At 37.4% G+C, this 72,089-nt stretch overlaps 1 protein-coding gene across 2 annotated transcripts; it reads left to right on the top strand.

The window, feature by feature from the left end:
- Positions 1-38,008: 38,008 nt before the first annotated feature.
- Fam174a (family with sequence similarity 174 member A) lies at positions 38,009-66,434 on the top strand. 2 transcript variants are annotated; one of them, XM_038340799.2, is made up of 3 exons: positions 38,011-38,586; positions 55,964-56,098; positions 65,830-66,434. In XM_038340799.2, the coding sequence occupies exons 1-3, from the start codon at positions 38,150-38,152 to the stop codon at positions 65,831-65,833; spliced, it is 576 nt and encodes a 191-aa protein (XP_038196727.1). In that variant the 5' UTR covers positions 38,011-38,149; the 3' UTR covers positions 65,834-66,434. The 2 variants fall into 2 exon arrangements, with proteins under 2 accessions (XP_038196728.1, XP_038196727.1); XM_038340800.1 differs by lacking the exon at positions 65,830-66,434 and having other exon boundaries at positions 38,009-38,586; positions 55,964-56,102.
- Positions 66,435-72,089: the final 5,655 nt, after the last annotated feature.

Raw genomic sequence — 72,089 nt, 5'->3', positions numbered from 1 at the left:
GTAATATGACAAACTGCTACAAGTTTCTGCTTAGATTTTGTGCAGACTATAACCTGGAAATTATAACTAAAATAAATCTTTACCGTCTAAGTTTCTTATGGTCTTAGTATTTTATCACAACAGAAATGAAATTGGTACTCTACTCATAATGGAAACACTGCTATAAAAGACAAGTGCTCATTTAATAAACTTTCTTATTCAAAAAGCCTTCACACTTAATATTGCAATACTCTCTTAGTGGCTATTTGTTACTGTACAGTTACTGGACTAATACTTTCTTGCAAAAAGGTCTTACATTCTTTAGTGTTAATTGAATCCTGTGCTTACCCTTTTTAACTCTCTACAAGCTGTACAATGCTAAAGTTCATTTTTTAATTCTCTCCCAATATGTCCAAAGCCTGGTTCCCATCTGGACACTTGATAGGTGGTGGAAATTTTAATGGTGGAGTCTCCTTGAGGTGTCTCCTGTTTACTGGAGAAATGAACTGAAAGATTACATAGAGATTCTTATCCTTTGTGCTTCCTCTCTTTGAGTCTTGGCCTGGACTGGGTAGTTTTGTTCTGTCGTGACTCTCTGCACAATGACATTTCTGTCAAAGGCCTAAGACAAAGATGTTAGTCAACTCTTCTAGTTTTACTTCTGTTGCTGTGGGAAAAATAGAAGCAGAAGGGGGGTCAGGATAACTGGGTTACATTTCATCATTTTGAGGAAATCAAGGAAAGAACTTAAGAATCTAGTCACATCATAGCCACAGCCAATAGCAAAGAAAGAATAAACAACTTTACTTGCTTCATCATTAGGACACAGATACTCTTCTCTACTCTTAAGTTTCAGAACCCAGCCTATGAAATTGTGCTGCCTACCTTCAAGGTAGGTCTTCAAGACAATCACATAAAACAACTTCATCTAGATAATTCCTCAACTCCCTCCTCAGGTGATTCTCTAAGCTATTGAAAATTGACATTTTAAAATAGACAAGACACCATCAGCTAATACCTCCCAAACAGTGAAAAAATAAACCTTTCTTTTTATATGACAATCATCTCAAGTATTTATTTGCAGTAACTAAAATCTGGCTAAAACACATCCTATTCTCTAGTATGTTCCACTCTGTTTAGTGATGTATTTTATGAATACTACCAAAAGATTTCTAAATCTAACTTTTTAAAAAGTAAAATTTTCACAGTGATTACTTTGTAGTTGATACACTAAAATATGTCCATATTGAACCAAGAAAGTGCAAAAAGTTACTGAAAACTCTGTCCCACAGATTTACATAATAAAAAAAGAAAAGAAAATTCCAAGTTATAAGTCATAGTATTTATATAGGTCAATAGTCTAATAATTAAACATGAGATGCACTGAGATCTAAATCTGATTGACGTTATACAATACATTGTCATCTGAAGCTGACATTAGATCTTGTGTTTTATAAATTAACCTTTGATTTTGCCTAAGATTAAATAATCCCCAGATTTATATGGACAGGCCAATAAAAACAGCCTTGGATTTTGCTTAATGTAATTAGTTGTTGATATGTATTTCATCCTTAAATTGCAATTTCTGAGCAACCCAGTGATTCTGTTTTCTTCAACATATCAGCCTATATCAATTGAAGGATCATGTATTTACTGGAAGGAGAAAATTTGTATGATTTAGTTTCTATAGTACTTGACATTATATCAAGAAATAAAAATGATTTGGTTGATCACTGGAATGATTTACAAGCTAACTGCCTGACCGACTGTCTGGTGGAGTAGAGATCCTTGAAGTGTCAAGGTCATCATTATTTAAAGGTTCCTGAGGGAAATTTCTGATGTCAAACATAATTGACAAATCTGATAGCTGTAATAAATGTTTTCAACCCACACTGAGACAAATTTCTAAGTGTTACAGATTTCCTCTAAGTCTTTCGACATCATGTGACAGATTGTTGTTTTATATAAAATACCATTTTCAAATAAGAAATTATTATTTATATATAAAAATTAAATTGTGCAGGGAGCAACTAAATATGAAAATGGAATGAAATATGAAAATTTCATGTGTAATGCTAGAAGACTACTAAAAATTATTTATTACAATATCCAGACACAATCTAATGTCATTATAAGCAGAACACCCAAACTTCAGCATTATCTTTTTTTCTGTTTGAGATACTGTAACAGTTTGATATACTTTGCTCTGCTATTCTTGTTTGGAAATATTTTTATTTTGTAAGTTTAAAGGCAAATTTGGACAAATTAATGTAATCTCATAATTTCAGATAAGACATCAAAGAAACAAGACAATAAATTATGAAAAGAGATGAAAATAGTTTGGGAAAAGACAGAAATGATGAAAAATGAAAAATAATTTTATTTAACAAATCTTATTTTTAATGTCATTGTTAATGTGATCTGAACTTTCTAATATGAGTATGTAATACACTTATAAATTGATTGAACTTCTATCTGTATTTATTGAATTATGCATGGCAAGTCTATTTCAAGTAAAAATACTTATGCATTCATTTTCTTCCTTAATTTTCTGCTGAATTTTAAAATACTTCAATGCACATGACACAATGATAGTAATACCATATGCAAATCTGAAAAACTTAAAAACAACTTACCTATTGTTTTTCACACACATTGTTCACAGATTTTCAATGCTTGTAATCAGACAAAGTCAGTTCTAGGGTGTGTAATTTTCTGTTCTGCAGTCATATAATAATATACAAAGGCAGAGCAAGGGTAAATAGAAAAGAATCTTCTATCCATAACTCAAAAGTTATCTCTAATCTAAAGCTGCTTGCAAATGAGAAATTAGTTTTCTTCAAAGATGTCTCACTGGATACATAAACCACTCTTAAAGGAAGGCTCCAGGCCCAACAGTAGATGTCCAACACTAAATGGATTCAATGGAATTTTTTGAGATTCTTCATTTCATATTGCTTTGTCGGTGCTTTGCTGATGTTGGTACCTTACAGTTCCTTTGTGTATAATTTCAGAGATCTATACATGTGGGTAAATCTATATCTATAAAGATAGGTAGGAGTTAATAGATAGATAGATAGATAGATAGGTAGACAGATGATAGATAAATAGATAGATATATATTATATATAAAGATTAATATCTGTATTATATATAAAGCACCTGTAATGGAGGTGCATATATTTTATAACTATAATATATACACATAGCTGAATACATATTATAGAATATATAGACATTTGTGATTTTATGGAATTTCTCTCTGTGTGTGAATATATTTGTCTCTGTATATATATATATATATATATATATATATATATATATGAGTTTCTTAAAGTTATTCTTTGACCCTTTTTCTTGCGTTTGTGTGGTCATATTCTGAATTGTTTCTATTTTATCTTAATTTATTATAGTTTTAGATGCCTGTTTGCATTCTAATGAGAGAGAAAAGGGATCTGCATTTGAGTGGATAGGGAAGTGGGGAGTATCTGGGAGGAGTTTGAGAAGGAGAAAGCATAATCAAAATAGACTGAATGAAGAACTATTTTCAATAAAAATAAAATATGTACAAATGATAATAGAGTAAAACAAGTTACCTATATAGCTCTGAATGGCAGCAGTCATATAATCAAGTACCGAGTTTAATTGACGTGATGACCAAAACAACATTTTGATTCTGGAAGAACAAGGATAACTACAGCCATATTTTCTTTAAGAGAGATTTGTAGCTTTTAGGATTAGTTGCTGCTGACCCAGATTCTAAATGCGTGAAGTATAGATTCTACTTCCTTTCCTGAGTTTTAGCCTCTTAGAAAATGCTTGTATTCGTGGGTTACCCTGAGAGAGGTCTCTGCTTCATGAGGGTCGATGCAGTCCATCTGAGAGTAAAGATTAAGGAAGATTTTACTTCTGAAAGTTTGAGACGTCTTTAATATCTGTTTAAAGCTGTAGAGACTGTAGGTATAAGGTGATAGCACTGTATTATTTGGGAACATTGGGTTAATCATACACCTAAGCTGCATTTAGGTCTATAACAAGCAGAACCAGCTTTAGGTGTGGGAAGAACACAATGTAGATTCCCATTTATCCCTATGTTCTGGCAGCTTTCTCTGCAGTCTACAATCAGCTTTATCTTCTGATTACTGCTTACATGGCCTTTTGAATTTCAGGCCTAGCCCAAGTTGCCTTCCTTAGACTTCCATAATTCTGTGAAGTTAAAATCAATGAGAAAATTATGTTCTTCATTGCTTAGACCCACCCACTCCGGTAAAACCTTGACAGAGATGTTAATGTTGAGACATAAACAATTACAATGAAGATTTCAATGCTCTAACATTCTAAAAGCTAACACCATTCTTTCACCTACTTTGACGCTGATTCAGGTCACTGTATGCTATGACGCTTCTTTCCTAGAAAATCTCATTGATTTTCTCTACAGTTGGAATCTAGTTCTAAGGAATCTTTTCTGAAGATTCTCTTTTCCTCAATTCCATTGCACTCTAGTCTGAAATTCATGAAGTGTAGATTCTGTGAGGTGCCACATAGCTCTGCATTTGCTTGATGACTGCATGGATAGATGTCTTCCGTCCATGCATCACCCCTTTGAAAATGGATGGCAGATTTTTCTCTGTGTATTAAGAATAGAAGCTTCTAAGTCCATTATTTTCTGCGGACTTGGGTGGACTGCTCTGTGGACGTTTTCTTCTACCGTGTACGCACATGGCAGAAGCTGAGTAGAACAATGAGTGCACCTTCTGTTCCTGCTCTAAATCACTCATTATGTAAAAGTGTCTATCAGCTTTACGCCTAGGAGACAGCAGATCACTGTTTTATTTTCTCTCAATAAACTTGCTTTATGACATCCTGAGTACTCCATTTTTCTTCTATAATAAATGTATCTGATTCACAGGCTCCCCCGAGCTAGTCTTTCTTTTTCCTACAGTGGCATCCTTTATCCCCTAAGTTATTTACTCTGCATTTATCATTCCTTCCACTTGGCTGAATGAAGCCTAAGCTGAGACGGAAATGAAATACAGTGGAAGGCGACTCTGAGATCCTTAGGCAGACAGGCTCTCCAAAGAGAGAACTGTAACGGCTTTTGAGGATAAAAAATATATACTTGTTCACTTATTTTTTCCCCTAAATTTGAACTGCTGGAGATATGCATAATGTGGATGATAATTTCTATTTCTTGGTTTCAGCCAATTTTTGTTTATAAAAAATGAAAAAAGATAAAAAGTAAAAAGATGAAGGAAATTGAGTACCCTTCACAGTTATACACATAACATGTCTGAGCAACTTCAAGGGGTCAGACAAACTGTAGCTATTGAGAAAAGTAATTTACTTAAACAGTTTTAATTACTGTTTGATTAAATAATAGATATAAAGCCCATGAAAACTGTGGGCCATCTCAGTGTGTGAAAATCAATCATGATATTTTATGTTTATTTAAAACTGTTCAATTCTTTGTAGCTTACTACTAGGAAATAAATTGGAGAACAATTTGGTCACTATTTTTAAGTCCTGGTTGTGTGCAATGAAAAACAATTAATAAAGGCAGACATTTAATTTATATGAACCAATGAATTTCTTTTGCCTTTAAACAACTTCTAGTTAGGTTTCAGGCCATCTTTTTGACTAGTGCACACACATATTGCCAATGAGAGCGTTTAAGATTCTGGAACAAAAATCAAGTTGTAGTCAACAGTGGTTACATAGTTAATATAATTAACTCTAGGCAAATCCCTTGATAGCGTGATGAACAATGTTGATAGTTGAAAAATGAGCTCAGTGTTTTATGCTAGAGTAATTTTCTGATACAAAACTCGTCAGAAAAAAAGCCCTGTTTACTAATTGTCAAAAACAGATTTACTATGCATTGTAAGATGGGAAATATGAGATTCATAGTGTAGGATGAGTATAAACTTTCTTAATATGTGTAAATGAGCCAAATTTTAATGCAGATTATTATTCCCCTCGATCTTGCTGTTGCCCATATTTCAAGTCTATGCTTAAGCGTGCGTTCCTTAACTAAAAGTAAGAAGTGGTAGAAGATGGAAGACAGAGGAAGAAGTTGTCAAGGTATACCAAAGTATTTGACATACTACATAGTTTTATTTTTTAAATCGCTTTTCTTGTCTTTTTATTTATTAAATATGACTATTTGGCAGTTTAATACACATACATAATGAATTCTATTCATTTTTCACCCCATTCTTCTCTCGTGCTCATCCCTTTCTTGCTGAAATCCTCAGCTCCCACTAGGGCCATCCTTCCTTTCATGCATTCTTCTCCTATGTGACTCACCTTGTTTAGAGTTTCTTTCCCAAGAGGGAGTGGGAATTTATTCACTTGAGCAAAAGCAATTTATCAGTGGCTACATCACTCAAGAAAACCATGTTTTCTCCAAGCAACCATTAGCTGCCAGTAGTCCTCAGGGAGTGCTGGACCTTCATGGCCACCTTCCCCAATGATAAAAAATGTTTAGTGGGCACGTCTTGTGTAAATCTTGTGCAAATAGCTGCACTTACAGTAAGTGTGAGTACAATGATTCTATTATATCACAAAGATAGCTCTAAACTGTTTTGCTCTGACTCACATCCTTCTTGTGGCTTCTTCCATGATGTTCTTGGCCTTATACATGGTTAAATAGCTCTTCTATTTAAAACAGAGAACTTCATCATCGTGTGTTTTTGGCACTTTAGTCTGTTATAGGATTCTTCATTAACCACCTCTTCGTACAATGAGAAGCATAGATCTAATCTACATGGGAAGTAGAAAAAGACAAGCTCTCTTGATTAAATTGGGAGGATGGGAACCATGAAAGAGGGCTGAAGGGGAGGGGAGAGACAGGGAGGGGAGCAGAGAAAAATGTAGCGCTCAATAAAAATCAATTTAGTAAACATGAGAAGCTTCTATGGATGGCAGTTGACTAATTTCAAACAGGTGGTTTAGTGAGGTCAAGATCTCGATGCAGTTTTTTTATGTTTACCGAAATTCTTCATGTCAGCATTATTTCTTGACCTTATTCCAACTCATGCTCACCTTGTTTTGACAGCCTCATCTTCCTACCTTTACCTCCAAAATTCTGGGCTTTATAGTTGTGTGTAGTGATGTAGAGCTAATCACATATTTTAATTAATTGTTGTATTGCTAGAAAAGGAGAGTATCTTATATTGTGTTAAAATAGCAAATATATGTGTATACCAAACATTTTCTCATATAATTTATAATTTGCATGACTATATAAACTCACTTCTTTTGGCTAAGTTTTGTTTATTTGTAGATTGCTAGATGTCGAAAACAAGACTATTTATGCATGGAGCCTTGCTCATGTTCTGCCATTGAACTGAATCCCCAAACACAATACTTTCACTAAACCATGTTGAAGATTTTATAACAAGAAAGGACAGTTATTGAAAGACACATATGTATTGAGATGAAATCAGTACCCTTAAACTGTTATTGCAACAGTAAAATTTTCCCATATTCTGAAATTCCTGCCCATTCAAACCTGCTTTCTAATGGCCACATTTTGAATGTCTTGTCTATTCAAAGCCTGATTTCCAGTGCTTGTGTGTTGCCCTTTTTGGTTGAATGCCAAGTTAAACCCACCCATGCCTCCTCTTCTCATTTCTGAGCTGCCAGCCAATATTGGTATTTGTCTGTGAGAGCTCAAAATAAATCACACTGGTGACTTAACTGATAAGCTATATTTACATTTGAATGTTATACAGTGTATTCATGCTGCCAAAGAAATGAACTCAAAACTTAGGTTATTCAGTCGAGTACACTGAAAACCACATATTTCATTTATAACAGACTACTTTACAGTATAATACACCCTGAATTGGAGTTGTTAGAAACTATAATAGCAGGTTGAGTTCTCCCTAAAAATATCCCTGAGCGTCAGGATGATGAATGAGAATAATCCATTAAAGGGTATATACATAGGCATTACAAAGCTCCTGGCACTGTTTGAAGCATTTCATGAACATTTACTCATAATTCCCACACTGAGTGCATTCATTATCTTCAATTCACATATATAGACAACTGCCAGAGCCAGGATAACATGAAGAAAGAAAAATAAAATGCTTTGTTACAGGATATACACCTGTATAGAGTGCTAGATATTAGTGTCTATGAAAAATATATAAAACATAATAAAGTAAATCACCTAAAGTAATAAAAAAATACCTAAATTCTAAATGTCAAAACGAACACATTTTCTTTCATATGTCCTTAAGAGTATTATAGACACTGAAGGGAAGCCGTTTTGTTAGGTCATGGATATTTAAAAGATGGACAGAATCTTTCCAGCTTCATTCAGGGGGAAATGACAAATCAAAACTGCACATACTTTGTTTTCTCAACACTGTTCCTTTTATATATTTGGGTAGGGACTATTCTTTTTTTTTCAAATATGGTATCATTACTCTAAAAACACAGAACTGAATTTCCTATGTTGATTTTATTTCCTGCGGCATCACACAATTTACTTGCTTCCTCCACAGTTTTTGTGATATCTTTAGTCATCTATGTATAAGAGAATATCATCTTAAGCAGAGACAGTTGGAGCAGTATTTCTTTTTTCTGTTACCTTCATGCTCTGATGAAAATATCCATCACATTAATACCCTGAATAAAAATGATGGGATGGACACCATAGTATTGCCCTAGATCTTCAAGGGCAAGCATCCAACTTGAAAGCCTTGAGTATGGTGACATTTGTATCATCACAAAATGATTTTTATTGCACCAAGGCACATTTCTTTAATGACTAATAGGTCAAAAGTTTTTAATACCTGGATAAAATACTTTCTGGACCTGCTGTGATGACCAATTTTTAGTTTGTTAATATTTTAGTATGTTAATTGGTCTGAGTCTATTGAATCATCTTGATCAGGGATCAACTTAAAGAATCTTTGACATCATCTATTTATAAAAATAATTTCATGAAAATGATTTATAGTATCCCATGTAAATAATCTATATGATTTATGTATTTCTAAAGTACACATTAATACACATCTTAGTAAAACACCACTGTAAATCAGGAATTCAGAAATAGCTGAGTGAAAATGTTTTTGGCTTTTGTTTTCCTCGGGAAACTTCGCCAAGCCTAAGGCTGAGCTGCATCTTTTGATTCATAGTGAAGAAATTATTCCCATGCTCATTTAGGTAGTCACGAGAAAATATTTCAATTTCTTGATTTTAAAAAGATCTACAGAACCTTATCGGTTAAACAAAGAAATTTATAAATGAAACTCTTGTAAGCTACTTGCAGCCTAGAGTAACGATTGGCATAACCATGTCTTCTGCTATATTTGAGTGGAAACATACACCCTTCCACAGTGTTTGTTATGGATTCTGTGGCATCAGAAGTCATTTTAAAGTCTAAACATCCCTTAAGATGAGTTCAAGTTCATGTGGGCATTCAGGTAGAAAAGAAAGTGAAAACTCCTGCTTTTCTTGTTATAATCCAAGTCTCCATCTTTAAAAAAGACCACCTTGTGACAGTAATTGCCCTTCTGTGTCGTAGGTAATGAGCACAGTTATCATTCATGAGAGTTGTAATAGAATAGTATTTTTAGAAGAAGGGTATGCTCCAAATTCCAGGATTACCTTCTTCTTTTCATGTATTTTTCCCTACTTAACACAATGGTTTTATGAATGAAGCCTATTCTTAAACAAAAAACAGTATTTTTTTTATTTTTTGTAGTCTTTATGTCATTCACTAATTCATTTTATTAATTGAAAATAGATTCTTATACAATACATCCTAATCACAGCCTCCCCTTCCTCCATTCCTCCCAGCTCTTCCCCAACCCCCATCTCCCCAAATCGCCCTTATATTTCCTTTCAGAAAAAAGCAGGTCTCCAAGACACAACATTCAAACACGACAAAAACTGGATAAAACAAGAAAAATCAAAATCTCTCATATCGAGGCTGGACAAGATATTTTCTCAGTGAAAGAAGGATAACACAGTTACTGAGTACGATGCCTCCAGTACTCAGTGCCGGAGCCATCAGCTTTGCCACAAGTTACAACTATCCTCCTAGGATCCATGTAATGGCCCATCACTTTCTGCATGCTCTGACGCAGAACATTAAGTTTATCTCAAGGCTATTCTTCATTCTAGCACAACATACTCTTGCTTACTCTGAATAAATTAGCCTAATGGGAATGATGTTTTCTGAACTGGCCATCGGAATACTACGCAGGAAGAGTTTGAGACGGTAAGGTCTTGCTCTGAGTTTGCATCTTTACACATAACAGTGAAATGTGACATACATTTTCCAATGTTTTCTGGCACACAATAAATTTGTCCATTTTGAAATAGGCTTATAATCACATGAATGAGATAAAGTAAGAAATACTTGTGGGTTTGGCTTAAAGGAACAAATGTATTCAGCATTGACTGCTCTCTTCATTCACATTAAGGAATAGGTGATGTTTTTACTCTATTGACTTTTTTTCTGCTGATAACAGATGACTAAATCTTCCTCTGACTTGTCTCTTTTCTGACTCTACATTTCTTGTAGATGATTCACTTGCTACTAATGGCAATTTCTGGCTATTGACCAAATACGGCGTAACTACTGAGTTGAAACTTTTATATTGTTATAGCTCACTGGTGGTAAGTACAATTTTATGAGCTCTACAATATCTCTGACTGTGACATTTTATATGCAGGAACAGCAAAGGCAAATGCATATTAAAAATCATCAACAATGAAATCACAATTTCAGTGTCTATCAGCATTACTGGATAAAATACTTTTGTTGGTGCAGAAGTAAGGGAAGTAGATGATTTTGCAAACATTCCCATTTGTAAGAGATTTCTGTTTTTCATTGGAAGTTTTACTACACTTGGCACACGGAATAAAATTGATCATTTATAAACTACTAACAAAAAATGTTTATTTTGTGTATTGTTTTATTTTTAGTCAAGGAGGGTTTTTTGGTTTTGGTTTTGGTTTTGTTTTTTAGCTTTTTAAACAAAAGCTGACATGTAGAACCCTGACAGAGGCAGTAGGCGCTATTTGGAAATCTTTTCAATTCATGCTTAATTATACTAGGACAGTTCTCATCCATATAGATTCCAACTGATCTTTGTATCATTTCTAATATGTTGTTGGTTTAAACAATAAAACAATCAACATTTTTGTATAAAAAATAGTTATCATTAACTTTTCTAATACTATCAGAGATGTGGAATGTCTAAACTAATGGATTGTTACACATTTCCACATAATTGTTATTGTTGTCTTAAGTGTTTTCAGTGCAAACTACTATTTTTCCAGGCCTTGCTTTATACACGGTTGCTCATCAAATATGGAATATTTTAGAAATATCTGATTTCAAACACACAGAATCTTAGGGTTTTTATTTATTTATTTTTATATATCTACTCTAATGAGCATGTGGAATACTTTTATAATCAGTATATCCAATTCTAGTTTCATAGTTTAGTGACAAGGTCTTACTATGCAGTCTTGCCTAGTCTTGGACTTTACCGTGTAGAAGAGGCTGCCCATAAACTTGAGAAAAATCCCGTTTCTGACTCTTACATGCTATATCAGTGCCATGTATGATCATACTTCGTCAGAAGGCTTATTTTTTAATAGGGCTTCACTATGTACCTCTAACTGTCAATACACTATGTAAATCAGGCTAACCTTGGATTCACAGAGATCTGCCTACCTTGGCCTCCAAAGGGCTGCTATTAGGCCATGTCCCATTGCATCAGTTTTGAAACACAATTAACCTTATCAAGCTAATTGAATCTTTTTTCAGTTCCAGTACCTTTGTGTAGTGGTTCTTTAATTATACTGTGCTTTTGAATTTAAGAATTTATAAAATTTTATAGATTGTATAGATTCTATTTAAAAACACTTGTTGCTGGTCATAGACCCCAAACTTTTTGGGAAAATATTTTTATTTATAATTTTTTTATTTTTTAAATTATAATTGCATAATTTCTCCCTTTTTCTTTCGTTCATCCAACTCCTTCCATGTACAACTGCATACTCTTTCTTGAATTGTTTTACATAAGTGTAATATAGTGCTAGTTACTTTCACTGCACACACACACACACACACACACAGTGTAAATACAACCTGATCTAGTCATAAACTGTTACCTGTATGCACATAATCTCAAGATAGACCACTTGATGTTGCTTAAACAATTAGAAAGCTCTACAAAATACAGAGAACAAGATGCCAAGTTCTAACTGACACATCTAGAGCAAAGTTCCTGCTGCTAAGACTCAGGGATCATTGTCGAAAGGGAGCAAAAATACTGCAAAAACCCATAGGTACAACAAATTCGTCATGAGACTGTGTCTTCTAGAAATATTAAACAGACAATATCCACGAAGTCTCATCAACCTGGCTACTTAAAGAACGTGTGAAAAACATGAACACAAACAGACATGCTAACATGGAAGGGGGAGTGCACACAAAACCATGATCAATGATCTGATTCAATGGTTTGGCGTCTTTCTTCTCTCTCTCTCTTCTGCTCTGTCTTTACTAGTGAGTGCAATTGGTGGTATTTGTTTCTATTTCACAAAAGAAAAAAATTGCTACTTTTGATTATTATACACATGATACATTTCTACAAAGTAATCAATCAACAGGTTTGAGAAAAATATGTTTTTAATACTTAAATTCCCTTTTTAATATTTAAAAAATTCAACTGTGTACAATAAAACATGATCATATCTACCTCCCATTTTACCCTCCGCCTTCTGCCTTACTTTCCCAATATACATACATACCAATTTTATGTGCTTTTTTATTTTTGATGGGCAATTAAGTCCAGGTGGGGTTGCCGATATGTGTATAAGCGTAGGACCATCGACCGGTGCATAGGAAACAAACCGTTGGTCATATTTCCAATAAAGAATGATTCTCCCCTCTCCACAATTATCCATTGTCAATCTTTCCTCAGTTTGAGGTGAGGTCTGGGGATAGCCTACCTCAATGACCACCAACCCAAAAAGAGATGCACAATGCCTGCCTGTCTCTAGGCTTTTTTTTTTTTAATGACAGCCTGCTTTCTCTAGGAAAGACACTGACCTCCTTTTGTGGGATGACTCCATTTAAATACCTCTTATATAATTCTTTTATATGATTCATGTATTGTTTTACATCCTCTACCCAGATATTTCATTGCCCATTCTTTTCATCCCTTTCTGTTACGTTGTTCCTCCATCCCAGTAACGTCATCTGACTTTATTCCTGTTCTTAAAATCCCCAACTTGGCCCCTTACCAGGGTTCTGCTAACTAGGTGTATTCCAATTTAAAGATTCAAAACGGGCATCCATATTGGAGATAGAATAGGTGCCATTTGTCTTTCAGCTTTTGGGTTACTGCACTCAGAATGAATATTTATAGCTTCACCCATCTCAAAATTTTACAACTTCATTTTTTTTCTTTGCAGACAAATATTACTCCATTGTGTAAATGTGCCATATTTCCTTATCCATCACTTGATAAACATCTAAACTGTTCCCACTTTCACATAATGGATGTAGCAGCAATGGACATGGATGAACAAATGTCTCTGTAGTAGATAGAGCATCTTTTGGGAATTTACCCAAGAAAGGTATAGCTCAATCATATTAAAGGTAGATAAACTTCTACATTTTTTGAGAATGTTTCACACTGAATCTTGTAATGGCTGCACCAATTTTCTGTCCTACCAGCAGTGAGTAAATGTCCCCTTATCCCACATCTAGGTTTAGCTACATCCTACATACGTTTTGTTTCCCAAAGATGAATGTTGCAATGGTTTCCTTGACGTGAACCCTAAGATGGTTTGAGACATCTTGCAACATAAGACTCTTGTGTTTCACAGCAGGCTTCAAGTAAAGAGCATGAAATCCATGATCCTGCACAAAAAATTTACACAACATAGATTCAATGAGCTGAAATAATAGTATTATTTTTTCATGGCTTCTGTATTTAAGAGGTCACTACCAATTATTTTTCTGCTTGACATCTTCTGATGACAGTAGTGAAGGTCTTCTCAGTAAGCCATGAGACTGTCCTCTACTTGGCAGTCAGAGGCTATGCCCTATGAGTCATAGAGAATAGGCTATGACTCATATAAACATAGGCTATAACTCAATGTCATCTCTGCATATCCCTCTCATCTTATTGCTATAGGATAAGGGTTTCTACTTTGCCCTGCTTATGACCTAATATTTACAGTTTCTATAACAACTATGCTTTAAAAATACAGTTAGAAATTATATCAGTTGAACCATAGAAGTTAGACAACAGTAAACAAAGTTTCAGGTAATATCTGTCTCAACAAAAATAAATGAATCTCATCTGAATCCATTGTCTAAGAGTGCAATATCATTAGTAGTGGAGAACCCACCTTCATCCTCCAAGAGGCAATCAAAGCTGATTTGTAGAAGGAGCAGCGGGCCGCTTGTCACCGCTAGGCTCCCGGCCACCGGCTAGCTTTACCCAAAATAATTACACAGAAACTGTATTCATTTAAACACTTCCTGGCCCATTAGCTTCAGCCTCTTATTGGATAATTCTCACATCTTGCTTTAACCCATATTTAGTAATCTGTGTAGCACCATGAGGTGGGGGCTTACAGGGAAAGATCTTAACCTGCGTCCTGCATCCATCTCAGAGAGGAGAGGCATGGTGTCTGCCTGAGGCGTCTGCCTAACTCTGCTTTCTTTCTCCCACAATTCTGTTTTTTCTACTCCATCCACCTATGTTCTGATCTATCAGGCCAAGCAGTTTCTTTACTAATTAACAGATAGATAGAAGACCCACCTACATCACTGATTTCGATTACTGTATTGTTCTGGGAGTTGTAGTCGGAGACTGCTCATTTATTTCCCGACTGTCCATACCCAAAAAAAATCACACAGAAACTATGTTAATTACAGCACTGCTTGAGTAATTAGCTCCTACATATTTCCAGCTAACACATCTTGAATGAACCCATTTCTTTTATTTTGCATGTTACCATGAGACTTGTGGTAAGGTTTCGGGCATCTCTCTCCTTTGACAGATATATGGCATCTCCGTGACTCTGCCTTCTTTTCTCCTCTATCTGCTTGGAATTCCCTTCTTACTCTAGTCTGCCCTGTCACAGGCCAAAGCAGCTTTATTCATTAACCAATGGTAACAAAACACATTCACAGCATACAAAGGGGAATCCCACATCTGGGAGTCACACAGATATTCTTACCAACCCTTGGAAAGTATCATTCTTATACTAGGTACTGGTGATTTTGTTAGTCTATGCCTTTAGTGGAAAGCATAGTCAGCCTAAGTGAGTTATCCTTCTTTAAGAGATCTATCTAACTATACCTATGTCTGTATTTATATGTTTCTATATTATACATATTTATCTTTAAGATATATAATATAACCCCATCTCCTCTAACCTCAGATGAACTCTGAATCATAGTTTGCAAGTGCACACAGCAGACCAAGAGGTGAGTGATCAGTTAGTCATCTGGAATTCCAATCTCTAGGCCCTCAGTACCTGGGCAAAACCCCGTGCCCCTCTCCCACCTGCCTCAGCTTTAATAGCCAGTCAGCAGGAAAGCTTCCTGCAGGTAGGTTGCTTCAAAAGCCCCCTCTGGATCAGACCTCAGACCCTATAAGCTACAAGGCCAACTCTGCCCCCAAATCCACCCATCCCCTGTGACCTCAGAGGAACTCTGAACCATAGGCTGTAACTGAACAGAACAAACCAAGAGGCTGCAACTACAGAGACTGAACCAAGAGAGCAGGCCAAAAGAGAACTCAGTGGCTCCCTGAGACACAGACAGGGACTGCACAGAGTGGACTAAGAGCAGCTCCCTAAGGCACAGACAGCAACTGCAAGAGATGGGTAGGCACCAATGTAAAAATTCATTCAAAAACCTAAACAGCAACATGGTAATGCCAAAACCCAGTGTTTATACAAAAGGAAGACCTGATCGTGCTAACCCAGGAGAAGCAGAAGAAAATGCTCTTAAATATAACTTTATGAAGATGCTAGAGACCCATAAAGAGTAAATGAAAAATTCCCTTAAAGAAATGGAGGAAAAGACAAACAAAAAATTGGAAGAAATCAATAATTCTCTTAAAGAAACTCAAGAAAACCAAGGAAAAGCAATCAAACAGGTGACAGAAACAGTTCAAGACTTGAAAGCTGGAATAGAGACAATGAAGAAAACACAAACGGGGGGAATACTGAAGATGGAAAATCTGGGTAAATGAATAGGAACTACTGATGCAAACATAGCCAACAGAATACAAAAGATAGAAGAGAGAATCTCAAATGTTCAAGATACTACAGAGGAAAGAGATTCATCAGTCAAAAGAAATGATAAATAGAAAAATAGATTAAAAAAATGTGGTACATTTACACAATGGAGTCCTACTCAGCAGCAAATAAATAAATAAATTTATAAACCACAAACAATGACGTCTTAAAATTTGTCTGCAAATCAGTGGAACTAGAAAAAAAACATGCTGAGTGTGGTAACCCAGACTCAGAAAGATGAACATGGTATGTACCCACTCATGGGTGAATGTTAGCTGTAAAGTAATGGATAAGGAGTTTATAAGAGTTCAAGACCCCATTTAGAAGCTAAGTAACAAGAAAAACCCTAGGATGTATACACACACACACACACACACACACACACACACACACACATAGATTCATCTGGAAAGGGGAAATAGACAAGATCTCCTGAGAAAATTGGGAGTGTAGGGGTGAGGGGAGAAGAGAAGGAAAGGTGGGAGGAGGAAGGGAGAAGGGGAGAGGAGGACTTGAAGGAACAGAATGGTCAAAATGGGGGAAGGACAGAGACAAGGAAATTGTTTGAGGGAGCCACTATGTGGCTAGCAAGAAACCTAGCACTAGAGAAGCTCCCAGGAATCCACAAAGATGACCCCAGCTAAGACCCTAAGCAGTAGTGGAGAGGGTGGAGAGGGTGCCTGAAGTGACCTTGCCCTGTAAAGAGATTGATGACTATTTTAAATGTCATCATAGAACCTCCTTCCAGCAACTCATGGAAACAGATGCAGACAACCACAGCAGAGCATTGGGCCGAGCTCCCAAAGTCCAGTCAAAGAGAGGAAGAAGTGAGAATATGAGGAAAGAGATCAAGACTATGATGGGGATACTTACTGAAACAGCTTAGCTAAGTTAATGAAAGCCTTCCAGCTCCAGCATAACAGGGAAGGAACTAGCAGAAGACCAAACTAGGCCCTCTTTATGTGGGTGACAGTTGTATGGCTGGAGCAGACTGTGGGGCCACTGGCAGTGAGACCAGGGTTTATCCCTATTGCTTGTTCTGACTTTTTGGAACCCATTCTCTTTGAATGGATAACTTGATCAGCCTAGATATAGTGGGGTGGGCCTTGATCCTGCCTCAAAGCAGGACTTTGTTAGACTTTGTTGACTCCCCATGGGAAGCCTTACCCTCTTTGAGGAACAGATGGGGAGTAGGATTGGGGTGGGAGGGGGAAGGTGAAGGAACAGGAAAAGGGGAGGGAATGGGAAATGGATTTGGCAAGTAAAATGAGAAAAGATAGGTTTTTTAAAAATAAATTTTAAAAGATTTATAATATATAATTTATTAAATATGTATATGTACACATAAACTTACGATATATTGTGTAATTTGAGGCAAAAATAAAATAATATGATTTCTTCAAGCTTTATCAAGAAACCTTGGTATTATTTGTCCCCAAATCCTCCTTTTCCTTTGACAGGACCTTCCTCGCTTCTCCCTAGCAGGCTTGCCATCCCATTTTTCCACTTCTGATTTTATGTCACCTGTATCCTACCAGTCCCCTCCTACACCTCATCAGCACTTATGGTCCCTTCATATAGTCCTGGTTTCCTTGGCTACTCCATGATACATGCTCACACCTGAGGACTTGGAGCTAGAATTCACAGGTAAGACAGAAATGTGGCTACGGCATTTGTCTTTCTCTCTCTTCTTTACCCAATACAATATTTTCAGGTCCAGCCACTTACCTGAAAATAATTACGATTTCATATTCCTTTACAGCTGAATAGTATTTCACTGTTTGTGTGTACCATATTTTAATAATCAATTTGCCAGTTGAAGGACATTTAGGTCGTTTCTATTTACTAGTTTTTGTGAATCAGGCAGCAAGGAATATTGCTGAGCAAAAGTCTGTAGACGATGAAGAGTACGTTGGACATACTCCAGGGACTGGAATAGTTGAATCACATGGTGGATTTACTTTACTTTTAGCGACTTTTTAAAAAAATATTTATTTATTTATTATGTATACAATATTCTGTCTGTGTGTAAGCCTGCAGGCCTGAAGAGAGCACCAGACCTCATTACAGATGGTTGTGAGCCTCCATGTGGTTGCTGGGAATTGAACTCAGGACCTTTGGAAGAGCAGGCAATGTTCTTAACCTCTGAGCCATCTCTCCAGACCCTAGGCTTTTTTTTGAGGATGCTCAACACTGATGAGCAATGTGGATCCACCAATGTGCTTTCCCACAAAGAGAGAATGAGTTTCCTCTTCTTTCCCACCTCATGAACATCTGTTGTCTGTTGTTTTGTTTATCATATTTTGCAAAGTGCCAAGGAAAGGAAGCAGTTGAACTGTGCTACCCATCTGGAACAACTATGAACCACGACACTTACCAGCATGCCAAGATAGGCACAAATGTGCAAGAGTTGGCATTCATATTTCAGTGGCACCAACATCTTCCTAATTAGACTTAAAATCCATCAAATAGGAGAGAAATGATTAGCAGTTCTTGATACTTTGTCAGGTTTTCAGGGCTAGAACTATAGGGTTTCCGTGGGTCCTAGAAAATAAACTGCGACTGATAGTTTTATAGAACAGTATAATTCCTTACTGTAGTCTAAATCTTATCTTTCCATTCACAGAATGATTAAGCTACCATCCCTCATCTAAGAAGCCTTTCTTTACAGCAAATGAAAACCATATCTGGACATACTACAGTGATCAACAGATCCTGGGATTCCGGCCACAATGGATACAGCTACATCAAAGCTCATGACTCTACAGGAAATGAGATATGGAGAAGAGGGGCAAAAGGACTGTCACAGCCAGAATGCTAGGAAGTCTTCTATGAAATTGGTTCTCCTAGAACTGGCTGCATAAATAATAATGGAACAATGACAATATCAACAAACATCTTAGTGTAAAATGAGAAAACTTTCAAGGTGTTCCATCACTAAAAAAGGAACTACACGTAACTAATGACTGATAGGAGGAGAATTAGGTGCTTCTGGGGATAAACCTCATTATGGGTTATCCAGGGCACAGTGGTCAGCCTTGAAAAAATATATACACAAAAAAAAATTTATAACATATATAATATCTATCTCTTTATATATATTTATAGATAGATGATATAGACATAAATCTACATGGAAATAGATGATAGGTAGATAATATAGATATCTTAATAATAAGAAACAAGCTATTGAGGGTGTGGGTGTGTGAGAGTTGCTAGAGGAAGGATATCTAGGAGAGGCTCAAGGCAGGAAAGGGAGTGGGAAAGTGATATAATTTGCTTCAATTATGAACACATTTTAAAAATAGCACTAGATAGTTTAATTTTAATCATTCTTTATGAAGAACAATGTTTGTTTTAGTTTATTTGATTTTACCAAAGTAATATAAAATCTGAATTTTAAATCCTACGATGTTCGTCATCTTACTTTAAACAGCAGCAGCAACAACAGCAGCATATTCTCCAGTGTCTGAAATCAATGTCTAAACCTGTGGTAATTTCTGTTTTTATATATTTATTTGTTTGTTTTTGCTTTGTTGAAAATGGTTCCAGACTTGTGTTTAAAAGGAAAGTACTCTAAGATCACGCCAATTCTTTTGCTATAGTTTGAGCAATCCAGGAAGCTATAGCTTCCAAACATTCAATTTTGTTGCTTCGAAATAGCAATCTGCAAACTTCTCTTTCAGAAAGAGATTATATTTCCTGGACGGAAACATCCCTTCTGTCGCTATCACTCTTCAATAATATCATATGCCTGGAAATGCCACTTCCCCTGTGCTGTGTGACAGGACGTTCATTCCATTTGCTTTGCAGAATAAGCATCATACTTTTCTCAATTCAAGTTCTCCGACATTCTAAATTAAATTCTAGTTGTATTTGGCCTCCTCAAAATTGTTTCAGAAGCAAGTATTCATGTATAAATCTCCTCACTCAAAGCAATTTACCTTTGAATTTATAAATCTTCAGAGCAGCAACATTTAGAAACATTAAAATTTCACTCATGTGACACTGGTGTTCTTTGTAAGAATACTCTGCTAGAGTCATTCTATGTAAGTTGATGCAAGAATGTCCTGTTTGATTTGGAGAGTCTCTACACTGTTACACATTCATTTATTTCTTCAGCTTTACTGTTACAGAATTAACACATAAAATTAGTAAGTTAGCAACTACCATCTGATGTTATATGATTTTTTTATATATGAAAACTTTGTGATTACCACAATTAAGCTAATTGACATACCTTTTTTGATACTTCATTTTTTATGAGTGTGTACAGCGTCAATTCTTTATTTCTCTTCTTTCGTACAAATAACAAATTGATTATTAATTGTAATCATAATGTGGCAAAACAGGACTCCAGATAATTTTTTTACATCTTTTATATCCTACTAAGATTCTTGTTTTATGTGCTCAGAAATATCATATGAGTAAGAAACTGCAATAAGCATCTGAAACTTAGATTCAGTGAAAATACTTAGGATTCCTACAATTATGTATTTTATTATATAAGGTTTTAATTATAATATTAGTAGTTTTCGCCGGGTGGTGGTGGTGAACACCTTTAATTCCAGCACTTGGGAGGCAAAGCATGTGGATCTCTGTGAGTTCAAGGCCAGCCTGGTCTACAAGAACTAGTTCAAGGACAGGCTCCAAAACTACAGAGAAACCTTGTCTTGAAAAAAAGTTAGTAGTTTTAGTAGTTTTCTACATCTTCTTATGTAAACTAATAAAATCATATCACCATTTTCCTTTAAAAATAATTTTGACATGAAATATGCTTATTTTAAAACTAAATATGTGATTAAATATAACTGCTACAGAGTCCTTTATTCCTTTACACTTTACAAGTGATGAATGTAAGAACCTTAGAAGGATGTGAGTAATTGCACATGCAAATATCTTGTCAGTCAGTGAATGATTTTTATTTCAAACTTCACCCTTCATAAGACGCATTTCACAGATTGGCTGAGGCCTTTTCATGTATGTTATGTCCATGTTTTGCTTAGATATACATTAAATGTTGCAGGGCAATATTATTTTATAAAATTATAGTTCTACTAATCATTTAGAAGCACGTTAAGCAGGTATTTCTCTCCACACACCATCTCCGTTGCCAGCTGCTGCCCTCATCTTCAGTTAGCTTGAAGCTTCCATCTATTCAAACACTATTTAAAAATACATTCTTTAGCATTTGTTGTCATGTAAATGGCTGAAATGGAAGTTTCTCATACTAAATTCTGGTAAAAAATAGGTTCATCACCAGTTTCAAGGATAGCCTGATGGGATATGGAATTCAAAACTGGTATCTTTTGACTTCCTGTGACATCTTCACGATGCTACTGAAGTCTCTGCTGTCTGTGATTTGGAAAGAGCATACTCCTTCATTTCTGTTTGGAGGGTTTTCTGATTTTGTATATCACACCTGAGTCTGGAATGTGTCAATCTGGATCCTTTTCCATTTCTCTAGCACAACAATCTCTGACTTTTGGCAAGCTTCAAGTCACAGTTTTCCATCCATCAATTTTCAAAAACTGCCTGGTTTACTTCCTATCCTCTACTCTCTTGACCATTCCAGTGTGTATTTAACTATGATTTTCTTCTACAGTTGCACGAAGATCATCCTTTTTATTTTCCTTACATCATTTTATTCTCTAAATAAATACCATAATTCCTATAGAGCTGTTTTCTAAAGAGCTCAGACTCTCACTGAATTGGCCAATCTCTTAGCTCCATTTCTTTTAAGAGCTCTATTGGCAATAGGTAATAAGTTTCAGTAAAGTGTATCTTTGGTTCTCTTGACTAGCCCTCTGCAAATGTCTGTGGCCCATGTGGATAACCCTATTAGATTTTGCTGCCTCACTCCACAGTGGATTTCACCCATTATAAAAACAGAGAACTATTATTTCTGTCTGGTTAGATTTCAGCTTGCCATATTCCTATTAACTCAAGGTCTTTGCCCTGTATATTGCAAATTGCTCTACAATTGTGATGTTCTGTCGTTTTTCATCACAAGAATCACAGCCCATTTGTGTTGTTGCATCCTTTTGTAGATACTGTTCCTAATCCTACTTGGCTCTGCTCTGCCCGTTTCACTGGCAACTCTTTCCTCCTTACTGTTCTCAATTCTTTCTGTGACATTTCTAGCATACCTTTGCTGTCTATTTTTGATACATTCTGTTGGACCATTACCCAAAGGTTCTATGTTATTTTCATGTTTTCTTTTTGTGGACTACTAATTTTTTGCCTTTTTGACGGTTGTTTATTTACCTTATGTAGAAATCCTATTGTTCAATAAATGTAGAGGACCTCCCAGTTACAGAGAAGGAATAGCAGAGCCGGAAAAACAAGAACAAAACAATGGACTGCTCTCATTATTGCTCAGGGAAACTTCTGTTTGCTTCTTGGCGACCATTAAGGCACGGAATCATAATGCAGGTCAAAGTGCTGAGAAGAAGTAACTGTTCCAAAAAGGAAATCTGTGTAACGCCCTCCAAACTCAATAAAGATCAAAGAGGAGGTAGAAAGAATAAAAACCAGAGTATGGGGACATTGCATTGGTATGCTTCCATCTAGATATGATACATTTCAACAGTCCAGAAAAGAGAATATGAAAAGAACACAGAACCTTAGGGGATTAGGCTAATAGAATGTTCAAACCAAGGAATTCAAGATAAAACTGCAGTAACAGAGAGTATCCAATACCCCCCTCTCTCTTGCATACACACACACACACACACAGAGAGAGAGAGAGAGAGAGAGAGAGAGAGAGAGAGAGAGAGAGAGAGAGAGAGAGAGAGAGAGAGAGAGAGAGAGAGAGAGAGAATGTATGGCTTTGTTAAAGAATAAAATTTAAAACATTCCAAAACAATAGTATGAAAATGTGAGATGAGTCCTTGCCTTCAGATGCAGTAATAAATGATCATTAACTTTGAACCTCACCCTTAATAGACAAGCATGGATATTTTGACTTTAGAGAATAATTATTAAACTTTCTTCCTATGTGTGATTCAGATGAAAATGGAATGTTTGTTGATACCAGATTTATGTTTATCCTACTGACATGAACATAGCTGTGTTGGAACCCAAACATGTCTGTTCAACATTCCCAGATTTCTCAAAAATTAAATACATTCATGTTGAGTGTATCAACTACCACCAAACAAGCACATCAACAGCATCAGCTGAGACTTCTCCTTTAGGTTAAATTGTAACTTTCTTTATTACAAAAAAAGAGTGAGAGAGATAGATTGCTTCTCTCTAAGCCTGTTCTCCACTAGCCTTCTACTTGTCATTAGCTTTGAAAGGAACCTGATTCCTTTACTGATCCCTTTAGTACTCTGATCCTTGAAGAATATAAGAAGTTACCTGGTATAAACGAACTAAGTAGCTGGCCTAGAATAAACTACAGAGAAGTTGAATCTGAGTTAGCTGGCAACATTTTAAGCAAGCATACATGAAAGAGAAATGTTTACTTGCAGTATGCCACTGTGATTTTATTGTTACTAGTTATGCATTATTATCCCAGGAACAGCAGATTGAAACATTAAGCTAGAATCAAGAAATATGCATATTTACTTAGGCAAATATAATAACAAAGCAACAGATATCTATGTTTGCTTATACCACCAGGGTTCAATTTTCTTCAATGCTATTAATCATGTGTGTTTTAAAAAAAATTTTTTGTATCCCGTTTTCTTAGTTATAAAATAATAATAATAATGGTGTTTTGTTTAAATAAAACAAGATAGTTATTTAATATTTGCTAACATGATATCTAGTGCATACTTGGTACTCAATGGTTTAGCCCCTATTAAATATAGACTAAATTCAAAATACAATCAGCTGGCCAGAATTTTAAGTGTATTTTGACAAAGCTTATTTAATTGGAAACATGATATTTTAAATAAATTGAACATTGTTATATATTCCCAGTATTCCCGCTATACATATCAACTTGATCAATTTAATATAAATTTATTGTAAAATGTTCTTTAAATGTTTTTTAAAATATTTAATGCTTGGAACAAACTGTAAGTTAAATAATAAATGAATGATTGATACATGAATATTCATAAGAATTCAGAAACCAATTTTGGAAAATCTGTATTTATTTATTATAAATTGTATTTTAAATAGTAATGTGCTTAAAATATATATTTTTAAATTGCAAAAGCAAAGTAGTGTTTTTCCTAGGGAAAATGCTCCTCATTCGTATTATAGATTTGATGGTGTCTTTACACTATAATGGTCTACTATAATATGTTATCTTTAATGAGCACAACAGTCTTTAGGTGGCTTGGTTGCTTACTGTTATTACTACTGAGGACTGGGGATTTTTGGAAAAAAGAAGTGTTTGTTTGTGGTTTGTTATTTCAAGCTAGATCTGAATTAGAAAAGTTTGTCTAATGGAATTTAGACGTTTCAGTTTTAGGTTAATGCATAAAGGACAGGGAGTAGAGTAGGAAAACATGTAGCCAAAGTATTATAAAGATTTTCTGTACCCAGGCAGTGATAGTGCAAGCCTTTAATCCCAGAAATCGGGAGGCAGAAGTAGGCAGGTCTCTATGAGTTCAAGGCCAGCCTGGTCTACCAAGAGAGTTCCAGGACAGCCTGGGCTGTTACACAGAAAAAACCCTGTATTGAAAAAAGAAAAAAAAAAAGGTTGTTTAGTCATAGTTATGGAGCATAAAAGATTTTGAGAAAAGAGAAAAGATAGAATCCAGATGCAGGTGGTGAGGAAAGAAAATTATTCTTGATCTGTTATATAATAAAAATAATGTTTTTACTTATTCATGGTCTGTGTTACTACTCTTGAAAGTCGTGTCTCAGAAATTTTGAAATATAGGGATCTACTATACTTTCCATATCTCCCACCTTTTTTTTTAATTCAAGTGGTCAGAGTTAGATTTTGAGACACATTGGAAAACAGTTTTGTTTTAATAATTTAAAAACATTAATTTGATTCTCAGATTCAGAATGATTTATATTTTGATCTTTCCTAGATATTGGCATGGATGCTTATAGACGGGAATGTTCGGGTAGCAAACAGCTCCCTAATTTTATGCCTAGCTATCTTGGAAAATCAGAATTCCATGAAGAAAAATGAAGAACAAAATATTAAAACAAGCATTCAGAATAATGATTCCTCCCTTCCTCCTCTGTCACTATTTCTTTCCTTGGTTAGTTAAATTCTGGACCTCTTGAGAGCTCTGAGAGAATGCATTGGATACTAATACATGCAGGATGTACACTTTGGGATAAACACCTGAGCACAAAGAATGAAAAATCAAATGAGCCAGTTCATTGCTCATAAATGTCAGCTGGAAACTGGCAATGAGATGTATCACACACCACAGCGCAGCCCACATTGAGATGACTTCCTGACAAGGCTACAGGGTAGAGCAACTGCATCAGTTAAGTGCCCAAGCTCAACTGAAAGGCATACAGTGTGGTCCCCGCTGAAAGCAGCCACTGCAAATTGAGTTCTATATATCATATACTGTCATTTGGGGTATATATTACAGTATTATAGTTTAGTGTGATTACACTGTCATTCTCAATGAGCCTGCATTATATGAAGACAGGCAGGAGGTCTTTTGTTCACTGACATTCATAATTTAGCAGAATATTTTCAAAAAGGTTTAGAAAAATATCAACTGAGACTAGATGTTTTCTATGAAAACATTATTAGTAGAAAATGTCATGCAGTGTGTTTTGATCCTATTCATTCTTTTCCCAACTCATTCAAACACCACTCCTCTTCCTTATCCTTTCAATTTTGCATCTTCTCATTATTTTTTTGATACCCATCAAATTCAGTTCATGTTTCTCATATATTCTTGGACACGAGGACTTCCATTGTTGTCCACTTACCAGGGGCTACACTCTTGAAGGAACCTTCCCCTCTTTCTCCTAGAACCTATCAATCCTATTGTTCCTCAGCTGAGGGTAGTGGGTAGTACTTTCTGTCTACCTCTGATTTGTATCTGGAGATATAACATTTAATTAAATGATTAAATTAATTAAAATATTTAAATTAATTAAATTAATTTGATGTTTAAAAGTTTGTACAAGTCTTGTGCATGCTGATATAACCACTGTGAGTTCATATTACAGCTCAGCTGTCCTGGGGGAAAAAGACCTCTGATGTAATACTAGCTGTGGTAGTTTTAAATGTAATTGGCCTCCACAATCTCATAGGGGTGTCACTATTAGTAGGTGTGGCTTTGTTGGAGGAATGTGTCATTGCTGGGATGGTCGAGGTTATCTATGTTCAGGATACCTTAGTGTGTCAGTCAACTTCTTGCTACCTTCTGGTCAAAATGTAGCCAGCACCACATCTGTATGCATGCCTCCATGTTCCTCATCATGATGATAATGGACTGAACTTCTGAAACTGTACGTGAGCCACCCCAACTAAATATTTTCTTTATAAGAGTTGTTGTGGTCTGAAACAGAGACTGTGCTCTCATTTCTGGGACACCCAGGCCTGAATAAGCACACAAAATTTATAATAATTACAATATTGTTTGGCCAATGACTCAGGTGTATTCCTAGCTAGCTATTACATCTTAAATTAACCCATTTCTATTATTTTATATTTTACCATGAGCCTTGTGGTTTGTTACCTCATATCTTATTTCTAAATGACATCTGCCTCACCCCACCTTCTTTCTCCCTGCATTTAGTTTAGTTTTCCCACTTAGGTATATTCTGTCCTGACATCAGCCAAAGCAAATTCTTTATTATTAACCAATGGTAATAAAACATATTCACAGCATGGAGAGGGGAAACCCACATCAGTGGTCATTATATCTCTTCACAGCAATAAAAATCCTAAGACATTGGCAAAATATCATGGTGGTAACCAACCACTCTCTTATGAGATTTAAATCCCACTCCACAACATGAAACCAATACATGTCATAATTATTGGGTCAATAACCTGTGACGAAATAGCTCACGGGCCTTTGAGCACCACCTACTATTTTTTTTTTTTTGGTTTTTCGATACAGGGTTTCTCTGTGGCTTTGGAGCCTGTCCTGGAACTAGCTCTTGTAGACCAGGCTGGTCTCGAACTCACAGAGATCCGCCTGCCTCTGCCTCCCGAGTGCTGGGATTAAAGGCGTGCGCCACCACCACCCGGCGAGCACCACCTACTATTATGCTGCTATAAGGACATAGAATTAAACTAAACTTGTAATGTCTTGTTACTCTGCCCATAGACTACTGCATCTTTCAACTCCCATTAGAAAAGAAGAATCTATTGTTTTTAACTAAGTCTCTATCATTCTCTTTTGTCAATAAACACTCAGGAGCCAAATACAGTAATGAAAATCTGCTAGCTCAGAAAGGCAGAGAAAGCTCCCAGCTGCTTCCTCCTCCTCTATCATCTCAGAAAAAGAGCTTTCTGCTATTCCATTTCTAACACAAACTCTCTCCACATTCAACTTCTTGTGAGTTTCTCTTTCTTCCTGACTTCCTCTTACATTCTATGATTTTTTTTTCCTGTCGATTGGTTGCTTGTTCTTCCTTTGTACCTATGATTGATTTTATTTAATACTGTTTATATTATTCAAGCAGAAAGTGATGTGGGATATCCCTCTGTATACTGTGAATACCACTGGTTAATAAAGAAAATGTCTTAGGCCTGTGATAGGGTAGAGTAGAGCAAGGTGGGGAAACTAAACTGAATGCTGGGAGAAAGGGCACAGAGTCAGGGAGAAGCCTTGGAGATACCACCAGAGATGGACATGCTCAAACCTGTGGTAAAATATAAAATATTAGAATTGGGTTAATACTAGATATAAGAGCTAGCTAGAAATACAATTAAGTGATTGGCCAATAAATGACTTAAATAATATGGTTTCAGGGCTGAGCAGCTGGGAACAAACAAAAGGCCTCCTACAACAAGAAAGTTCTTGGATTAAAGATATTTGCTAGAGCTGAGCCATTGCACTAGAAACAAATTTTTTCCAGCAAATAATGTAACTTTGGGGTTTACAGTGCAATCAAAAATCTTGCAACATTTCTTACTTTTGTCCAAATGAAAAGAAAAGATTTTAACTCTAACACAGTGAAACAATTTTCAATAATGAAACTTTTTCTGACAAGCTTTGCAAAATGTACAACTATGTTGCATTGGCAGTTTCAGGATTATATCTAACTTCAAAGTTCTATAGAATGTTTGTGTCTGTCTCATATGAACTCAGCTGTTTGAATGTCCTAAGCAACTCTTAGTCTGAAGCTAATCTTGGGTTGATGTTTGTCAGCTTGGTGGTATTACCACAATCCAGGTGGATATGTCATTGCAGGGTCCCATCATCTGGGAGACCTCAAAGGTTACTGTTAGGGCAATTTCCTCTTTTTCTTGGGACATGTTCTTCTTGATGATATGTCCATTCTTTTTCAAATGTTTTTCATTTGTCCAATGGTCTCTGGATTCTTTAGTTGGATGCTTATATGTGCCTGAAAAGATAAAAGCAAAACCCTGCCCCAGCTCAAACTTTGGGCAGGAGGTTCTTTTCTTGGTAGGTTATATCTTTCCTAGGGAAATATGCTTTGGGGCAACAGAAAAAAGTATTATCTTTTAATTAAATTTTTTTGAAATATACCAATATTCCTCTTTTTCTTTATGTATATAAATCCAAGGTTAAAGTGTATTTATTTTTAAATGTAATCTATCATTTTAAAATGTAATATATTGTCTTATCTTGCCAAGACAGGATAGGATAGTTATACTAAAGGTTCCTTGCCTTTGGAAAATGGTACGTCAGGTTGTGTTAGGCCTTAGCCAAAGTTAATTGCCTCAACATTGCTAAAGAGACTTTGTGTGATTGCCCAGGTAGTCAGTTGTCTCTGTCATCTGTTGCACATTTTGGAAGTTTGTTGTTTGTATTTCCTGGTTACTTAAGTAATATTACTTCCCTTCTCAGATCTTTGATGGGGTTGAAGATTAGATAATTGTAGCTACCCTCTACATTATTTAGACTCCTTGAAGTAGAATGCTTAGTAAAACTTCTGTTATATGTTCCTTGCTTAATATTGTTTGCTTCTTGTAATTTTATATGATCTGTTCCCATTGTATATAGTTGTATTTGGTTTTGAATCTGTCTTATTTAGACAAAAGGGGGAGATGTTGGGGAGGCTGACCAATCCCTTGTCTGAGGGGTGTGGCCGCTCCAGGGCGGGGGGGGGGGGGTACCTTTAAAAGAACTGGGTTTTGGTAAGCCCCTCCCTTCTGGTTCTCTGCTCTTTGCTGGAACCTTGGCTCTGTGTGTCCCACTTCCTTCCTTTATTAAAGCTGATTGTATCAGAAAAAATTTAATAATATATCATTTTAAATGTAATTTATCATTCTTGCTGATTTATTCTGAACTTGTTTCCTGGCAAATTTTAAAATCTAGTTTTAATTAAGCATGATGCCAATTTGCCCACTATTTTATTATTTTCAGACATTTTGTCTTTTTTGCCTACATAAGCTACATAAAATTTGAAGCCATACATTTGAAGCCTTTGCTAAGTTTTGGTAGGTATTGTCATTTCCATTCATGCATCCCATGATCAGATATCTTTGCCATTTACCTGCCAGATAGTGATTTTCCATTTTGAAAACCATATACATATACCGTTGCATGTACACCATGAACCACAGAAGACATAAATTTCCTTTTGTATTTGTTATGTTTATCCTATAGCCAGTAGTGCTGCTATTACTTCAGTGCATTATTCTGATCTGGTAATATCTTCCTCAGTAAGAGTAAACCATATCCAAAATGCTGTGACCATTCAATTGGTCCGCACTGTGTAATGGTGCTTCTTTTAGGGGATAGGTATGTGGTTTAGGCATGTGGGTAACAGGCAAATGAGCTATTTCTTCTGTGTGGGAAGGTATAGACCCCCTCAACTTTTCTTCTGTGGACACAAAAGCAAACCCACTTCCTCAATGGAACACATATCCTGGTTTCTATAAAATATACTGGATGAGTTAATTCAGCAGTTTATGTCTACTATCCAGTGTCTCTTGCAGTTGTTGTTCCTTTCTCATTAGCATTTTAAAAATTTAGATTTAGTAAAGTACTGTGGAAGATATCTCTGGAGGTCTTTATTACCCCTTTCTGTTTATTAAGGATGTCTTTACAGTATGATTAGATCTTTGTATAACCACTTGTCATGTAGAACTGAGGGGCATACCTGTATTATGCTTCATGTTGTAATATGCAAAAAACTGTTTCATTTTACTAGAGATGTATGCTGGAGCATTATCAGTATTAATTTATACAGGTATATCCATAATAACCATAACTTCTCATAAATGTTTAATTATAGAATCAGCCTTTTCAGAACTTAAAGTATTTGCTCAATGAAATTCAGAATATGTTTCTATGGTATGGTCCACATACTTTAATTTTCAAAACTCTGTAAAGTGAAAGACATCCATTTGTCAAATTTCATTTCTTTGGGTACCTTTTTGATTACTTCGTAAAGGTATTGGAATTTGATTATTCAAAGAAAAAATAGGACATTTCTTCTAATTTCCTTGGCTTGTTATCAAGTGATAGAAATTTCTTTCTTCAAACCTTTATGAAATTCTGAGTCTTCTAACACATTTCCTATTAATAGCTGATTGATCTCATCATTATCTTGTGCTAGAGGGCCTGGTAGACCCTAGGAAATCTGATATGTGTTATTGCAATAGATGGTTTCTATTTCTGATTACTTGTAATTGAAGAATAGTGAAGTTAATTATAAATCATCCATAATAATTTTAGCAGTTTTAATATGTAAAACAACTCTTTCTGCATTTTAAAAGTCAGTAACTATTAAGAAATTTAGGAAAATCTACTAATACGATAAGAATGGCATGTAGCTCTGATTTTTTTATCTGAATCATAAGGCCCGTAAGCAACTTAACTTATTTTTCCTGGTTATAACCTTCCTTTAGATGATTAATTTCCATCAATATGGAATGTAGGGGTTTAAGAAATTGGTGTCTCACTTACTATGTAAGGAACAATCCAGTTAATTCTTTTTTATAAACTGAAGTCTCTTGCTTTCAGGATATTTTCTACTAATCTCTCCTTCAAAATTATTGCAAGCTCTTCTTTGCCAATGTTCATTTTCTGCCCACAATGAAGCAATTTCAACATTAATAAAAAGTACCACAATTTCTTCTGGGTATACTCCTTCAAATTGATGAAGTCTAATTTTTCCTTTCAGAATCAGTTTAGAAAACTTTCTACATATGTCTTTGATTTTTTTATTCTGTTTGCATGCAATAAATATCCATTCTGAGTTATTATCTTCTCTCTGCATAGGATTTCCTGTGGGACCAGTAAAAGACAAAAAACCCTAAAATACTATAAAGTTTTGGATACAAACAATACACATATGCATCCTGTAATTAATTTCTTTTCTACCAGAGTCATTTTTTTTCAGCCTTAGCTGAAAATTTTCTTGAACAATTTAAATTGTTATCACCTTGTAATGTTTGAAATAAGTTACTTAACTCTGAGTAGTTAATTCAGTTGTGGGTCATATTCATTTAATACCACACAGCAAAATTTAAAATTCTTATGCGTTTGTAATTGTTCTCTTCTGATTTGTATTTTCTGTGGTTGAGTTTTCTGTAAACCTATCTTATATCCTAGATAATTGATAGAACCTCCTTCTTTTCTCTTTTCATGTTCAATTTGAAATCTCCAACAACCTTTGGGAATTTTGTTCTCTTTATTTTATCAAACATTTATATCTATGACTTTAATTTTCCTATTTGTCCTTTTGGCCCTAAACACTCAACCCATTTTTCACTTTGTTTTATCTGCGATAAAGTTCCAATCCCTAGAAGTTGAATATTTACCTCTTAAGAAGACCAATCTTTTTTTTTTTTTTTTTTTTTTTTTTTTTTGGTTTTTTCGAGACAGGGTTTCCCTGTAGTTACTAGAGCCTGTCCTGGAACTAGCTAAGAAGACCAATCTTAAAGACAAGATTTTGTTGAAATTATTGTTACATTTGCATATGTGTTTACTAAGCCTTCAATTTTAATGTGATTTGTTTGCAATTTTAGCTTTGGTAATAGATAATTTATAGCAGTTTGCTGAAAGTGGATTTTTCTCTGTCCTGCCTACCACCTCCCAAGTAACCACAGGAAGACTTCATATTAATTATGAAAGTTCAGCTGCTAGTTTAGGCTTGTTTCTAAGTAGCTCTTATAAATTAAATTAACCTATTTCTATTCATTTGAATTCTGCTACATGACTTGTGACTTTAATCTCTTTTATTGCATGTTTTCTTGCATGTTTGCATGGGAGGGGTCTCATCCACTGGATACTCTGCCTTATTCTTCCAACATTCTTTCTCCTCCCAAAATCCTGTCTAACTATTGACTGTTTAGTTTTTTTATTAAAAAACTAATTTTTTTTATTAAACCAATCTCAATGACAATTCTTTACAGTGTACAAAAAGATTATTCTACAAAAGTTTGCCAAAATACTTGTTTTCTGGTCTCTCCTGTTTTTATTTTGTTTCATATTCTTAAACTGTTCAGTCCTTTATTACATCCAGAGCAGTTTCATTTTTAACAGGCATTCAATCTTTTAATTTCTGTGTGAATGAGCTTCTCCAATGATGACAGGAAACAACTGAATCTAATCTGATATCGGGGTCCACAGGAAACCCATAGGGCATTTCCCAACGACAAAGGATTACCTTGCCTGTTCTTTGTTCATCTGCATTAATAAGTCCAATACTGGCCTTTGCCACACCTGCTGCAGAAAGCTGGGGCCTTGTGTTTTGACTATTTTTAGAAAACCCAGTGTTTCTAGGAATGCCTTGTCTACAATCCCTTTTCAAATGTCATTGCTTACCACAAAATTGAAATACCTGACATTTTGATTTTTCTTAAAACTTTTAGAATTTATTTCTTCTTTCAGAGTAGCATCATAAGCATGAGATCCAATATCAGATGTATTTTCAATCCATTCAACTATTGGTGCTGATCTTGACTGTGAAGGACTGATCACCCTTTTGCATTCTGAATTAGCATTTTCAAAAGCCAAAGATTTGATTAATATTTTTCTATTTTCTACATCTGATACTATTCTATGTAGATACTATTCTACATTTGAAGTCAATCTTTGCAAAAAAAAAAAAAATAAGCGAAGGTTTCTTTGGGGCAGTGTATAATTTTAGTCCCTTTCCTGACTTTTCAATGTTGTCCCAAGCACTTAAATCTGTTAAACTATATGGTATGAAGGTATGTCATCAAATTCAAGCTGCATTTGCTATTCAGCATACTGGTATTCATGTAGAAACTGATCTTTGGAAATATTAATCTCTCTAGCCGTATTTTGTTGTTTACTCTTGGACCTAGTTTACGCTTTCCACATTATAACTGAGGATCAGCTTCGCATATTGTTGTTGCCAAATATGCCAAATATGTTGGGGGAAAATTCTGTTCTGAATTTAATATCTGCTTTACATTGGGTGAATGCATCCTATATGAAATGATTGATTCCTTAAATCTCCTCAAATCTAATTTTTATAGGATTTAGTTTAACTTCTTGATAACTTGAGGGTACCTATCATCTCCTGGTATTCTTGCATAGCAGCTGGATAAACTTATATTCGTTTCTTAACAATATTGGGCCGATCGTCTTCAGTTTCATCATGTGGGTAGTGCTGTAGGTTCTTGTCTAAATTCCTCTCTCTGTGTCTTACTATTTTTATTTTCATTTATAAGTCTTTCTAAGACTTCTATTGTTGTACCTGTGTTATGGGACTCCCAAACAAGACCACCACTGAGCTGATATGTGATGTAAACACACTGGGATTTATTGATTACAAGTTAGCTAACTGGGACCACAATCCATCATATGACCACGGTGGGTAGGAGAGCACGCCCCAAGCTTCAGGGTAAGGGATTTTAAAGGGAAAACTGCAAGCAGGGTGGCACAAGTCTTGGAATTTGGGGACTGGGTAAAAGTATACAACTTTTGAATTTGTTGGTTGGGGTATAGGGAAATTTCAAAACAGTGATTAATCAGGTATCCACAAGAACATTTGAAGCAAGCAGATGTAAACAGATGTTTTTTAGGGTACCCTGGTGGGTCACTTTGACCAGAACAGGCACATTTTGGGGGGGAATGTCTATGACTTCACTGGGCTACATTCACCCCTCCTAGTTAGGTTCTGTCTAAAATGAAGTTCTTTTTAAAAATGGAGTTTACCCTGTTCTTTCACTAGCTTATCAGTCCACTTTGCACATTTGACATAAAAGGTTTACCTTTTAATACCACTTAACTCTCTCTTTAAGGACTTCCTAGGGATCTTACCAAATCTGATGATTCATAAATTTGTTCTCCACTGGCATGTTTTCTCTGTCCATGTGTTGTGCCACGTGTTGGAACACCAAATGCTGTTTTTAAACTAAGTCTCTATTGGTGTATTTTATCAAAAAACACTCAGGAGCCAGATGCTGGGATGAAAACCTGCTAGCTTAGAGAGGCAGAGAAAGCACCCAGCTGCTTCCTCTTCTGCTGTTGTTCCTCAAAGACCTTTCTTCTACTTTGTCTCAAACAAAACCTCCTCCTACTGGATCTCTCTCCCTTCTACTTCCTGTGTGTCTCTCTGTCTTTCCTCTTGACTTCTTACACTCTATGGTTTTATCTTGTCAACTGGTTACTTGTTGGTTACTCACTCTGCCTCTTAACCTATTGTTGATTTTATTTAATCCTGCTTACAATATTCAAACAGAAAGCTCTTGGATGAAAGTTATGTGCTAGAGCTGATCCGTACACCTGGAAACAGTGTTTCCCAGTACATAATGCAATCTCAGGGTTTACAGTGTGATCAAATATCCTGCAACATATCTGTATTTGATGGCAATTGATATAGATACTTAAAACTGGTCAAAATCAGATGTGATCTTGCTAATCTTTGTTTCATCTGGAGTTCTCAATCATTGGAAACCAGTTTGTTGGGGTCCTTTATCTTTATTTGGACTGAAAAATTGGTGGACTAAGAGAATATCTTCCAATGGTAGCCGTTCTGGAGGACAGAAGGCCTAGGGGCAGAGCTGTTCCATCTCCTGCTACCTGGGAGTTTACCATAAGCACTTGTGTCCAGGTGCTTAGATTGGAGGCTTCATTCTATGAGTTCTAAGAAGTCCTGCCTTTTGACATTCTCAGCAGTGAGCCAGTGCAAAACAGTTGCAAACACTAATATGCAGAGCTTTCCAGAACTGGAGAGACCTATACTGGACTCTATGGTTGGGACAGTCAGAGCCACAGTGATAAATGACACAACTCACTATTTGAGGATGTCAGAACCCCAGCCCTGACAGTTTCCGTTTTTCAGGCCTACACTCATTGAAATACCTGCCCACTAAAGTTCAACAGCATTCTGGAAGACTTCTGATGACCAAGGTGTTCTGTCCAGATCACAGAGACAACACACAACAGACAATGAGCCATGTATGTAAAAGCAAAGAGCGTTTATCCAAGTTGGAACTTGGACTCTCCGTGTGTCCAGTGCATTGGCATGCTCAGAGTCTCAAGCTCAGTGAGGTGGGGTTTTTATCTTAGCAGAGGTTGGGGTAAGAGATTTCTAAGGTTCAGGATCCCTGGTTGGTTGACATTTGCCTGAGGGTGTCCTTGTGAAAGGAGATGGGTGTGTGCTGGGCTAAGGGGCATCAGGTGTTCCTATCTACAAGGGTTGAAATGTTAGGTATTTCCTTTCGAATGTTAGGTACTTTCCTCTCAGGTGGTCTATTTCTGGGTGGTGCCTGGGTGGCCTCTGTTGAGCCTACCCAGGTTTTACTGTTTCTTTCTCTGCACACTGTAGAAACTTTGTTGTTGTGACATCTCTTCCTTTGTTCCTCTTACAACTTATTTAACTCCAGTCATGATGAAGATAAAAATGTTGGCAGGAAAAGACAATACAGAGGAAACCACTGTGCCCAATGTTGCAACACTAGGGAACCATACAAAAGACTGTCTCCCAGTGGTTCAAAAGTAAGCTCAACAACCTACTTAAAGCATCCAGAAAGGATGACTAATCACAGCAGACCTGCAGGTAAATGACAGTGTATCTGTACAAATCACAGCACGACACCTCACAGGGATTGTACCAATCACAGACCTCTTGTGGGCCAAGAGGGTGTTAAGAAGTTCTTGACCCCTGGGAAAAGACCACAGACTCAATCCAATTATAATTAAAATGTTTATTTATTATTTTTTTAGGTGAAATCGCAAGAAGACCTTCAATATTTATGCAAGCAAGAAAAAAAAACTGATCTGTTCGGCCAAGTTTATGCAGTTAAGGCTACTCAAAACAATCTTTGGGTATCTGTCTACTTAGTTAAAGAAGTCCAAAAAGCCGTTAGTCATACAGTAATGCTGTACATTTCTGGGTGATGTCACAAGTGAGGGTTACTGGGAACTTACCTTCCGGGTAAGACAAAAGGCTAATGGGTCTGAAGATGGGTGCTTAGGATAAAATGGAGTGTTTTTCCATTTCGTTTTGTTTTTCTTCTTCTTTTTGGCCATCACAAAGGAATTGCTTGAGGTCTCCGGTGAAAATGGCTGCAGAATTAAGTAGAGGTCATCAGTGCTAGTCTTACTACTGTCTTTTCTGGAGCATGTCGTCTTCAGTGGTCTTTAGCTGTTGGAGTAGCTTCAGTGTGATCTTGCTGAGGGCCAGTTCAAGGACTACACCGCAACTCCAGACCCTGAAACATCTGGCTCTTGAAAATTTTACTCTTTTAAGAAAGACTTAAAAATCTGTTTGTCATAGAGACTGAAAGAAATCTCAACAAAGAACCAAAAACTCTAATCACATTTACCATTACTGAGTAGTATTTAATAATATTTAACTATATTCATACTCAATCTTTGCCCCACTGCCCCCCCAAATGTAGGTATTTGATTTATCTTACTGTTACTTAATGGGAAACATAAGACAAAGACAATTTTATTTAAATGTAAGCAGACCTCAAGTTCTGTAAGATAAAAATGAGTGGGCAAGTCAGGGGTCCACATATTTGCTAAGTCAATATGGAAAGGGAAAGGCAGCTTTCTGTGTTCTACAAGTCGAGGAGTCGTTTTCAACTTAAGGCAAGAACCTTGCCTGGGTTAGAGTCCTATCCGACCGCAGAAACTAGGAACTATGGAGACTGTTCTCTTGCTGATTGCCTTTCAGAAGGATGACTGCAGGTCCCTTAAATCTAACAAGAGGGCTTTACAAATGTTTACCTTTTAAAGTGAAAAAACCTGAATTAACAACTGTACATTTTCTAAAGTAAAAGCTTCCAAGAAAAGTCGGAATCCTTTAAACTTGAAAAAGCTCTCCTTGAAGTTTTTAATCCTGATGAGGGAACTAGGACCAAAGGCATACTGATGAGAAGCAGTTTTGAACTTTGGCATCAGGGAACTTAATTTAATTTCCTTTCACTCGTGTGATGCACACGTCACACAATCCATTTTCGTTTTCTTTGCTCCGGTTACCTAACCTGGGCCAGCCCTTTCATTGAAAAAAAAACGAAAGCAAAGTAAGCAAAGTTGGCCGGCCAGAAGGTCCCACTGCTGCGCGTGCGCAATCGGCTCGAGCCGCTGACGTCACTGAGTGCGGCCCGCCCCTACATATTAGCAACCAGAGGCGTCCGTAGCAGCAGTGGCTGCGGAGATGTACGAACTTCCGGTTGTCCCGGCGAGCTGTCGTCGCCGCCAAAGCCGCCACCGCCGTCTCCGCCACCCGCCACCCGCCGTGCGGGCTCTCGGCCGGTTCCGGTGCGCCCATGGTCGGCGCTGCGGACCGGGAGGCTGGCCCGGCGGCTGCGGCGTGCTGAGAGGGCGGCGTGGGGACGATGCGGGCCCCGCGCGGCTGCTCCGGGCCTGGCCGCCTCCTGGCTCCGGCCTTCTTCCTGCTGTTGCTGCCCGCGCTGAACGAGTCCGGGGCGGCGCTGTCCACGGCGGCCAGGGCGGCGCCAGGATCCGGGCCTCTCGAGTCCGGGCCGCGCACGCAGTCCCCGCTGCCTCCCGGCCCCACCGCTGCCCAGCCCCGGGGCCAAGCTCAGGGTGAAGCTGCCGGCCCTCGAGTCGTTGAGGGCCGCAATGGCAGCAGCCTCGGAGCAGGGCCTGAGGCGGATGGCCTCGGAGGGAAGGCCGCGGAAGGCTCAGCCGGTGGCAGCTTGGCTGCTGTGAGCCCCAACCCTGGCGACAAGCCCATGACCCAGCGGGCCCTGACCGTGTTGGTGGTGGTGAGCGGCGCTGTGCTGGTGTACTTCGTGGTCAGGACCGTCAGGTGAGGCATAGCCTCGATCCCCACTCCCCTCCCCCCGACACCACACACACTGTGACCTAGAGCCCGCGGACAGGTGACCTGCTCCATGAAGCTGGGCGGATGTCTGTGATCCGGGTTTGACTCCCTTCCCTGCCTCCAGTGTCAGAGACCTGAATTCCAGACCATCTGGTTGGCTGTCTTAATGACCCTTGCTCAACCTTACCTCCGTGACACAAGCTGATGATGCCTTTCATTTATAAATCAGTATCCTCCACCATCCAGCATCGCTTTCCCCGAGGCTTGCCTCTGCCATAAAAGACACCCTTACCTTGAAGTGGAAGCGATCGCCCGTCCCTCGGAATTTTGATTGCTCAGCTGTGCGGTTCTCTTACCACTCCGCAGTTGGTGCAGCTAACTTGCCGGCGGGTTGCCTGTTAAGAGTGAACTCCTGTGTGAGTCAGGGTTCCACTGACAGTAGTTCAATAGCGCCCGATGGGTGTTTTACTTTTATAAAACTTAGATGTCCCTCCTTGCTAGTTGTATTTCTTAGTCGGTGCCCTGAATCTTCCCCTTAGTTGCACTCAGTTAATTGGGTGCTGCATCTCTGGAAAGGTGGCAAACAGAGCAAGACCTCCATCAGAAAAGGGCCATCCAAGAGAACAGCTGAGGAGAAGCTAATGGCGCAGATGGTATTTTGTGATATTTGCACTGGTTTATTGCTTTCCAAATTAGTTCACACTTTCCCCATCATTACCCACTATTATTATTTAATATATGTTGTTAAATTGTCAAAACAAAATTTTGCTTTTAGGAAAGTGTTTGTGAATGGGAAACCGACCTGACTTGATTAAAAAGTGTTTGATTAAAAAGCTACGATGCTTTTGGTGATGTCATCCAAGGAATGTTATGGAATTTGTTTTTATGACACATCTTAATATTTGGCTGCAGTATTTAAAACTCTTCGCCATATAATAAATTATCTTGAAGCGTAGAAACTAAATAATATTTACTGGGAATGTTCGAAATTCTACACTAAAGCTCATATTAAGGAAATACCGCTTGTCAGGCTTTGTTGTTGTGTATATAAAAATTAAGAAGAATCAGAAAGGGGTAATGAATTGCTCCCTTATCTTCCAAGTTGATACGTGTTTGAGGCTGGATTTTCTTTGTAGCCACTAACCAAATATTACAAATGATTGGATACAGAAGCAGATTTGAAAATCTAGTGTTTTTCTTTCCTGTTTTTATTTCGTATATACAGTTTAGGCCAAATGTTAGATTTTGAAGAAAAACATTGTGCCATTCTTTTTTCTATTTTTAGTTTTATGAACCGTTAACATTCTAAAACATTTAAATGAATATTTAATTTTTCTCAGGTTTCACTAACAATTTAGATATTGTTGTATGTAATCTACATGTATAGCTCCCTAAAGCCTTTAATAAGTTTTAAGAATGGAAAGAAGGGTTAAAGCATTTGAAAAACCCCTTGTAGAAGCAATGTTATTGAACTGAAAATCATTGATTTAAAAAGTTGAGAAAATCCACATCCGCTCTTGGTCACTGGGAAGTTTGACAATGCTGAAAAGGTATTAAAACCTTGTGACTACCAAAGTGAGACTGCTTGATGTTAAGAAATCTTAAAGGAAAATGAAATTATTTTTGCTATATAATGTTATTTAGTATTATGTGTAATTCCTGTAAGGTACATAGAAAACGTGGTAGAATGATAATTCGCTTGTTGCGTTTTCTCTTCCTCGTCATTTCACCTTATTTCATTTATAATCTTACCTACACCTGTCTACTTTGCTTTTCTCTCTTCATTTCTGTTAAACTTGAGAGGACTCAGCCTTCTCCGGTTCTATTAGATGATTCAGTAACATGTGGTATGAGAACAGCCAAATTCACAACCGGGATTGATCAAAACTGCATGGCAGCATCTAACACATGGTGTAGTCCAAGTTCTAAATTTAGTTGGTTGCCTTGCATCCAAGGCTTGATTGGTGCTGACGGAATCAGGGGATCTGACTATGCTTTTCATCCTCATTATGGCGGTTGCTCATTTTGGCTCCCTTTCCAAAATATGTGTGACAGCGAACCAGAGTTGGCTTGCTTATGCCAAGGGAGAATAGTTGCAGATCATTTCTTTAACTGATGATGTGAGGTGAAACTAAATATTTTAATTGTAAAATTTAATTGTATTTAACTTTATGTGACTTCAAAAAAAATTTTTTTTGAATGAAGCCTGAGATACTAGGCCCATCAGTTTATAACTAATGTAGACCTTTGTGTGATTCCTTTGGGACCGTACGACTGAAGGACCGGGTGGGACAGAAACCTCTGTCAACAGCCAGAAAACAATCATAGAGAGTTCTTAAAATTTTAAGTGTTGTATGTTGATTATGTAAAATTAGTTCCTATGATAAATTTATGGTTAATTATTCTTACCTTAAAGCAGAGGTTCTTTTGTGCCCTCTCTCCCCATGATGTGTGTGTGTGTGTGTGTGTGTGTGTGTGTGTGTGTTTTATTCAGTGTGATGCTTAATTTTTCCTTCTTCAGGAAGGTCCTTGACTTCTCCAGTCTCAGAACTCTGAAACAGAGATAAAGAGCTCTTTGAAGTGGCGATTAGTACCAAATTTAGTTTGATAGTCTTCATTCAGCCAGTCAGTATTTATTCAGCTGCCCTACACTGGGCAGTCGCAGTGTTGTTTTGAGATAAATCAACATTATTGTCCCCGTGGTACCGCCAGCCTGGAGTAGCACAGGGACATTCATCAAGCCGTTACACAGATAATTAACAGTCGTTCCAAGGCGCACTCAAGTGTCCTCTCCTCGGTCTGTCCTCCTTGGTAGTGATCCTTCTTCCCTCTGCCCTTTCCATCTTGGCTGCTTTGGATGACCAGAACCATGTGTATGTACAATTATTGTACAACAATTAAAAGTAGAATTATAATAATTAATACTTATTAATACTTAGGGTGTAGAAACTACATAGCATTAGTTTAGTTTAACCAGAACCTGTAATCTAAAGTGTAGAGTGGAGCTTCCTTCAAAGAATCTTGCTTTGTAACTAAAACACTCTTTTTGAGATTTTTATCTACCATGCATATAAACTAATTAATATCAATATTAATTGATGTGTATCATATATAATGTCACATAATTTGAGTATATGTTCTAATTCTTGCAAAAGTCTTCAAAGTAGCTGATGTTCATCTGAAGGTAGTTGAGGCAGAACAAGGTGAAGGGTTTGTCTGGAACACATCTGTAGGACCTGCCCAAATCCAAGTCCACCTGAACCTAACATAGCCAGTGACTGTGCTGTCTGCTTTAACAAATACACTTTATTCAAGGTGATTCTGTACGTGAAGACGGCCTGTTCATTTATGGGAAAATGAAGTGGGTAGCCATTCTTTGTAAAATATAATTTTTGGTTAACGTAACTTTCTAAGACTTTACAAATTAAAAAAGAAAGACAACCTTAATATTTACTGATACTCATTACTATTCTAAACTTTAAAATACTGTAATGCTCTGTCAGTCCTACATCCTGCCCTTCAAAGATTTTCTTGATTTGCTATATATAGTCAGAGAGTGGATGTACTTTAAAGTAACTACTGCTGCTAGATGTTGCCTTGTCTGCTTTACTATTTCCCTTCCTTCCTTGCTTCCTTCCTTCCTTCCTTCCTTCCTTCCTTCCTCCCTCCCTCCCTCCCTCCCTCCCTCCCTTCCTTCCTTTCCTCCTTTCCTCCTTCCTTCCTTCTTTCCCTCCTTCCTTTCCTTCTTTCTTCCTTTCTTTTGAGATAATCTCACCAGCTGACCTTATGTGGCCTATTTCTTGCTATGTAGAACAAGATAACCTTAACTCGGAAACATACCTGCCTCTTTGCCTGAGTGCTGAAATTAAAACTATGTGCTACCATGTCCAGCTTGCTATCTGGTTTCTTAAGAATTAGAGTGACTGCATGACTTTCACTACCAATTATAAAATTATGTCATTGATGAAAGTTCAGCTTAGACAGTGACAGAGATAGAAAGTTTGTAAAGCTATTTCCATCCATTAGTCACTGCCATTAACTTAATAAGTATTGCTGAGTGCCTGTGAGTTCTAGGCCTTGTGATAAGAACTAGCAGGACATAAGGTTGGAAATGTGTACAATTTTAAAGAATCTATTTACTTGTTCAGATATCCTTTGGAAGTGTCGTTCGTGCTCTGGTTTGTCAGACAAGAAATATATATTGAATATATAATATAGAGAGAGATGAAAGTGCTTTGAAATATATTTAGCAAGTTTGACTTGTATTTTTTGAGCAATGAAGCTTTTCCAAATGCTAATGCATACTGTGTAATAATACAGTGTATAATATAGTAAGCTGCGTGGCCTACTCTCCTGATGTCAGATAGGACCAGTGATGGTGGTATTAGTGATATAGCCTGTCAGTCATCAGTGTGGAATGAAACACTGGCAAAGGCTAAGGAAAACCAGGGAAGGGTGGGTATCTTACTTCACACTCTTCATATAGGAAGGAGCACAGTGCTTGCACCTGAATATTTAGTAAAGTTAGTAGCTGTGGGCTGACTGTAAATACTCTTCGAGGGAAAATCAGAGTTATCTCATTGAGCTTTTCATCACAAGTAGCCTCGCTCAGCCTTCTCTCTACAAAACATGCACAAAGAAAAGCTGACCGAGTGCTAGCATTTACTAGAGTTTTGAGTTATCAAGAAGTCAAAGGGAAGAAAGGAAACAGAATAGATTGAGGATTTGAGGAGCAGGCAGGGATCAGTGAGGACTAAGACAAGAAGGATACAAGGCCAGCACTGCACAGAGGTCTCTGCATCTGTATTGCGGGAATACAACGTTCTGTTGTTTTTTGGTTTTTGTTTGTTTGTTTGTAATGCTTCTTTGCTTTCATCCTTCAGCTCAGGAATTAAATGCACGTGGAAATATAAGTTCACTTGTTGCCAAGGATGGTAGCGATCCTGATGACCATTTTACCAGATGGTGATTTTTGTGGGGGAGATCAAACCAATAAGGATATATGGAGTACTACAAGAAAGGCGAGATTTGTAGTCATCAGAAACAGTTGGTGCTCATTTTTATCTTCGCTTTAGGTTTGGGGAGGACTATTATGTTTTATGTTACTGTTTTATAACCTAGCAATTTAAAGCTCCAATCTTTGGAATTGGCTCCAAAACATTGTATGATTTGACCAGTTAGCATAGGAGATAATGTAGAAGGACAGGGTCCAGCCCAGCACTCTGGGCTATTCAAATACACACCCCTATAATATATATTTTTACATATAATTCTATAGAGAGGGTCCATTCTGAGCAGTTTCCATACAGTAATGGGCTATTTTGTGTTAATCTTCCTGTACTGGTTTCTTTTCTGTTGTCCTAGTCCAGGTCTATTTCAGTGTGGCCAGTTGGGAAGTCAGCCCTCCTGCAGTGTATGCCTGCTTTCACATGTGTCTTCCATGGTGCGCTCACAGTCCATCTCAGGCTTGTGAATCAGAGAAGCTGTTTCTCCTGCAAAGATTAGTCAAGGACTTACATATGTGTGGTACGGGTTCTGCCAGGTCACAGCCATTTTGGTGGTGATGGTGGTTATTGTGTTTTTTTTTTCCTCTTCTTAAGCATCATCTGTAAATCTATCTCTTTTCTCTTATAATTTAAGCATAAGCTGTACTTTTGAGAGTTTCTTTTTTTCAAGGCAATATTTTATTTTCATGTAGCCCAGGCTGGCCTCAAATTCCTTACATAGCTGGGGCTGACCTTGATCACCTGATTGTCTCCATCTCCTGAGTACAGAACTTACAGTTGTGTACTACAGTGCTAAGCGTTTCAGCATTTCCATTTCATTTCTTTTTTCAGTTGATTTTATTATTGTTGATGAGTTGTGTGTGTGTGTGTGTGTGTGGAGAGAGAGAGAGAGAGGGAGAGGGAGGGAGGGAAAGAGAGAGAGAGAGAGAGAGAGGGAAAGAGAGAGAGAGAGAGAGAGAGAGAGAGAGGGGGGGGGGGGCAGGCTCATGTGGACCATGGCACACAAAAGGAGTTCAAAGGATAAATTCAGGAATGAATTCTGTCTTCCTATGGTAGGATCTGGGACAGGATTCAGGTTGTCAGGCTTTTAGGGGAAGTGATTTTATTCATTACGGCATCCTGCTCTCTCTGAATATTTTAATGCAGTCTTTTCACCTGTCTTTCCATACATGCTGAAACTGCTGCATTTAGTCAATATTTTTCTGTGTGTAGCTGAAAAGGGAAGACATTTTAATTTTTCTTAATGTTAATTCCAGGACTGTGTTTCCCTGTGTTTTCCTATCATCTTAACACACAGGGAAATTGATATTCCCTATGATGTCCTTTGGTTCTATCCACCCAAGACCCTGCTCTGTGACTTCAAGAATGGAGAGTGGGAGGAACATTGCCTTAAGCATCAGCATGTATGTACTGCATTTGTGTGTATGACACATTATTCGGGAACTGTTTGAAGGATGGTTGCAAGTGTGGACTATATTAAAGCACAGTCAAGCAAGTTTACGAACCACTTTTGGATTTATGTAAGTTAGTTCATGGTAAATTTGAGTGTTAAACTTCTCAAATTGCTCTGCTTGTTGGGACTTCAAAGATAACAAGTTCTGTTTCTCCTTGAGGAGCCAGCTGTTCAGTCGAGGAGTTTCACTGCTGATTAGGGTACTAAGTTGAAGTCAGAAGAGTTTAGGAATGAAGGATCAAGCTCAGTGTTGGAGGAAACTGCCCTGGGAGGCCATTTGAAGAGGCACTCGTTGTTAGCATTGACTGTTGTTAGCACTCTAGTGTTTGTCTATAATTGACATGTGTCCTCTTTAGGTCTAACCCAGTCTGCTCTCAGCTGACCATTACAGACAAGTATTTGGGTTACTGTTAGCAATCATAATTTTGCACACAGATGTCAGGGGCCACCCCTGCCCCCTTGGCCTGCAGGGAGATGGTTCATATGAGGTGGGATGAAACTCCAGTCAGTGCCATCTTCTCAGGTGATGGGTCAGAACTTCCAGAGTCTGGTGCTGTGTTCTATTCTTCTTACACATGTAGACAACAATAAAACGTTGGAAAAAGGTTTCCACGTAACAATTATCACAACAAAGCTTTAGACATAGTTACATAAATACTCCCTACTAAAGTCGCAAAGCATCTATGACCATTGCAATAAGAATGAGTTCTATTGGTCAGATAAACAGAGGAGCTAAGGAGGACTTAAGGAGGAAGCAATTGTATAAGCATAAGAATGGAGTCTATTGGTGAGGACACAAAGAACTCTTTCATAAGGATGGGTTCTAGTTGTTGATTGTCCAAGCTCAGGATCAGAGCCTACACAATGCTCAGGATATTGTTGGGTTTTAGGTGGAGGCTGGTTCCTAATAGAATAGCAAATTGAGAAGGAACATTTGAAGGTATGAGAAAGCACAGAATCTGAGAAAACAGGAAGGAGTACCTAACACTCACATGGTAGGAATAACAGGGGTAAGGCAGCAAATGCTTTTGTCCTGAAATATTCCCATTTGTCTATGGCCATAGTACCCTGCAATACACGATCTCATCGGACACATCCCTGTTCCCACATACTTAACCTCTTTCCATAGCCTGGCTTCTAACTGCACCACTCTCAGACATCCTTACAAAGGACAGTTTATAAATACTTTGCCTTCCTTCTGTGTGCTCCCTCTGTGAGCAGTGGAGACAGCAGTTTATACTTTGGCTTCGGAAGCATTGCTTCTCAATTTTTCTTTTCTTTCTATTTATAGTATCTTGGTTTTTTTTTTTTTATGTGTTTCCTTCTTGATAAAGTTTATTTTCTGCTTTTGGTATGTTGGTTTGTTTATGTTCCTTTGGGGCAGGGTTACATGTGATTCAGGCTGGCCTCTAATTCAAAATATAGCTGAGGCAAGCTTTGAACTCCTGTTCTTCCTGATTCCGCCTTTGGAAAGTTCTGATCTAGGCAGCTATGGACCACCGAACCTTTTTCCTGTTTTGATCACCATTCTTTTGCCTTGGAGAGCAGGTCTGTGAATTTTAATGTCCCTTTCCAGATAATAGAATATGAATATTTGCAAAGGGATACTCTTACCTCTGCTAATATATTTCAGTGACATGTGACTCAGTCCCTTAACCCTTTGCATCTTACTATCCTTGCTGCTCAATGGTCCATCCAAGATTTGCTTTTATATCGCCATTTCAACCCTATTAAGTGTTGAGTTATAAGCTACCATATTCAGCTAGCTTCTTACTAGATAGATGATATAGTCTTGCAAATTTCAAATTTGAAACCATCTTTCTGTTTTGCGACAGTATCTTCCTACTGTTAGGAATATTTCTTAAGAGGAGCCTCTCTGCCAGTGCAAAGGACTCCAATCAAACCAAATTAGACCAAATCAAAAATGCCCACATTTATTGAATGCAGCATTTTTGTATGGCCAGGAGCATGGTGGGGGAAAGACACAGAGGGAAAGCACACGCAAAACCTGAAACCATGTGTTCCTTTTTCTGGCATGAGCCTAAATAGCCTGTGGGAATGGTCCAGACCCTGGGAAGGGGTCAGCATTTGGTTTCCTGGAGATGGAGTCTGGCCCAAAGCAATTCCCAGGGGGAGGGGGCCTGACATGGAGCTTTTCGCTCCATTGGTGCTCCATTGGTGCCCCAAGGATGAATGTCAGAGGCTGGGGTGATGTCCCCAACTTAATATTACATTTCAGACTCTTTGGACATAGGGATGTTAGAGAGCTGAGGTCTCACTTTCAATCAAACATCCCAGAGTCCTTGGATATAGGGGCATTGGCTCCAGTCTGGCTACTTCCTGTGGGCATGGGGTGACGTGGGAGAGGGGAGAGCTGGAAGTTGGTGCTCAGCTCAGCGAGAGGTGTGGCTGGAGCGGCATCCAGTTTGCTGTCCTCCTGGAGTTCTCAGGCAGCTGCTTTTTGAGGGAGATGAGAAAGCAGGTGGCTAGAAGAAAAAATATTATTATTGGCTCTATGAAATGGGGCTAGCCATGGGATGGGATACAAAAGCAGAAAAACCAGATTTTAGTCTGCAGGTGTCCTTGATCTAGGAGTGCTGGTACCAATGGTGAAGTCCCAGGAACTGGTGCAGGTGTTGGCATTGTCTGGAGAGTGCTTAATAAGTTTGTCCTGGCCCAGTTATTAAGAGTGACCTGTAAAATATGCTTGAAATTGACTGGGGTTAGCGTAGCAGAACTTTTTCCTGGAAGCTGTAAGAGAACTGGAACAGATTTACATCTTGGTGTCAAATCAAAAGGCTATTGCTTTAGGTTAAAACAATTAAATGAATTGGGACACCTTGATTTTAAAAGATACACATGAAACCTGTTAGTCCAAGACTATGAAGCCTGTTAAAGAGGCACACTTGTCTGTCATGGATCAAGTAATAAGTTAACAGTACCTAGGTTATTAAATACCATTAGACATATCTGGGAGGGATAAATGAGCAAAAATGAGACAACTTTTTTTAGCTACACAGGCAATCCCAAATCTTCACCTTAGTCCTTGGAGAACAGCAATCTTAGAAGCAGTGCTTACCATTAGCTGCTGAGTATAAGAGGCCCAAAGATTTTTCCTGTGGGGGAAGATTTAGTCTACCTGGCTTAGCAGGATGAGATCGATTCAGGGTGAAGCATCCAGGAAACTGAAGAGGTGAAAGGCCTCTGTTTGCTGTGTGGGTGGGTTTACCAAACCCAAAGGCAAGGCCTGGAGGCAGAAGGTCTTTCTTGTTGGAGGAGCTATAGAGTGCTGTGGAAGTTGCACGTCTGTGTTAGAAGCCCTTTTGTTAAATGCCATAATCTCAGTTCTGGAAAGACACTTGAGAATTAGGTACCGTTTCCTGTATTGTAAACTTGGCATATAAGCTAAATTTAGAAGTGTATTTCATCCAGTAAGTTACAGCTTACCAATGCTAGTAAATGTAAGAAGATGAAAAGGAATATTTTAATAAGTCAAAGAATGTTAGCACACACATGATACTCTTACCCCAAGATGGCGCTCAGGTCAAAATGACAACTACCCATGTGTTTGTATTTTTCCAGAGCTGTTATCGTCTGGAGTTATCTTTAAATGAGCACATGAGCACACAGAAAGATAATCCACATCACAAAAACACATTTACATATTCACACAGGCATACTGTGGCCACATCATTTTAACAGACAGACAAAGCACTTTTGGAAACCTGTGTCAGCTGACCAACTTCAAAATCCCAGCGTAGTTCAGCACAGAGAGACAAACAGAAACAGCTAGAGGGGGAGGGCAAAGGCCCCCAGAGTAAGACAAACAGCAAACAGCTTTTTCCAGCACTAGCCTAAATAGCCTGTGGGAGTGGGAGTGGTCCTGACCCTCCCTGTGGAGGGGTCAGCATTTGGCGGGCTTTCCTGGGGGCTTTCCTGGAGGTGAGTCCGGCTCAAGGCAACTCCCAGGGGGAGGGGGCCTGACATAGAGCTTTTTGCTCCGTGGCGCCCCATGGATGAATGGGATGAATGTCAGGGGCTGGGGTGACGCCCCCCAACTTAATATTACAGCTCCATAACCCATTCTGGCTTTTGAAGTTACAATTCTGCCTCAGCTATGAGTTTGTGAGTGACAGGCATGCACCAGTATACCCAGTTTCAACCATCATATTTTTTCCTGCCTATAATCTTAAGCTGAATGGTTTCCACGAGGTGAGTGCAGTCACATTCATAATTCCTCAGGCTAGGAGCTAGACCCGCCTCTGGCTTGTTTACCGTTTGCATCCAGTTATTTAGTTTCAGTTTGCAAATGTCCCTTATGTGAAAAAGCCATGCATTTATTAGGGTTTCATAAATTTGTTCTCTTAGATGCCGTCCTCATTTCTTTCCCTACTCTAAATATCCCTTTTCAGTTTGTCTTCCGTCCTGAACAAATTGTCCTCCTTCTAAACCGTAACTGTTATGTGTGCATGTGTGCTTATAGTTCCCGTGTGGCTCTACTCTTTAGTCTGTTAGTCACTCTTTATGTGCAGCTAGAATGAATGCAGCTTAAATGAAGTTATTACATCACTGGTAGCGATACAATCAGAACAGAAAAATTTTACTATTACATAAAATTCTGAGCAGCACACATCCATGGGGTTAGAGTTGTTCTTAGAAAATTTCAGCTATAGGTTTAAACTGTGTTTTCAAATTGCTGGAAGAAACTCAACAGTATAATAATCTGGTTTTGCTGTTATATAAGTCACTTGTCAGAGCTTGAAGTTATTGATTGGAGACTACGTAGAATCACAGCTGCTTCTATCCATGTTTTATTTATTTATAATTTCTGAGGGGAATAATTTTGCTGAAATTACATATTGCATATTGGGTAAATATATAGCAACTTCTTTAATCATATTTTGTGGGATTTACTTAGAAATATGGGAAAGAAAAATGATATTAGCTGAAGTTAAAATGTGCATATGTGTAAATAATATATATGTAATGTATATACTTTCAAAATTAAATAAAAAAATGAATGAATATATATACAGTTAGAAAATAAATGCTCCAAATTTCTAATGTCAAATGTCAATTTATATGTATAATGTACATTATGTAAATTATGTATAACATTAGAGATAAATACTTAATTTGTGTGATATTGGCCTATGAAGTGATTATAAGAATATAGTTTGAAAACCAGGTGGTGGTGGACACCCTTAATCCCAGCAATTGGGAGGCAGAGAGGCAGGTGAATCTCTGTGAGTTCAAGGCCATCCTGGCCTATAGAGCCAATTCCAGGTCAGCTAGGACTGTTACACAAAGAAACCCTGTTTCAAACCAAAAACAACACCACCAAAAAAAAAAAAAAAAGTAGTTTGATAGTGCTGGACAAAGGGTTGGCTAAGGGGAGATTGTGGAAATCTGAAAGGATAATCATAATACTAGTCAGATTTCCAGGGAATGTGTCTGGTAGTCCTGGTTTTCAGATCAGACTTTAAGATTGGTTGGGAAGCAAATGCATGCTACAATTTTGGAATGGAGGACAGAAAAATTACCAATACTCGCATCTTCAATTTCCAGGACTAAATGAGAAGGCTAGACGTGCAGGGGAAATGAGTAGACTACTAAAGTTGATAGAGTATGCTTTCCTTAGACAAGATGGCAGGTGATATATAAAAGAAGAATCTCAGTTCTTTCTTAGGAATACACTCAGTAGGATCTTATCATTATGGCATCCATGGAACACACTGATAGCCCTATTTTCATCTTTAAAGCCATTGATTTATTTTTAAGACAGCATCTTCCGTGTCAGCGGCTGGCTATGTAGCTTGGAATGCCCTCGAAATTCTGATCCTCCTTCCTCTACTCCTTGTGGTGAAGGTGAGTGCTGAAAGTGTTGCCTCGCATCACTACCTCGAATTTCATGTGATGCTGGGGATGGACCCACGAACTTTGTTAATGGGAGGCAAGCAACCTTCTAGCTGGGCTAGAATCCTACAATATGACCTACTCTCCATAGAAAGCATGGTTGTGTGGCTAAGTCTCTAGCTGCCTCAGGTTTAAGTCCATCTAAACAGTCATGACAGGACCATGGTTCTTAGGCCTTTTCTTAGTCAGTGTCTGAGTATAGAAGAGCATGAACATTCTGACAAACAGTAGACTCCTTAAGTAGCTGGCCTTTGCTTATAAGCATAGAATTGACCAGTCAGGACTAAGTGGCGCTGTGTCTCCATGCCTAGCCTTTCTTCCTTTCTTAGGTGTCAGAGGGTTCCAAACTTCCGGAAGGAGCTCTGTGTGTTGCACAGTTCACTCTTGTCTCTCATATGGTTTTCCCATGTCTGTATTAATTCATGGCACAGATAAATACAGAATGCAAATAATGACATGGGAAAAACATATGAGAGAATATATTGACTCAGTTACAGAGACTGGAAACTCAACAGTGTTAGTATTGACATGGTTGGTTCATTCTAAGTGTTGTGAAGGAGGATCTTATTCAGTCCTTTTCATTTACTAATAACTATCTTATTTTCATACAACCCTATGGGAGCCATGAAGAGGAAAGTGGTGGTTTGAATAAGAATGGCCTCCACAGGCTCATATATTTGAGTGTTTGATTCCTTGTTGGTGGTCTGTTAGAAGGACTAAGAGGTCTGGCCTTGTTGGAAGAAGTGTGCCAGTAAATGGTGGGCTTTGAGGTTTCAAAAGCCCCACCTAGCCCATTGTCTCTGCTCTGCCTGTTGATCAGGATGCAAGCTCTCAGCGACTGCTCCAGCTTCATTGCTGTCTACATCCTGCTCTGATGTAATGGATTAACCTTCTAAAATTGTAAGCAAGCCCCAGTTAAATGTTTTCTTCTATAATAGTTGTCTTGGTCATGGTGTCCTCTTCACAGCAATAGAACAATAGCTAAGACAGTCTCCCATCCATTTAAACACACACACACACACACACACACACACACACACACACACACACACACGAGAGCACCTTTGTTACCTGGTCCAACTTGAGTTTCTCTGTAAGGATCATAATACCAAAATAAAGCAACATTCTGCATTTCTTATAGTTATCTCCAACTCTAACTGAAGTTTAAAACTTGGAAGACATTGTTCAGTCTAAATGTCATGATAATCCATTCTTTGCATTCTTTGTGTCTGTTTCTACAAGAATTTCAACTGAAAACTGGCGTGTTTGGTTTGATGAGGTGAAATGTGAGATGCCCAGTTAGTCAAAGAGTTTTGATTATGTAGCACATCCAATTTTGATATCATGAAGAAAACTGTAGAGAATTGACATTGTGGCTCACTAATGTTATTTGCTTATATTACTATTACCAAAAGTGCCTTAGGTTAATTCTTGTTCACAAATTGCTGCATTAATTCTTGGTTATTTTATGGTAAAGAAAGTAACGATAAAAAGTTTTATTTATGAAATTTACAAGTATATAAATATGTAGTTGTATATTTATGTATTAAAATCTACTCTGTTTTCTATCTGAGCACATAGCTGATTCATAAGTACGTGTGTGTGTGTGTGCATGTGACTGATTTATATATCCCTTGGTCTAGTTAGGATGTATTATAAAACAAAGAAATTCCAGTGACTTTATTATTTTATACTTAATACCTTCCTTGCACATATTCCATTAAAAGGAAATGAAAAGAAACAAATGTACTGACCAGATGAGGCGCTCGCACTTTTGTCGAGTACTGAAGCGACATGGAATTTTATTGTTGTGTTTATTTTATGTGCAGCTAACATTTTTACATAAAATTTTATCATGCTTACTTTAGTACTTTTATTTTCCTTCTATAAATAACTGATGCATATTATTGAAACAGAAAGTTCTGACTGAGCTGGATATGTTTAATGAAACATTAAGGAATCTGCGTCTATGTTAAGACAGCCACTTGAATCATTTATGCTGTGATTAAATATAGCTGAATATAGATTACTGCTTCACTTTCTCCTGCCATTTCAGGATTCCGTACTTTTCTAATTGTATTAGATAATATTTCTATTTTTATTAGAAACCAACAAAATATAGATTCATGTTGCAGTATGTGTGTTATGCCTAATTGAAAAGTGTGCATATTAATAGCCATGGATACTACTATTAACAGTTATATGTATGAGAGTAAAAACTAAAAATAGTAGATTTTAAATTCTCCTTTACGTTTTGATTGAAAAGTAATGTAAACAGGGTAGTAAAAATAAAATAACCTTTTACCTTAAATTTTTGTATATTAAAATGAATATTTTGCACTTAGCATTTAAGTAGTTCATTGGATCAGCACAATTTTTAAAAAATTTTGTTGGTATTTGTTTTCCTTGAGAAATACCACTACATACAGCAGTGTTTGTATAGCAGTTGATATTTTTATGAAATGTGGCTGTCATGACCCTGTAGCCATCACTGCATATCACTAGCATGAGGAAAGACGTTGTGAGAGAAATAGCCTCTCAAGTTGTTCTACTAATATAAGGCTTTTAAATGTTATTTAATCGTTTTATGAGTTAATGAATATACTAAATGGGAAATTTATTTTAATCAAAATGTACCTCCCACTTTTTAATGTTTAGTACTTAACTATCCTGTCTCTATTTGTGAAATGGGTTCTTCTTTTCAAGAGAGTTTTGACAGGTAATATTTAGATATGTCACTTAATAAATCTGCAATGTAAACGATAGTGAGAATATGCTAGTGAGATATATGAGAATATAGAGAATACATAAACTGGAACAAATGACAACATTCTGCGATCCATGCAGGCAGGTGTTTATATCACACCGTGGAATGGGATATAATGTTAGATGGATACATTTTTCTGCTGGCTAAAGATTAAGAAATCATTCATTAGTGATGATTTTTGTTCTAGATAAAGGGTTAGCTGAGGTTAATCCAGGCTACTCATGAGTTGTGCACTGGACGTACGTGACCTGAGAGAATTTAGTTTATAACCCAAGATAACTTCACATGGCATCAAGTTCCTCATTGACCAGGAAGTCATGTGATTTAGAAACCCCCCTGAAAGACTTACCAAAGAGAAGAGGCTCCATTAGAACTATCAGTGTCCACAGCTTCTACTATGGAAGGCTTGATGCAGTGTGTACTCTTTCAAATCACAGGACAGCACGGGAAACTCACAAATATTTGAGGAGCATTTTAATTTCCAATCATTAAGGGAAAAGGGAATGGAACAATAGTGAACTACTTTCTTTAACCTTTTTCTTCTTTCCAAAGTAATGTTTTTAATTTTCCTGTCAAGTGCTTTAATAAGTCTAAATTTAACCTTGGTAAGCAAGCTAAATTCCATCTGCGAGCAAGTTTTTGTAAAGTCCTAGATACAAGAATTTTTTAAAAGTTATAAACAAAACAAAATATTAAGACAAAGATGTGACAGAAATCATATTGGCCCATAAAACCTAAATAACAGGAAAAATTTAGGATTCTCTTCTATGATATGTTTGACTGCATGCAGACATACATGTATTTGTGTCTGTTGATTTATTCATTCACTGTAAATTTGTTAGTTTAAGCTTGCAATTTCTTACTATAAAATGCTTCATTATACTTCACTCTGTCCTGTCCTTCCTAGGTAAACTACTGGGTTTTATAATGGTTAAATATGTGATGTTAAATATTGTACTGAAACCAATTTCTTAGTCCATCACCTTTAGTTAAATATAAAGATAAGTCAAGAATGACTTTTAGAAATTTTATTTTTCTCCATAGTTATATCTTATAAATTTTGATTGCTGAGAGTAGGTTATTTTATAATCAAAAGCTAAAATAGTGTTTATTGGTTAATACAGTTCAAACATTGATTTTAATATATGTTTATGTAAATGTATGAGTACTTTGTCTTTCTGGATGCTCCTATTACTCTGCCACTAGTGCTGAAGTGAATATTTTAAGTATCAATTAACATTATTATCTTAAGCTGAGTAAATTAGTGTTTAAGTAAAAGAAATTTCATTTGCGATCACTTGCTGAAATATTTTATTTTGTTTCTAATCTCCAAAAAGTTCCTGTGGAAGACTGCCTACTACATATAGTGTTGAAGCTTTTGCGTTGGAATCAACTTGGGCATTGAATACAAGTTCATAGTTTTAGATCAGTGAGTCAGAAATCATCAGCTTAGTGACTCCTGGTCTCTACTCCTGACATTTTGGTTTAATTAGGGCCCTGGTATGATCATGTTAAAAAGAAAAATCCCTGGTGATTCTGATGGGTAGTCCAGGTTCTGAACCATTAATCTAAATTTGAGTGTATGTCTAGAACCTTCCGTTATCTAAATCTAACTTCTTCATGGTAGCAGCAATGCTTAATTGTGTCTCAATAAGAATGCTTCAAGGACATGAGGTAGGGGCTGGATTGAAGGCTTCAGGAAATTTTAATATCTGACGTAAGGCTTAGGAATTATCTTTCGGGAATGGACAAAGGGCTCTGCAGTTAAAGCACTGCTGCTCTTCCATGGGACCTTGAGTTCAGTTCCCAGCACCCATGTGGGGCATCTCTGAACCAGCAGTAACTACAGCTGCAAAGGCTATGACACCCTCATCCTTCTGGCCTACGTGGGCATCCACACGAGTTTCATTCACTCACATATCCATAAATAAAAATAATATGTGGTGCTCAACTGAAGTTCACAGAAGGTGAAAAGAGTAGAGAGTGTGCTAGACAGGAGCAATGTTGCCTTACAGATATATAGGAATAGGTTTATTTAATGAACTACTATGATCTTTGGTGCTAAATTGATTGTTTCATACTCCTGATTGTAATCATTTTTGTACTGAGTGTGTGCTTGGGAGGGAACATGGACTAATTTCTTTAATTTACAACTACATTTGAGGTAATGATTAGGTTATATTAAAATAATTTTATTAATTTATGTGTTCTCTTTAATAGGATGAGAAGAAGAAACCACAAGACTAGGAGATACGGAGTTCTGGACACTAACATAGAAAACATGGAATTGACACCTTTAGAACAAGATGATGAGGATGATGACAACACATTGTTTGATGCCAATCATCCTCGAAGGTAAGTTGGTACCGTAGTTAAATAGCGATGCATATCTTTGCTCAGAAAACTGATGTATGATATTTTACAGTCTTTATTTTAGCAAATGTTATTGGTTTGTGTTTAATGATGTACTTTGTCCTGCCTAGGCCCCCAATCTCATTCATATGCCTTTGCTGAAGTGCATATAACCAATAGTGTACATTCCCTAAAATGAGCCGCCTTTTGCAAATTTCTTTGCAGTATTTGGGGTTTGAAATTTTTCATTCTTGTGGTATTCATTATTTTTGCATATGTTTTATGTTGTGTTGGGAAGTATTTAGTAAGCTTGCTTTTATTTTTATATTCGTAAATGGTTTTGTTTGTTGTTTGATTTATTTGATTTGCAAATAATACTTCCTGACAAAACTCTAAGACTGCAGGTTTTGTCAACTCATGTAGCTGTGATGTCTGTGTGCAGATCTAGTCTCATGACATGCCAGGATCTTTCCTAAGGGGCTTATTATGATTAATATCAGCGCAAATAGAATAACAAGAGGCAACCAAGGGTTACAGCATGTGGGCAAAATTTTTATGCTAAGAGAAAGAGGGATTTCTTGTGAAGGAAAGTTAGAGTCTAGAACCATGTAAATCTGAGCACAGGACTCATTCATTTACTTGATTAAATTTATTTAATCAGGTGTCATACTTGTGTGTAATGCATTCTTCCCAACCTCACCCCCTTCCTTGTTGTTCTCTCTCCTGCGGACCCCCAACCGTCTTGTCCCCACATTTATGCCTTTTTGTTTTGGTTCCGATGCACTGAGTTTAATTTGCACCGTGTGTGAACACAGGTATACAATAACCCATTGAGCATGGTGGTCTCACAGTTAGGTCCATAACTCAGAAGAATGACAAACTGTGCCTTCTTGAGAATTGTTCAGGAGCCAGTAGCTCATCGGGGAGGATTGTGACCCCGGTTCACCACCCTGGGTGTTGACGGGCCCAGTGTTAGACATGCTTGGTGCAGATGACTCAGGCCGCTCTTTGCAGTGGCTGTGTCATGCCCTGAAGGCAGCAATTCATAGTCCTTTTCTGTATCTTCCACCTGTTGAATTCTTTCCACTCAGTCTTATGAAATGTTTCCTGAGCCTTCTGGGGTAGTTTAAATGTTCTGCTTAGGGCTGAGCTTTCAGCTACCACTTATTAATAGCACCTTGAGCAGCCATGACTGCATTCACTGCTGTTCTTTGAAAGAGATATATCTGGAGTTATGGATAAGAGTGACATTTGCCTATTGGTATAAACAGGTGTATAGAATGCAATTTGGTTCCATGTCAATTTATTTATTTATTTATTTTTATTTTTATTTATTTATTTATTTATTTATTTATTTATTTATTTTTTGGTTTTTTGAGACAGGGTTTCTCTGCAGCTTTTTTAGAGCCTGTCCTGGAACTAGCTCTTGTAGACCAGGCTGGCCTTGAACTCACAGAGATCCGCCTGCCTCTGCCTCCTGCTGGGATTAAAGGCGTGCGCCACGCCCGCCCGGCTCATGTCAATTTATTAAAACAACAGTAGTGAATCCCTGAATCCCCAATTAGGCCCTAAGCTCCTTAGCTTCTAGCTTTGTGGATTTTCTGTTTGTTTATTTAGTAAGTTTGTAATAATATCAGGTGTGTCTTCCTCTCTGGAGAGGCCAGTCTAAAAGCTGTTGGCTGTCCTTGGGACAGTCGCGTCACTGTTGGAGCGCTAGGCATGTCCTGCAGGTTCATGTTGTTCTTAGGATTCATGCTGGGTGACTTTATATTCATGTAGAATTGAATAGCCCAGTTTTTGTTACCTCTGTTTCAATCCCAAGGCTTCTCTGTTCTTAGGATGGAGATATTCTACATGGCTAAATAGCATCACTCCCAGAAGCTATTATTTATTAAATATAATTCTCAGTGCCAGAGATGGGATACTACTTTACGAGTTGATGGTAGAGAGGCCCAGCAGCAACCTTTATAGGACCCTGCATCCATATGAAAACTATCAGGGAGAAAAACATGGCTCAGTTCTAACTTGATTTCATTTTGTCATGCATCTGAATGCCTGTTGTCTTTATCTGGTTCTGATGAGCAAACGAGGAATGTTAAAAGCCAGTAGTTTGGTGGGTAAGACTGGCTTTATTGGTTTTCTCTTTTTGAAGTGTGGGCCAACTAAATTTGTTAGCTTGCATTTAAAAGTCTATGTATGTAATATGTACTTATCTTTATATTAGAATTAAAAGAAAATAATATGAAGTAGCATTGAGAACAAAGACGTACTGAGTAAATACAACATGATCTCATCTAGAACTCCATGTGAAAGTGTTAAATAAAACAGTGGCATTAGAATTCAATTTACTTTTCAAAATTATTATTCTTATAATTTGCAATGACCATAATTGTATTTAAGCATGCTAAGTACTTATGAGATGTCTGCTATATACACTCATAGAAAAGAATGATATCAAATGAAATTAACAGTTCATGATTGCCTCCAAAGAAGAAGTCAATTTGAACATCAAGTCATCCATCTACAACAGGCTGTAGAATGAATGTGAAACATCTTCCGTACACTCATGTTTGAACACTTGGTTTCAGCTTGTTGTCTTAAGCTTGTAAACCATTAGCCAGTAGAGACTTGCTAAAGAAAATAGGATACTGTCAGTAGGACATAACAGTTCAAAAATCGCCCCAGTTCCTGCTCACTTTGTTTCCTGACTGTGGGGACAGTGTGAAGAGCCATCTCACATTCTTTCTATTGCCATCCTAGTTTGACTGTGATGGAATGTGCCCTTCAAAGTATAAACCAAGCTAAACGTTTGCTTCCATGAAGTTAACTAATACAGGAATTCATCAATGGCAAGATTGCAACAGGCAAAAGTAACTACCTAAAATTTAGTTGTTGTGAAGGTGAAGCTTCAAAAACAAAAGAAAAAGCTCATGAAACTACCATGTATAATTATATGACATCAAGTTTGTAACCTAAAAAAAATGGATAAATTCCTAGATAACCAGTTGGTGTGTTGGTGTACACTCTGCAGGAGACGGTCACCTCTCCTGCTCCCAGCTTTTCTCACTTTCCTGTAGTTCTTTGTATAGGGTTGAGGCTACCTGGGCTTTTCTCTGTTTAGTTTGTCATGTTCTCTTGGGTCACTCATGTTCAGGTCACATTTGGGTGACCATGTTAGTGAAACTTTATGAGTATAGCTTCTAATATCACTAGGCGACACAGTCTCACAGCAAATTCCCTGATCCTCTTGCTCCTGCAATCATTTCACTCTGGCAATTTCCTTGAGCCTTAGGTGGGGGAGTGTTTTGTAGGTGTAGCCATTGGGACTGGGCTCAACCACTCATTTTGATGATTGCTCTAGGACTTGAAGGAGGCGAGAGTAGGAAGAAAGGTGTTAAATCCTGCAAATAGAAGAGTGGTTTGTGCTATTTAAGGGTTTCAGAGACTGTCAAGCAGACTTAGGAATTACCTTTTCTAGACAAAGGAGAGAGAGATAGTAATAATAAAGGGGGTGTAGTGTTCAAAGATAAAGTAGTGAAGTCATCTTGAAATTTTAAATCACAGTAGGTATTAAATATAGCACAGCTACGCATGGGGAGCACACTCAAACCGTATGAAACTGTAAAAGTTACTATGGATCATCAAAGATGAAGCCAGTTTAATTGTGAGGAAGTAGGGATGGTTATGCAGTATCCCAGTGATCAGAGCAAACTGGATGGTGGTGGCGCACACCTTTAATTCCAGCATTCTGGAGGCAGAAGCAGGCGGGTTTCCCAGTTTGAGGCCAGCCTGGTTGAGTTCCAAGACAGCCAGGACTATATAGAGAAACCCTGTCTCTATGAAACAAACAAATAAACAAACAAAAAAGGGAATCATTCTGTTATTAGAATCAGTGTATCCAGGTATTCTAGCAACTTCTGCTTTTATAGGGAAAACAGAAATAGGCAAATGACCCAGTTTTATATGGCTACCTGTCTATTAGACTTAAGCAAAACAGAAAAAAAGAAATTTTAAAATAGCAAACTTGGGATTCCACATTTTTATTAATTAAGGTTACCAGAATTAATGATTATGTACTTTTTGAGGCTTGATATATGTGAATTTTTAAATAAGAAACAAAGATGACACAAAGTAGCAAAAGCAAAGTGTCCCTATGTCCTTCCTCTACTCTATTTCTCTGTGTGTCTGAATTTGTTTGTGTTTATGTAGATTAAATACAGAGTCCAGCATAGTTTTCTAGGGAAGCACCTGCCCAGCTACATCCCTAGCTCCACGTGTGTGTGTTTACACTAGATTTGTATCAGTACTGTTCTTTCTTGTTGGCTGACAGAATTCATGAATGGGAGCACTAGCGAATGGAGTTTTTCCCCTCCCTTTGGTAAGACTGTTAGTGCATTGAATTTTGTAATATACATATTTACATACATACATAGATATACATAACATATATAGGATTGTTTGTGCATATTAAATATTCAACTAAAATACTAGTGTTATAAAAAATTCTAATTATTAATAAAGGTCCTTTACATTGTAATTGAGATAATATTAAAGGAATCCACAAGCAGTATTTCCTCTTCCTATTTATTTATCTTTTGTTTGGTGTTTTCCCACTGTAGTCTTTCTACCTGTTTCTGACAGTTCCCTTTGTATTGCTTCCACTCTTTAGATCAAACCCTAGTAGCTCCATTCACCTTCAGATTCCTGAAGTAGACGGAGTTGAGAAATGTGGCACTCCCCTTCCTGTTTCAGTTAGAAACATCTGCATTCATCGGCGGCAACTGCTATTGGTGCAGCCGTCGATGGAGCGGGCTTTGCAGCAGGCTGGTGACTGAGACTTGTGCTGTGATGTGCAGATTATGATCATCACATACGGTGCCATAAAGAGGAAGAAAAGCTAGCCACCAAAGAACGGACATAAAACTATTAAAGTTTGGAGTTTGTCACACTATAAAAAGGATGACTGGGACATTTCTGGTCTTTTTTCCCTTAGAACTATTGAAAATGTGGTGGAAGCTTTATAAAATCCTACCTAAGACCTGAGCTATAACTCCATGGTGGCGTGTTTTCCAAGAGGGGAAAAAGACTCAGAGCAGGTCCCTGCTGTTAACATAGGTGGATCCATCCAAATCTCACAGTTCTTTAAGAAGCCACCTTAGCAACATAGAGTCTTAAGGGGGAAGGCTAACCTGAGTAAACCTACCAAACATGACTTAAGGTAGGTATTTTCATGAATTGTTTTCTTTTAATTATTTAGCCAGTTTAGAATTCTATGCAAATAAATAGTCTAAGTACATGGATAAGACAGACCAATGAGTATTATTCAAAATTAAGTCATATTCCTGCTACCATAACTTTGCAAACAAAGTCTGTGGTTTACTTTTAATCCTTTTATAATTCTTCATTCAAATTTGTTTATGCCGGTTTGCTCTTTTTTATTTTATTTTGTAAGGTTATAATAATTGTAGCATTTCTCTTTTCCCTGTCCTGCCTCCAAATCCTCCCACACACCACACCTTACTATCTTTCAAATTTATGGCTTTTTAAATTTATTGTTATAACATACATAGATGTTTATATGTATGCACACACACATATACACTCCTAAATACATAAGTACAACCTGCTCAACCTATATAATGTTACTTATCTATATGTTTTGGAGGCTGACCATTTGGTATTGGATAACCAATTGATGTGCTCGTCCCTGGGTAATACTATTTCTTCCCCTGTAGTTTTTTTTTTTTTTGTGTGTGTGTGTGTGTGTGTGTGTGTGTGTGTGTGTGTGTGTGTGTGTTGTGTAGGGTTGAGACCTTGTAGTCTTTCCCCTTGAGTTTGGCATTCCTGTTGATGTTGTCCGTGTTCAGCTCATCTTAAGCAGTTGTGCTGTTAAGAATTTGTGGGTGAAGCTTTTGACATTTCTAGGAGATACAGTCTGACAACAAACTTCTTAATCCTCTGACTCTTACCTTTGCACTTCTTCAGCAGACATCCAGAGTTGTAGATACCACTTCACCTGTCAGTTCCATTGGATGAATATACAGCACCTTTGTCTATTTGTCTTATCTGTAGGTAGGTAGGTAGGTAGGTAAGTAGGTAGGTAGGTAGGCAGGCAGGCAGGCAGGCAGACAGACAGGCAGACAGACAGACAGACAGAGGTATAAGGGCAGTGTGGACAGGCTGGTCTTTAACTTGTGGTGATCTTCCCAAATGCTGAGGTTGTAGGTGTGAGCTTTTATTACATGTCTCACTTTTATTACTGTAGTGTATAAAACTTATCAGTGAGTCTACATTCTATTTCAGAAATAATACTCAAATTTAATGGGTAGAAAGTATCTCAGTAATCAATGCAGCTGTCTCTAGAAGGGAACAATTGACTCTGACTTGGGAACAGTAGCAGGAATGGCTGAGATGGCAACTGGTTGGTCTCAGGTGCACTGGACACTGCAGTGGGCTCTTTACTAGAAGGGTTAACCACATGCTCTTCTAAAGTAGTTCATTTGACTCTCATTTGAAAGAGAAGAATTGGGGCCGAGAAAATTTAAATAACTTTAGACACCCCATCCTGTGACAATCTCTTTCCATTTGTTTAATATTCATTGATTTATACTTATAAACATAACATTTTGTCTCTTATGTCATGCTAAGGCCCTCTGTTGCTGTTAGTTTTCCAGATGTGCATCCATAAGGTAGGAATCTGAGACCTGTGGCTTGTTCTCTTTCCTGCTTCGTGAAGAACATTAGTGTTCTGTGGTAACAGTTCTAGTAATTAGTTCTGATCCTATGGAGTTGGACACTTAAAACAACTTTATAGTACAGACAACAAATAGAAATAATATATTAGTAGTTTTAAGTTTAACTTCTATCAAAAGTAAAATTATTGTAATGATATGTGCTAGAAGACAACTCTGAAATTAAGGAGATGGTCTATACGGCTAATACTAATGTCAGTTTAATGCCATGCTAGTAATTTGTGTCAAATACGTCATTTTAAAGCCCCCAATTTTCTTCTTACTATTTTCACTCTGCTACTGTAGTTTAATACTGTGTGTGTCCATTATAATTTGTACCTGGAGATACCAAGTCATAAAATGCTTTCTAGCTGTTTGTATCAGCCTGTCAGAATCAGAAAACAGATTTGGTAAGTTTTGACATGTGCAGTTAATCGGCAGGACGTTACCGGGCTGGCGATGTAGCTGGCGACTGAGAGGTGCTGTGCACTAAGCAGTTAGATGTGGTGGCTGACAGGCTTCTTGAGCGTCACTTCTCGCTAAGCCGGGGCTTAGACCCGCCTCCTGAGCTGGACTCTGCTTCCCGGCCACGTCACTGTCACATAGCGGAGACTGACTGCGTTACTAAGGTGTTGGCGCTGCTTTCCACTCTGGAGCCTTTGCCTGTTCACATTGTGAAGACTGCTTCTAGAAGTCAGCACTAATCTTTCCTTGCAAATTATAGTTCCTTCAGTTCAACTTTTCTTTTAGAACTTCAGCAACCAACTGACCAAAAGGGCGTTTCAGAAAAGAGGCTTTAAGTCAGGATCGCCTTCATCTTCTGAGTGACGTCCAAGCTGTGTGGCTTCTTTCGCAGTACAGCTGTCTTACAAAGTAGAAAAGCGGGATTTTTATCTTTACTAATTTATTAACTGAACACTATCTTCCCAGCTTCCCAAAATTAAACAAAATTTCTGACCCAAAAAATAAAGCTAGGGGATCAGCAATTTGCAAGCATCTATTGCTATATGAGACATGATGATAATGATGATGATGATGATAAATAATAATTTTAAAGAGCATTATTTCTGACAGTTAATATAAATCTAGAACTAAGCATGGTAGATGATGCCATAATTGTAGAACTTGAGATACTGAGGCAGGAGGATTTCTGGACTACAAAGTGAGATCCTGTCTGAAAAAAATTAAGATTAAATTCTTTAATATATTTTAGGTGATTAAACAACAAAAAAAATGCTTTAACATTTTTTAATGCTGTTCCTCACACTGACACATGCAAACCAGTATATTGCATAGCTGTTTTGAGTGTACTGGAAATCATGAAAGCATTAACTGCTTTGTTTAATAAAAGATTCTACCCATCTTTTGTCTATTTCAAATTGTTGTAAGTTCTGTGGAGACTTAAACTGTTACTTAATCTAAAGCTCTGTTGCTTTTAGGCTGACCACTAAAATATCTAAACAAGGTGCCATTTTAACTCTGACAATGCAATGATACTTCATGCAAGTATTTTTCCTACCAAGTGCTTTTTCATTTTTCATCTCTTTGGAATAATTTGACAGCTTGTGATTGCAGTTGTACTTCTTGGTATGTGATAGATTTTTATCATCACAGAAATGACTGAACTTCGCTTATCTGGGATATTATTCCGTCTCACAGTACGGCTCCCTTAATAGGACAGGGTGTGCTAGCAGTCCTGTCTTCAGTGGCCACAGTCTGTCCTAACTGCTTTCCAGTTCAGTGTCTGTCTCTGCCTTAACTTAATAGGCACAGTTCTCACTACCCAGCACTCCCAGACTGCTCTGTGCCCTCTTGACTGGCCTGCCTGTCCACCTTTTATACCATCTCGATTCTTTCTTCAGGAAGAGGAACTCGGGTATTTTTCTTAAATATTGCTAATGTCCTCCTGGTTTTCCTGAGAAACGGCAGCAGAGTTAAGGGTAGCAGTTGAGAATGGCATACTGACGCAGTGATATGTGAATAGTAGTTATTTTTAGAACATGCACAAGATAGCCAGATAAGTTCATTTGGGAGAGGAAGAAAGTGTATGTCAAGGGGAGGTGAAAGTTCCAGGCAAGGTATGATGTTACATAAATGTGCATTTGTTCTCAGGCTTTGTGGATGTAGAATATGCTTGGAGTCAAATTAAGAAGTTCATAAAAAACAAAAGGAAAACTCTAAGATTGATTTTGCCAATCAAGAGAGTTCTCAGACCACGCCATGCTTTTGAATAAATGAGTAATACTGTTAGACTTATGTCCTAGGCTAGATGACCCCAGTGCTTTGTAGGTTACTCACTACTAGAGTTAAGAGCTGAGTTGCAGTGTTTTGAGCTGCTTTGTATGATTCAGTGAGGAGTGAGTAAGAATGAAGATTCATATTGCTATCAATATATTAAAGAACAATAACCAGACATCCCAATGTATGAGATTATTGAAAAATGTGTCTTTTCTTTGTTTGTTCACTTGTCTGAAATGGAATAACTATGTAGTCCAAACTAGCCATGAATTTATGGCCATCCCCCATACCCACCAAAACTGTCTTTTTGTGATTTTTTTTTTTTGTTACCATACTACAAATAACTAAATTATTTTTTCCCTTGAATGTGATTTCACACTTAGGCTTTTGATTGCATTTTAGAAGCTGAGTAGCAAATTAAAGAGCTGTATTCTTTGAAATTGTAGAACAAAAACATTGTATTGCCTTGAGTCAGTTGAAATCATTTGTTAATGTTCTGTGAGGAAACTTTATTGTGAATAGAGACATAGTTTTATGACTCATAATAATATATATATATATAATTATTTTGAATAGCTAAAATTACAGTTCAAAGGATAATATTTGAAGTAGATAATAATGACAGTGTCACCCAGTCATGGTGACTTATAATAAAGATTTTTTTTTTTTGGCTTTACATTATTCCCCTCAAAACTCCTGAGTATTTAGAGATGTTTAGACTTTATACAGAAGTGTAATTTATATATTTATTTATTCATTTTACAGATGAGAATGTGCCTTTCATGAGAAGACTTCAAATTTCTACTGAAGAACAGTTTCTATGTCTAAGGAATAAGAAGCCACTCTATGAAGGGGAGGGGAATTTAAGTTGCAAACATTATGACAACCTTTAATTTGTTGTTACCGCAATAAATATTGTATCATTTTGTTATATCTTTGTATATTTGGAAATGCTCTATTAATGGGCTCCATGTGTTAGGGACAAACTGTACTGTACTGGATTTCGCACTTGAAAATTATTTTAAAATGTGTTTTCTGAAGCGCTTTTGTTCCTTCCTTTTACCATGTTATTGTAACCTGTTCTCTTTGGAGTACTAATCAGTTATTGTTAATTATTTTATTAGTGTCATAATTTAAAGAACTACAAGCCACAACTAACTGGTATGAAAAAATAATTAAAATTCTTCTTTACTAAAAATTTCCCATTTTTATGGGGAAAAAAACCCAAATTTATTATGTTGTTTTTGAGTTTTTTAATAGTAGTAATTGTCTGTGCTCTTGTATGCAAAAGAATGAATGTAATTTAAAATTATTTAAGTGGTACAGACAGAATGTGTTTACAAAATAAACACTCCATTGTTATATAGTAACTTGTGTGTTTTTATATTATCTCTATATACTGAGTCCACAATGTATTTTTCCCTAGCTTAGTGTCTCACATCTATAATTTTTGCATAAAGCAGGAGATTTCTTTTGAGTTTGAGTCCAAGGATAAATGTGGCAAAGAAGATTGAATATCTTCTTAGAGGTGAGATATTTTGGAAATCAACGAATGTCAAAGGCATTTATAGTTTCAGTATGAGAAAGTGAATTACAAATCAGATTGTCTTGTCAGAGATGAGGAGATTGAAATATTCCATCTGTAGACTTTTATGTAGTGATTAGCTTCATTATCACACAGCAAATCTAATCTCACCCAGGTCTGGATTTACACATTTTAAGTTTTAGGAGAAGACTTACAGAAAAGTCATGGGTCCTGAATATCATTGCTTGCTAGCTTAGTGAGGTCATTCAAATGTGTGATAGAATGGGAGAATCACCAGTCATAGGATTTATTTTTAATTTATCAGCTATACTTTATGGTCCCTAGTTCTGTTCTGTATTATATTTTCTCTGTAGCAAAGCTAATCAAGAAATCTCCCTCAGTTGGTAAACTTAGCTATTTTATAGGCTACTGCTTCATGATGAATTAATTTCAGTTCTACCGTGCTTTTATTGACCTTAGAGTTACTCCCATTCAACGAGCCCACAATAGATACTCCTCTAACAAAGAGGAAAAGTTCAAAAGAAGAATGGTTTTATATTTGAATATAACCCAGGCCTGTAATATTTCAAATAAAACTGAAAACTTACGTTCTTACAACGTCTTCTTGTCACCACACCCTCTCTTCCGCTGACAAGCTTTTGCTGGCTGTCCTCCTGGAATTTTTCCTGTGGTGACAGCAGGCAGTGGCTGGGGCTGTGGTACTCTGGGGTGTCACCTTGACTGTGACACCAGAGCAGCTCACTCACACATCTAGGAGCTGACGTTGGCTGTTGGAGAGAGTTCAACTCAAATGCGTAGCATGAATTTGCCAACTAGACTCTGAGATCCTACAAAGGTAAGCGTGAAACGCAGCAACATCTCTTGCTAAGATTTCAGTCCAGATGTGGGCGAATATGGGCTCTGGCACATTCTATTCCTTGTGCCTGACACCGTGATTAATTTATAGTCAAGTGAAGGAAACTGGTCTACGTGTTCATCACATGAGAAGCAACACAAACACATGGCAGGAATCCAGTGGGTGGCCAGTTTTGGAGACCCCTGATATAGCTTGTCTGACTACAGGATGCATGTCCTTATCTGCAGGACAGACCAGTCTTTCTCAAGTTCCTCAAATTACATCCCATTAGGGCTTAGCTCGAACCCTAGGGTTTATACATTTAAGTTTAAAGGGAAGATGTGGGGCTTAGATGTAGTTAGAGGAACTTTGATGCAAATCCTCAAACATGGTTTCTCTATAAAAATAAGAAATATAAACAGAAGAGACAATAGTACAAGGGAGATACACAGGTTTGAAGTTCGTTAAAAATTCAAATTTTATAAAAGGTCAATTTTGACTGGAGGTACAGTATGAGCATAGCATTATGAAGTTATGCTTATATATTTCTATGTACTACTAAGTGGCATTTTGCTTTACTACAATGTTGAATTGTTAAGTCGAATGTCTTAAACTCATCTCTAATACATAGTAGTTCTTCATGAAAATATTTGATATTTGTTCTGGTGATGCTGAAACAGCACGCAGGTATTGGTGCTTCCTTTTACCGTCATTCCTCAGCATGTGTCACCCGTTTGTCCTGCCACACGGATTCCTCTGTACATGTCAAATGTTTGGTTGGGTTCTCATTGTGCTCCAGGGAACTGGATCTGTGCCACTTGGTCTGTCCTCCAGGCTGCTGACACTGGTCTTTCAGACCTTCCTTTCAGCAGGTTATATGGGTTGTATTGGTTTTGAATAGCTGCCTGGGCCTGCTTTATGTTGATAGAAATTTTAACCTTCATTTTCATTGAGGTTTACCCCTTTGGTAATGTGATTTATCTTAGGTTTCTGCTTTTCCTAGACAGCTTCTCTGTTTGGTGGCTTAGAGTCTTGATGCTGCCTTGGCATTTGGTTGAAGTTTGAGAGCTTGGTCTTTTTTTTTTTTCACAGGGTTTCTCTGTAACTTTGGAGCCTGTCCTGGAACTAGCTCTTGTAGACCAGGCTGGCCTCGAACTCACAGAGATCTACCTGCCTCTGCCTCCCGAGTGCTGAGATTAAAGGCGTGTACCACTACTGCCCGGCTCAGACATTGATCTTTAAAGGAGTTTACTATGTTTGTTTGTTTGTTTATGTTATACATCTCCCTTCTATGGAGGTGTCATTCCAAGTTTCTCTAAGTGCACTGTTGACCAGAGCCTGTCTTAAGGTGCTAATGTTGCATATTATTGAAAATAATCTAAGACTGCATTATGTTCTGATGCGTTTCTTATTTTGAGAGAAAAATCTGTACTGAGAAAGACTGGATAAAGTGTCCAGTTTTGTGTCTTCTATTCTTTGTCATCTGAAGTCTTCTAAAAATTACTGAATTTTGTCATTTTTTGTTCTGTCTTTGTATTATGTTATGGATCCAATAGAAGCTAGTTGGCCCTTTTTATCCTTCTCCATGGCATACATTATTGAAACCGTTCTCTCCTGTCCACATTGCTGTTTTTCCTTCTGGTTTTGAGACAAGGCCTCACACAAGCCCGAGCTGACTTGGAGCTCACTGTCAATCTCATGCAGTTTTAGACTGGTGGCAGTCCTCCTGCATCAGACTCCAGGTACAAGGATTGTAACTTAAAGCACCATCTTTGGCTGTTTTCTGTGTTATCGGAGCATGTTACTCATATATAATTTAGGTTTTGCCAATGGGAAGTTTTATATGATATCTCAGAACTTCTCAGATGTGATTTCTGCTGTACTTGACCATTTAAGTTAGCCATTAAGTCATTCCTGTATTCAAGACAGGAGTAATTAATCCCATCTTGATAGAAGACAGGGAAAGAATTTTATGATGTCTGTCTTTGGGAACAGAATACAGAATTGGAAAAATCAAATTGCATAGGGATTCTTAGTGTTCTTGCACTTTTCCAATGGTCAGAAGCATCTTATTGAAGCTGCTCACACTGGGAAAATACAGATTTTTGTTTAACTTTATTGTCAACTCAAAAAATTAGGTGGTCCTTTAATAAGGAAAGAAATGGGCATTTGATTGGAATCCCAACAAAGTTAACTGGCTGTAGCTCATCCTTTGGTGGCTTCCCCACACCCTGTTTTAGGAGTAGTATTCTGTAATTAAATCTATTTCAGTAGGGACATCACAAGTGTTTCCCTCATGACAGTGGCCAATATAGATAGAGTTCAAATTGTATGTCCAGCAGCGTGCCATCTTACCAACAGGGGTGCCTGCCTGTCCCCAGTTTCTTGTACATGCTATCTAAGATCGGATGTCACCCAGGCGAGTATAATTGGGGGGAAGAAATAGAATAATTTTTATGAAAACTTTCAGTCAAGCAAAAAATATTAAGAAAATTCAGAGAAGTATTGATCTACCAGGTCTCACACTCTGCTAGTAAGCATGACTCGGACTCCCTGAGCTAGTGGCAGTGACTTCTTTGGTCAGTCAATCTTTCCTCCCTCAACTTCAATATCCCTGGCTTCATCCTATGAGATGGGCACCGACCTAATACCTGTGACTCTTTCAAAACTGGTGCGGGTATAATGGGGAACCTTGGAGCCTGTTTGGTTTGATTTCAGTGAAGCACCACCAGTCACCCTATTTTACAGTCTAGACTGTATCTTCACACTAGGTGTTCTTTGCATTGATTGCCCTTTACACTGCCCCCTTTCCCCTCCCTTCACTTACTGGACATTGACTTAGTATGAGAAAACAATACTGGGTGGAAGCCAAACCCTTACTTTCATTTCTTCCTTGATGCTATCTGAATTTGATGGGCTTCTTACCAGCTTATCTCTGCCTAAGGCTGGAGTTTGCTCTCCTCACAATGGTTTCTCTTAAGAGTACTGGCAGAGCTTTTATCTTTTAATCTTCTAAAGGTCTGAATTATAGGATTATCTGCAAATATAGATGTCAAGCTGTGGGCAGAAAGTTCTCTTACTTTTAAAGCAGCATTTCCCCCATCTGTGCTTGTAGGCCCCTTTTCACTTCAGAGTTTCCTGAGAGTGTCAAACTGGCTCCACCCAACATTCTGCCTGTTCTTGTTCTCATACTGTGGGCATCAGCACACAGTTTGCTTCACATGGTATAGCAGGTGAATCTCTCATGGTACTGTTTTCCATTGTACATCAAAAGTAATTAGCTTCTTAGTCTCAGATCTAAAAATCCATGTTCTTCTCTCCACATTCTCCATTAAGACAAATCCACAATGTGTTAGTTGTTATTTATAACAACCTCTTATAGCAATTACTAAATCAATCGATGTAATCAGGTACAATAGCCATACATTTCAGCTAACTTAAATTGCAAACCACTCTTAAAATCTCATCTCCAGAATGGCCAGAGAGAAAACATTTTCAAAGGGAAATCCTGCTTCTAAACTTGTCACTTTACTCTTGGGACATTAGAAACAGAAAAACTGAAACTTCAACAAGCTGCCCAGAAAACACATCTTTGAAATTACATATGCTAGGAGATCATCTGTCCTTGCCGGGAGGCTGCCTCATTTTGTTCTATTCTACAAGACTTCTCTTGGCATTGGAAAGCTATCCAAGGGCTACAGTTCTGAACTTTGTGCAAGCCTTTAGTTGGCATAAAACAAGAAAGATAAAAAGCATGCAAGAATGAATGTTAAGCCATGATGTAAGTAGGGATTTCTGTACCCAGATGTCCTGTGCCTCCACCCCTGCTGAAAAGAAATATATCATATGGCAAATACAACCTAAGAAACTCCAAACATGGATGTTGAAGATGTCCATTCTTCACTCACCCGGGAACATTGTAATTAATTTTTAAGCTTCAGTATCATTACTTGGCATATTCATGAATGTGATGATAATGTAGAATAATGAAATTAGCTTTTAGCAAAGTGTCTATTTGAAGTAAATTTGTACTAAGTGATGGATGGCTTCTATATTATATTTTTTTCACTTTGAAAAAAGTCTTAGTACTTTTGTTCTTCTCAATTTAAAATCTCTATATTGGCATAAATAGTAATTCAGATCTTGATATTTCTCTCTAGAACAAGACATAATTTGCATTAATTTAAATCTGTGCTAGAATATGAAAAGGGTTGCATAAAAATTAGATGTTAGAATTCCTCAGGGGTATTCAGCAGTAGCTGAGTATATTTTAGAAAACACAAGATTTCTGGAGAAAGAATGGCACTTCACATGTGTCCTTGGATGATAAATAATGTCACTTAGTCTCAACACTTAGACGTCAGAGCCACGCCAATTTTGTAGAAACCCTGCTGTGCACATAAAGGCAAAAAGGATTGAAAGGAGATGCAACCGAATAGAGTGTGTGTTCCAGCAACAGGGCAGACAGCAAGCACACAGCCAAGTTCAGTAAGATGATTACTAGTTATGACAAAAATTTTGAAATACTGAGTTTTCATGTTAGAAAATCTCTGGTAGGAGCAAGATAAACTGCTGTGTGTGGTATTCAAGATGTGCTTCTCAACACAGTTACATATAAAGTGAGATGTGTAGGAAAAAGGCAGA

This window comes from Arvicola amphibius, chromosome 8, assembly GCF_903992535.2.
Source record: "Arvicola amphibius chromosome 8, mArvAmp1.2, whole genome shotgun sequence".
Classification (NCBI taxonomy): domain Eukaryota; kingdom Metazoa; phylum Chordata; class Mammalia; order Rodentia; family Cricetidae; genus Arvicola; species Arvicola amphibius.
The sequence above is the reverse complement of the archived record's forward strand: the minus strand, read 5'-3'. Positions and strand labels throughout refer to the sequence as shown.

Bases quoted from the DNA above. Each gene is read 5' to 3' on its own strand.
- Fam174a (XM_038340799.2), top strand. From the start codon at position 38,150: ATGCGGGCCCCGCGCGGCTGCTCCGGGCCTGGCCGCCTCCTGGCTCCG. The intron at 38,587-55,963 runs GTGAGGCATAGC...TCTCTTTAATAG, and splicing joins TTCGTGGTCAGGACCGTCAG to GATGAGAAGAAGAAACCACA.